Genomic DNA, 68,913 nt, shown 5'->3' on the forward strand with positions numbered 1-68,913 from the left:
ACCTGGGACCCTTGAGTCCACAGGCCGATGCTCTATCCACTGAGCCAAACAGGCCAGGGCGGCAAAGGGGTCTTTAACATAGCATGTCGTTGTCATTGCCTGCACATATGCGTATGGCGAGTGAGCCTTTAACCTTTGGCATACTCTAGTCAGGACCCCCACACCTGGGCATTAGCCTTCGATGGGAGATGAGAAAACTAATGAATAAAAAGCAAGTCTAGACCCAATTGGTTTGCCTCAGAGGATAGAGCATCCGCCTGTGGACTGAAGGGTCCCGGGTTCCATTCCAATTCAGAGCACATGCCTGGGTTGTGGGCTCAATCCCCAGTAGGGGGTGTGCAGGAAGGAGGCAGCCGATCAATGTTTCTCTCTCTCCCTCTCCCTTCCTCTCTGAACTCAATAATAAATTAATTTTTTTAAAGTAGCAGTTCGCATCCTGTGCCCTGTCTCCTGTCACGGACTTTCGGTCCTGTCCCTCTGTTTCCAAGGTGCTGGTCCTGCCTTATCTCGAGTTTTTTCCAAAGCAGCTTTCTTGCGGTATAAGTGACACATGGAATGTACATGTAGGAAGTGTGTAACTTGATGTTTTGACATACGTGCGTGCCCATGAACCCCCAGCACCTCCCCTCCCCCCTGCTTCCCTCTGCGCTCTCCCCTCCCCCAAGCAACCACGGATGGGCTCTCTCAGAAGCAGGGTGCAGGGCTGGTGGATGAAGCCGGATCATCCATCCACTTGTCTTCTCTTTGGTCCCTTGCAGGAATGAGAGGAGCCAGAGCTCTTGGCCGAGGGTGCCCTGCCGACTAGGACAGTCATGGGCTAGGGAAAGGGCTGGCCCTGCCCTGGCTCCAGAGCCCCTACCCACCACCCCCGGTTCCACGTGAGGCCGCTTTGCAGTCTCGTGGTGGCCTTGCAGTTTTGTGTGTGTGTGTGTGTGTGTGTGTGTGTGTGTGTGTGTGTGTGTGTTGTTGATGTGAAATTTACATAACGCCACAGTGACCAGTTTATAGTGAACAATGAAGTGGGAGAACCAAGATGGCGGCATAGGTTAACGCCTGCTTTGAACAGCTACTTCAAAAGTGAAACTAAGGGACGGAAGGGACATCACCCAGAACCACAGGAACGCTGGCTGAGTGGAAGTCCTACAACTGGGAGGAGGGAGAAACGCATGCGGACACTCAGAGGAGGCGCAGTGCTGAAGTCAAATTCTGAGGTGCGGAGGGCGCGGTTGGAGTTTTCAATCGGGAGGGAGTCGCAGACTCTGAGCTCCAGATACAGGGGAGTCTTTAGGGACCCAGACTCAAACGGGAGAAGCGGGACTGTCTGGCTTCGGTCAGAGCGAGTGCAGCTTTCTCTCTGAGCTTTGCAGCGGGTGCTGGGACTCAGAGAGGCAGAGCCCCTGGGGACAGGACTGAGAGCTGCCATAACTGCTCTCTCCGGCCCACCCTGTTGATCCTGTGCGACCCGCCCCGCCCAAGCCCTGCACAGAGGCATTTGCCGGATAGCCTCAGGCAAAGGCTAGATTAGCACCTCCCTAGAGGACAGAAGTTCTCTCACTGCTGACACAGCTGATTCTCATAGCCACCTGGCCTGGAGGTCAAACCCTCCCTGGTATTAGCTACAACAATCAAGGTTTAACTATAAGACTGCGAACAAAGACCACTAGGGGGTGCACCAAGGAAGCATAACAAAATGCGGAGACAAAGAAACAGGACAAAATTGTCAATGGAAGATATAGAGTTCAGAACCACACTTTTAAGGTCTCTCAAGAACTGTTTAGAAGCCGCCGATAAACTTAATGAGATCTACAAGAAAACTAATGAGACCCTCGATCTTATATTGGGGAACCAACTAGAAATTAAGCATACACGGACTGAAATAACGAATATTATACAGACTCCCGACAGCAGACCAGAGGAGCGCAAGAATCAAGTCAATGATTTGAAATGCGAGGAAGCAAAAAACACCCAACCGGAAAAGCAAAATGAAAAAGAATCCAAAAATGCGAGCATAGTGTAAGGAGCCTCTGGGACAGCTTCAAGCATACCAACATCAGAATTATAGGGGTGCCAGAAGATGAGAGAGAGCAAGATATTGAAAACCTATTTGAAGAAATAATGACAGAAAACTTCCCCCACCTGGTGAAAGAAATGGACTTACAGGTCCAAGAAGCGCGGAGAACCCCAAACAAAAGGAACCCAAAGAGGACCACACCAAGACACATCATAATTAAAATGCCAAGAGCAAAAGATAAAGAGAGAATCTTAAAAACAGCAAGAGAAAGAAACTCAGTTACCTACAAGGGAATACCCATACGACTGTCAGCTGATTTCTCAACAGAAACTTTGCAGGCCAGAAGGGAGTGGCAAGAAATATTCAAAGTGATGAATACCAAGAACCTACAACCAAGATTACTTTATCCAGCAAAGCTATCATTCAGAATTGAAGGTCAGATAAAGAGCTTCACAGATAAGGAAAAGCTAAAGGAGTTCATCACCACCAAACCAGGATTATATGAAATGCTGAAAGGTATCCTTTAAGAAGAGGAAGAGGAAGAAAAATGTAAAGATACAAATTATGAACAACAAACATGCATCTATCAACAAGTGAATCTAAGAATCAAGTGAATAAATAATCTGATGAACAGAATGAACTGGTGATTATAATAGAATCAGGGACATAGAAAGGGAATGGACTGACTATTCTTGGGGGGGAAAGGGGTGTGGGAGATGCGGGAAGAGACTGGACAGAAATCGTGCACCTATGGATGAGGACAGTGGGTGGGGAGTGAGGGCGGAGGGTGGGGCGGGAACTGGGAGGAGGGGAGTTATGGGGGGGAAAAAGAGGAACAAATGTAATAATCTGAACAATAAAGATTTAATTAAAAAAAAAAAGATTTACAAATGGCCAATAAACACAAGAAAAAAACAAAAAAAACAATGAAGTGGCATTTAGTATATTCACAACATTGTACAACCATTACCCCTCTCTGGTTCCAAAACATGTTCATCATTCCCAAAGTAAAACGTGGTACCCATTAACCAGAACCTCCATATGAAAGGACAGAATGGGACTGATAGCTGTGTCCCTAACCCCTCTTCCAAGAAACAAACCACAGAATGTGTCAGTTACCCAGCCTGCCCTTAAATCAGCCAATGGGAATGCAAGGGGAACTTACGCAAGGCCAAAAGTATGCTGACCACCCCTTGTCTTTGTGTAACCAGACCCTAGCCACAGCCTGCCTTTGCGACACTAGCCCCCAGCCCTCACCCAACCAATTAGAAGTATGCCCCCACCTCCCGACCCCAAGCCCTATAAAATCTTTGTTCTCTTGAGACTCGGGGCTCTTCGCATGCTGCCGCCGCATCGGTAGAGCAGAGGGACCTGGCTCGAGCTTGAATAAAGGCTCTTTTGCTTCTGCATCGGACTCGGCACTCCCTGGTGGTTCTTTGGGGATCTTGAAATCTGGGCATAACACATACCTTCCCTCTCTAGCCCCTGGAAAATTCCAATCTGATGCCTATCTCTACGGATTCTGGATATTTCATAGGAATAGAATCATGCAATATGTTGCCTTTCATGTCTGGCGTCTTACACTCAACAGTCCTTTCAAGGTTTATCCGTGTTGTGCAATGGATCAGTGCTCATTGCTTTTGGTGGCTGAATAACATTCCACTGTACAGACAGACCACAGTTTGTTTATCCGTTCATCAGTTGATGGAATTTGGGTTGTTTCCACCTCTTGGCGATTGGGAATAGTGCTGTATGGACAGGCATGTGGTTTGCAGTCCGTTTAAAGCAGTGGTTCTCAACCTTCCTAATGCCGCGACCCTTTAATACAGTTCCTCATGTTGTGGTGACCCCCAACCATAAAATTATTCTCGTTGCTACTTCTTAACTGTAATTTTGCTACTGTTATGAATCGTAATGTAAACATCTGATAGGCACGATGTATTTTCCAACGACCCCTGTGAAAGGGTCGCTCGACCCCCAAAGGGTTCGCGACCCACAGGTTGAGAACCACTGGTTTAAAGCGTAGGGAGTCTGGCTGGAGGGCAGTGAGCATCCTGGAGAAGAGCGGGGGCTCAAGCCTAGAGCCACGGTGACTGCTCGGTGTGCGGCGCCTCACGCTGGCTGGGTGAGCTGGGTGAACTGGGTGAGCTGGGTGAACTGGGTGAGCTGGGTGAGCTGGCGGAAGTGTGGGACTGTTATGACAATGGCATCACACACGCCTAGGAAACGTTCAAAACACCCAGGAAGGCCCTAACCGGTTTGGCTCAGTGGATAGAGCGTTGGCCTGCAGACTGAAGGGTCCCGGGTTCGATTCCAGTCAAGGGCATGTACCTTGGTTGCGGGCACATCCCCAGTGGGGGGTGTGCAGGAGGCAGCTCATCGATGTTTCTCTCTCTCATTGATGCTTCTAACTCTCTATCCCTCTCCCTTCCTCTCTGTAAAAATCAATAAACTATATTTATATATATATAAAAAGACACCCAGGAAGGAAAACAAACAAAACACCTAGCAAGGTACCCTTGTGCCCAGCACATAGTTGCAAAATGTGGCATTCTGTCATCCATCCGCATTGTCAGAGCAGAGAGACAATACATTGGTTGGCTATCAGCTGGCTCGCCGCAGGCCCAGGCCAAGAGTAGGGGCAGGAATCGTGGAGGTGTGTTGTTCAGAACCAGTGTGGTCGCCGAGAGACCTGAAATGTGTCCTGGTGCCTGGAAATGGAGTTTAGTTCTTGCTGGTCCTGCAGTACTGGCAGGGGCAGTTTGCAGGGCAGCCCTCCAGCACTCGGTCACTCAGGAACCCAGGCTGGTGCGGCCCCACCATCTTCAGCATGTGCATCTCAAGGTCGCGCTGGGGGTCATGCCCTCTCCAGGTGAAGAGTGAGGGAGCACAGCACAGGCTCTTATGGACCAGGCTGAGGGTGGCGCCCAGTTCACGTCAGCTCAATTCTCCTTGCCAGCACTCAATGCCCAGACCTCACCTAACTGCAAGGGGCACTGGGAAATGTAGTCCCTGTCTGGGCCGACACTTCAGAGCATGGAGTCTACGCTAGGGTGAGCCCGGGGCACTGATGGACTCCCTGAGGTCAGAGGGCTGTCAGCACTGCGGGGAGCACCCCCACATCTGCCCTGAACCTGCTACCCCCTCTCCTGCATGACTCCTAAGCCCTCCTTGTGACCTCGAAGCCTTGCTTGAGATTTCAGGTCCAGAGAGGGAGTAAGACAATCAGCCTGTCCCGCTGGCCTGAGAGCTGGTTGCCGGTGGGAGAGCAGCAGTCTGCTGGGTGGCTGTGGAGAAGAGGTGAGGTCCTGCCAGCAGCACTCATCTTGGCAGACGCTCTGGTTCCTCACCAGTCACCGCCCTCCCAGCTTCTCCGTCAGAGGGACCCCAGTTTCATCAGGCAGGGCCCGCAGCCAGCCAGGGGCGTGTGAGTCCCTGCATGGAGGGTGGCCGCATCTGACATGCAGGGAAATCTACTCGTGTATTCATGAAACCCCGTGGTTTCTGAAAGATCAGACAGAGGCCGAAAACCAGGACTACAGGCTTTATTAGAGGAGAAGGACCTGCCGGGCTGTCTACCAAGGGGAGGGCAGCAGCACGTGCAGGGTGGGCACGCCTTTTGAGGGGCGGATGGGAAGGGGTGGGGGGCTTAGTGTACTCGGCACACACTGATTGGCGGCTTACTGCATTGTCCATATAGGACAAGGGCTTAGGGTATTTGGCAGGTGTGGATGGGTGGTCCAATGTATAATCCATATGAGGTACATGGTTAGTCACTCAGGTATTTACGGGCTGCAGGTTACGTCATACTCTGCCCACCAGTTGGGGGAAGGGAGGATCTATCATTCCAGGCTTTTGGTAATAGCAAAAAAATTGAGAGTCCGGGCAAGGTCAGGGGGCAAGGGTCCGTCTTCTGTAACTACTTCCTGTTGAGAGGGGACGTCGTTGGGGGCATCTACCCGGGGTCTCAAAGATTCCGGTGACATAGGTGTCTCTAGGTTCTGAATTCAAGGCCAGATAGATTTCTTCCACCTTCTGGTTGGCGAACACCTGCATTCTGTTCTGCAAAAAACTAGTGAAACAGCGCATGAGACAGGGCCAAAGAGCAAACTCAAAAGAATAAACACCAGTGGGCCTAATAGTGGGAGGAGCCACGGAGTAAGTGAGCCAAAGATGGCATACCCCCTTCTAGCTGGTTACGTCCTTTGGTCAGTTCTGCCCCGGAGGGACTTAATGTGATCTCTGACAATTCCTGATTCATTTACAAAGTAGCAGCGTTCTTCCCCAAGGGAGACACAGGCGCCTCCTTTTTCTGCTGTCAAGAGATCTAAGCGCGCCAGTTCTGTAGGGCTACCGCTGCTAAGGAGTCTACCTGCCTTTGAAGGGACACAAGGGAATGGCTAATGATGGAGATATCCTCTGAAAATTCAGCAGACAATTTGTGGTAGAAATGAACAGAGGAGGAAACGCCTCCTACGCCTGTCCCTACTACAGTGAGAGGGGACCCGTACCCACTAACAGGAGAACAAGGGCCGCCCTTTTGTGGCGAAACCTAAGTAGACCAAGAGAGGATTCGAGTTCTCCCTCTGTTCTGATAGAAAGATTGGGGTTAGGAAGACATAAAGGCAGAGCGAGTGTGACAGGTCCCGGGGGACACGGGTGTAGGCTGTCGTCCCACAGAGGAGAAAAATGCCCGGTGGAGGGCAGGCTAAGGGAGGGGGTAAACTTATAGATTGTGCATAGTAGTAGGGTGTAGGAGTAGTTGAGGTAGTGGTTTGAGAGGTGTTTGTTAAACAGGTAGTCTTTTCTGTATTAAAGAGAGAGATGTTGTATGGGGTGCATTGAGGTCTGGTATAGGTAAGAGTTAAGTTAGTGGTCCAATAGGTTGGGATTGGAGTGGCTATGATGAGGGTTCGAGCCAGTGACAGACAACTCCAGCAGGATGTGGAGAAGGAGGGATTGATGTTAGAGAGTAGGTGGAAAGTTGTGATGAGGGTGGGCAAAGGAGTAGGTTTGGGATCTGCAGGGCGAGAGAGAATGTCCTTTAGTGGGGGAAGGATAGGTCGGGATTAATATAGTTTTTAATAAAGACAATTATAGTAGAATTGATGACACCCTCATCATCTCAAGTCTGTTTCACCTAAAAAGACCAAAAGGAATTCGAAACCTGAGCTTCTTCCAGAGTAAAAATTGGAGGGTCCCTTGCCAGGTAAGAGCCTGTGAGGAATGATGGACCATCAGGTCCTGGATGGTGTCACCGAGTCTTCTTCGGGGATGGTGGGAGGCACTCGGTGAGCCTGAGAGAGGTAGGTATTGCAGTGAAAGTGGGAGGGAATGTTAGAATGGGCTGTTATCCAAGGGAAAAGAGAATAGGAAGGAAAGGAGCAGTGGAAGCCGGGGACCTGGATGGTTGCATAAGAAGTAAGACACTGTGCTGGCTTAACTTCTTATTGTTACTGAACCTTAGTCCTTGCTGTTTTTCTGAATATTCTGGTTTAGCTTAAGAAGTGTCCAGCAACCTTCCTGCCAGGCTTGCAGACTGAAACCTCACTTTCTTGCTCAGAGTAAAATGGCCCTTTTATAATTCTTATAAATAGTTAATTTAGAACTCCCTTCCTTCCTTCCTTCCCTCCTTCCCTCCCTCCTTCCCTCCTTCCTTCCCTCCTTCCCTCCCTCCCTCCTTCCCTCCCTCCCTCCCTCCCTCCTTCCTTCCCTCCCTCCCTCCTTCCTTCCCTCCCTCCCTCCTTCCTTCCCTCCCTCCCTCCCTCCTTCCTTCCCTCCCTCCCTCCCTCCCTCCTTCCTTCCCTCCCTCCCTCCCTCCTTTCTTCCTTCCTTCCTTCCTTCCTTCCTTCCTTCCTTCCTTTCTTCCTCTTTTCCTTCTCATCACATACACAACCTTCACAAATTTCACACTTTCAAATTAGCCTTCAAACCTTCTTTCTATGTCCTTCAAAAATGCATAACCAGCCCTGACCAGTTTGGCTCAGTGGCTAGAGCGTCGGCCTGCAGACTGAAGAGTCCCGGGTTCGATTCCGGTCAAGGGCATGTAGGGGGTGTGCAGGAGGCAGCTGATGGATGTTTCTCTCTCGTGGATGTTTCTAACTCTCTATCCCTCTCCCTTCCTCTCTGTAAAAAAATCAATAAAATATATATTTTTAAAAAATGCATAACCATGCCTCAGACCTTCCATTAAGTTATTTCTCTTACTTTCAAGAAAGTATACATCATTGTTTCAGTATTGTTTAGCACAGGAATGCTCCAAAGTCTTTAAGTTAATAAAGACTTTGGAAAATTATGTATAGGTATATGAGGCTGGAGAAAATGCAGGGCGAGGAGGGAGCAGGCCCTGCAGTCTGTTCCAGGCCTCTAACCACTTGCATTTTAAACTGCCGCATTTTTCCTAGAGATAATGATCTCAGTTTCTGATAATAGCCAGACTATTGAGTAAGCCTGTGCAGTCAAGGAAGTGTCCTTGGGAAGGGTGAGTGGGGGAGGGGGATGGGGTGGCTCGGTTGGTTGGAGCATTGTCTTGTACACCAAAAGGTTGCAGGTTCAATTCCCCATCAGGGCCCATACCTAGGTTGTGGTTTGATCCCCTGGGTGTGTACGGGAAGCAAGTGATCAATTGATGTTTCTCTTTCTCTCTTCCTCTCTCTCTAAAAATCAATAAAAACATTAAATAAATAATAAAAGGATCCCTTATGTCCATTAGTAATCACTCTACATTCCTCCCTCCACTCAGCTCCACCCCTGCAACCACTAATCTATTTTCTGTCTCCATAGATTTTTCTATTCTGGACATCCTATCTACACTAATAAAAGAGAAAAATGGTAATTGGCGTACGGCGATACCGTTTTCATTGGCTAATCAGGGCTATATGCAAATTAACTGCCAACTAAGATTGGCAGTTAACTGCCAACAAGATGGCGGCTAATTTGCATATGTAGGCACAATGCAGGGAGGCGAAAGGGAAAGCAGGAAGGAGCCCCCTGCCACTGACAGTGATCGGAAACCCAGGGGGGAGCTAAGAGCTGGGGGGCAGGGCAAAGGCGGCCATGGGGCCCCCCAGCCATGATCGGAGAATCAGGCGCCTTTGCCGCCCTGGCCAGTGATAGCAGGAAGTAGGGGTGGAGCCAGCGATGGGAGCTGGGCTCGGTCGAAGCTGGCAGTCCCAGGAGCTAGGGGTCCCTTGCCTGGGCCTAAAGCGAAGCCCACGATCGTGGCGCCCCCCGCTGCCACTGCAGGTCCCCGCTGCCCGGGCCAGACGCCTAGGCCAGAGGTGTCAGGCCTGGGCAGGGGCGGAGCCTGCAACCGCGGGGGGCTGGGGGTCCCCTGCCCAGGCCTGACACCTCTGCCGGAGGCCTCAGGCCTGGTCAAGGGGCCGATCCGGTGATTGGTGATCGGAGGGTGATGAGGGTCAACTCCTCTGGCCGAGGCATCAGGCATGGGCGGGGGGCGGAGCCGGGGATTGGGGGGATATGATGGTCCCCTTGCCCAGGCCTGAAGCCTGGGTCAGAGGCGTCAGGCTTGGGCAGGGCGTGGAGCAAGCGATCAGAGGGAGATGGGGGTCCCCTGCCCAGGCATGATTCCTGGGCCAGAGGCCTCAGGCCTGGGCGGGGGCCAGAGCCAGTGATCGGGGGGAGACGGGGGTGCCCTGTCCAAGCCTAACACCTCTGGCGAAGGCCTGGGCAAGGGGCCGATCAGGCGATCAGAGGGTGATGGGGGTCAACGCCTGAGGGCTCCCAGTATGTGAGAGGGGGCAGGCTGGGCTGAGGGACACTCTCCCCCCCCCCACACACACACCCAGTGCACGAATTTCGTGCACCGGGCCCCTAGTATAATAATAATAAAAGAGAAACATGTAAATTGACCTCAATGCCCACCAGCCAATCAAGAGTGAGTATGCAAATATACCCAACAAAGATGGTGGGTTGATTTGCATACATAGGCGCCAGGCAGAGAGCAGAGTGGGAGAGCCGGCGGAGAGTGGAGCGGCTTGGGGAACTTGGCTCCCCAAGCCCCAGATGAAGAGCAGAGAGGGAGAGCTGGTGGCTTGGAGGCTTGGCAGAGTGGGAGGCCATGGGGAAGGAGACAGAGCAGGAAGGTGTTGGGGTCCAGCCCCAGCAGGTCCAGGGGTTCCCAAAGGTGTGGATGGAGTCAGTGAAGAAGGAATGACATGGAGACAGCATTCAGTTGATCAGCAGCCTAGCCAGGTTCTCTAGCAAGGTTCTAGCCAGGTTCTATCTTTATTCTCCTATTACATCTGTATTTACCAGTTGATTTTAATCCTATCCATTCTATTCCAAAGGTTAGGGCGTTTGTTATCTCCATTCCAAGGTCCCTACTCTATTGTTCTGTTAAGCTACAAGAAAGTATCTGAAGGAGATTATCCTAAGTAAAGATTATGTATCTTAAGCCTGATTGTTCATAATTAAAGTGATTAACTACCCGCCTGGCACTTAGTTAAGGGGTTTTACTGATTTATTCCCTTCCTTAGTCCTGTTAATCCCTAACTCCAGGGAAAAATCCCCACCTGGGGAAACAACCTTTCTCGGGGAGGTGGTCCTGGTTGGTTAAAACACATAGCGCTAAGAGGGGGAACAAACATATGCCATATACGCCAGGTCCCTTGAAACATAAGCTGTGCAGATGTTTCTTCCCTGCAGCAACTGTGTCAAGCTGCAAGGGTGGACCGGCTTCCGGCAGGAAGGGAAAACCAAGAGCCCAGGGAACACCAGGAATTCTGGGAATAGTAGTTCTGGTGGCAGCCCCAGGACCGGAAGTGGAAGCCCAGAGAGTGGGGAGCACCAGGAATGCTGGGAATCATAGCTCTAGTGACAGATGGATCTCCTAGACCAGTGGTCGGCAAACTGCGGCTCGCGAGCCACATGCGGCTCTTTGGCCCCTTGAGGGTGGCTCTTCCACAAAATACCACGTGTGGGTGTGCACATACAGTGTGATTGAAACTTCGTGGCCCATGCCCAGAAGTCGGTTTTCGGAAAGGAGATGGATGAAACAAGTATACAAGATGAGGGTGGATGGGAGAGTTGGAAGGGGTCGACCTCAGCGAACGTACCTCAATCAGATGGAGGACGTTTTTAGCAAAGCCAGCTTAGGAGTACCCTAATTAAGTTAATAACAATGTACCTACCTATATAATTTAAGTTTAAAAAATTTGGCTCCCAAAAGAAATTTCAATCGTTGTACTGTTGATATTTGGCTCTGTTGACTAATGAGTTTGCCGACCACTGTCCTAGACACTAGAGCAAAGTGATCCTGGAGCAAGTTACTGTTGTGGTGGGGGATGGAGGGAAAGCAAAGGTGAGAGACATAAGTAAAATCAGAGTGTCTAGGAAAAATTAAAGGGAAGATATCCTAAAACTTCCAGGAAATCTCCACCAATGAAGCAAAGAAAACAAATGCCTCTATTGTTCTGTGAGCAACAAACCAAACTGAGTTGGGGTCTCAGACAATTCGCTCATATGATTGCAAAGACAGACAGAAACTCCCGATTGGAGAGGGCTCCCCTGAGGGCTCCCAGATTGGAGAGGGTGCAGGTCGGGCTGAGGGACCCCCCACACCCTAAGTGCACGAATGTCGTGCACCGGGCCTCTAGTTTCATATAAAAGGAATCATATACGTGAAGCCTTTGGTGTCTGGCTTCTTTCACTTGGTATGATGTTTCAAGATGCATCCATGTTGTAGTATGTGTCAGTGCTTCATTCCCTTTTACGTACTAACTAGTGTCCTGGTGCACGGATTTGTGCACATTTTAAAAGGAATTAATTAGAAGAAATATTTTAATATTGCTATTTGCGTCTTGCTAATGAAAAGAAAATAGGATTCTACCAAGTCTCCTATCTACCTACTCCAGGACTTCTGTGAGGATCAAATGAGATGAGGCACGGGAAAACACTTCACAGACATTTGGTTAAACTGTAAAATGTTTGCACCTGGCTATAAAGCAAGTCGGGTTCCTGGGCTGAAGAAACTCCAAGGAGGCTAGTCGCTAGGTAGAAGAAGCCGGGCGTTGCTATGTGACAGCATTACTCATGTCATTACTCGGTGCCCACAGCCACCGTTTCCGGACTGGGCTGGGCTGTGGGCCGAATTTTGTGCCATGGGGTCTTGGCAGCGTTGGCTGTGATTTGGTGGGGTGTCGCTCGGGGTGGTGGCAGGGCCTGTGTCCCACTTGGGGGAAGCCAAGTGTTGGTTTGTTGGTGCCAGGTCCGTGGTGTCATTTATTTTACTAGTAAATGGCCAGTGCGCGTCATGGCAGCTCCTGCATTGAGCGTCTGCCCCCTGGTAGTCAGTGCACATCATAGCTACTGGTTGGATAGACAGACACTTAGCCTTTTATATATATAGACTAGAGGCCCGGTGCACAAAAATTTGTGCACTCGGGGGGAAGGGGGGGGTTCCTCAGCCCGGCCTGTGCCCTCTCGCAGTCTGGGACCCCTCAGGAGATAACGACCTGCTGGCTTAGGTCTGCTCCCGGGTGGCAGAGGGCAGGCCTAATCCCTAGGTGCAGCCCCTGGTCAGGCTCAGAGCAGGGCCGATTGGGGAGTTGGGGCGCCGCCCCTGTCATGCACAGAGCAGGGCAGATCGGGAGGTTGCGATGCCACCCTCAGTCACGCTCAGGGTAGGGCCGATTGGGGGGTTGGGGCACCGCCCCCTGTCACACTCAAGGCAGGGTTGATGAGAAGGTTGCGGCGCCACCCCCTGTCACGCACAGAGCAGGGCCAATCAGGGGGTTGGGGCGCTGCCCCCTGTCACGCACAGAGCAGGGCCAATCAGGGGGTTGGGGAGCTCCCCCCTGTCACTCACAGAGTAGGGCCGATAGGGGAGTTGGGACGCTGCCCTCTATCACCCACAGAGTAGGGCCGATCAGGGGGTTGGGGCGCCGCCACTCTCACACTCAGGGCAGGGCCGATGGGGAGGTTATGGCTCTACCCCATCACACACAGAGCAGGACCCGTGGGGTGGGGGGGTTGGGGCTCCACACCCTGTCACACACAGAGCCCCAGGGCGATCAGGGGGTTGGGGAAATCCCCCCTATCAGGCACAGAGCAGGGCCCATCAGGGGGTTGGGGCGCCTTCCCCTGTCAGGAACAGAGCAGGGCCGATAGGGAGGTTGTGGCCCCGCCCCCTGTCACACACAGAGCCACAGGGCAATCAGGGGGTTTGGGCGCTGCCCCCTGTCACACTGATCCCGGTGCCAGGAGGCCTCGCGGCTCTGCTGATCCTGGTGCTGGGAGGCATATTACCCTTTTACTATATAGGATAGAGGCCTGGTGCGTGGGTGGGGGCTGGCTGGTTTGCCCTGAAGGGTGTCCTGGATCAGGGTGGGGGTCCCCACTGGGGTGCCTGGCCAGCCTGGATGAGGGGATGATGGCTGTTTGCAGCTGGTCACACACCCTTCAGGGTGGGGGTCCCCACTGGGGTGCCTGGCCAGTCTGGGTGAGGGGCTGAGGGCTGTTTTCAGGCTGGGGGTGAGTGAAGCTCCCAGCTGCTCCTTTTTTTCTTTTCTTTTTTATTCTGGGCCAGCTTTAGCCTAGCTCCAGCTCTGAGGCTTCCGCTTCTGAAAGCAGGTATCTGGTTTGTTTCGGTTCTATAATCGAAACTCTGTATCAACTCCAGCTCTGAGATTCCCGCTGGCTGAAAGCTGGTTTCTGGGGTTTCTTTTAGCTTCTATATTTGTTACTATGTTTCTTAAACTGCAGGCTCAGAGGCTGGCAAGGCAGGCGGGGAACGTTGCAGTCCTCCGTCACTGAAGCAAGCAAGCCTCATGTTCAGTTTAAGCTGCCTGGCTGCCGGCCACCATCTTGGCTGGCAGTTAATTTGCATATCGCCCCTGATTAGCCAATGGGAAGGGTAGCGGTCATACGCCAATTACCATGTTTCTCTTTTATTAGATAGGATAATACTCCACTGTTGCCCTAGCCAGTTAATCAGTGGTTAGAACGTCAGCCTGTGGATCAGGAAGGGTTCGATTCCTGTCAAGGGCCTATGGGAGGCAACCAATTGAAGTTTCTCTCTCTGTATCTTCCCCCCCCCCTTCCACTTTCTCTAAAAATCAATGGGAAAAATATTTGGTGAGTATTAACAACAAAAAATATTCCACTTGTAAATATACCGGATTGTTTATCTGTTCACCAATTCATGGGCATTTGGGTGGTTCCCACTTTTTAGTTATTCTGAATAATGCTCCTGTGGTCATTTGTGCACAAGCATGTGGACATATGTTATTTCTCTTGGATATACACATACTTAGAAGTGGAACTGTTAGGACATATGGTAAGTTTATGTTTAACTTTTTTTTATGTTTAACTTTTAAGAAACTGCCAGGCTGCTTTACATTTCCACCAGTAGCATATGAGGGTTCCTTTTCCTCAGAAATCTGGAAAGCACTTGGGTTCTTTGTTGTTCTGATTATAGTTATCCTAGTGGGTGCGAAACGTTGTCTTGTCGTGGTTTTGAGTTGTGTTTCTCTGATGATGAAGGTGTTGAGCATCTCTTCAAGGGTGTGTCTGGTTTATTGGCCCCTCCTTTTGTTTTGAGCAAGAATCTGTTAACTGCCCTAGCTGGTTTGGCTCAGTGGATAGAGCGTCAGCCTGTGGACTCAAGGGTCCCAGGTTCGATTCTGGTCAAGGGCATGTACCTTGGTTGCGGGCACATCCCCAGTGGGGAGTGTGCAGGAGGCAGCTGATCGATGTTTCTCTCTCATCGACGTTTCTAACTTTCTATCCCTCTCCCTTCCTCTCTGTAAAAATTCAATAAAATATATTTTTTAAAAAAAGAAGCCCTAACCGGTTTAGCTCAGTGGATGGAGTGTCAGCCTGCGGACTCAGGGGTCCCAGGTTTGATTCCGGTCGGGGGCATGTGCCTTGGTTGCGGGCACATCCCCCCTGGGGAGTGTGCAGGAGGCAGCTGATCGATGTTTCTCTCTCATTGATGTTTCTAACTCTCTATCCCTCTCCCTTCCTCTCTGTAAAAAATCAATAAAATATACTTAAAAAAAAAAAGAATCTGTTAACCATTCTATTGTTTTTAATGTTAAATACCATGGAACAGTAGTGTAAGGATAAAAACCTCAGGCAACTACTGCCTCACAAGGGATAAGAAAAATTCTGAGGTATTAGCAAAGGCAAAAGAGAAAATGTATAGAGCAGAGGTTCTCAACCTTGGCTGCACATTAGAATCACCTGGGGATCTTTTTAAAATCCTGATTTCTGGGCCTCGTCCTCCAGAAATTCTGTTTCTTTGTTACTAATGATGAGACCCAGAAATCAGGATTTTAAAAAGATCCCCAATACACAGGATGAAAGTGAACGGATGAAAAAAATTTTCCATGCAAATGGAAAAGAAAAATAAAAAACCTGGAGTAGCAATACTCACATCTGACAAGCTAGACTTTAAAAGCATCATGCTATGGAGAACCAAGATGGCGGCATAGGTAAACACCTGTACTTGCTGCCTCCCACAACCACGTCAAAACTACAACTAAAATACACAATAACTATAATCCACAACAGCAGGAAAGCTGGCTGAGTGGAAGTACTACAACTGGAGAGGTAAAGAAAAAAGCAGGTGCGGAGGCGCGGAATGAGCTGGCACCCGGGTGTGCTGCTTTTTTAATTGGGAGGGAGATTCAAGCTCCTGCTTGCTCTGAGCTCCAGTGCCAGGCGAGACTTGGGGAGACCCAGACACATATGGGGAGAACTGGACTGTCTGGCACTGGGGCAAGAACACGGGAGCGGCTTTCTTCCAGATGGAGGTGCTCACAAGGGTGAGCTGTGCTGGGACCTCCCTGGTGCAGGGCTGACTGGCAGCCATTGCTGTTTGCTCTGCCCTGGAGATTCCCTGAGACCCTGACCTACCCAATTCACAGCCCCACCCAAACTGTGCGCAGCAGCTTTTGCATATGAACGGCCTGTCCTTTCTCAGCCTAAAACCTGTCCAACAAACTGCAGCTGGGTCAGGGAGCCCCAAAGCTATCAAAAGAAGCCTCAAGGCCACACCAGCACCAGCCTGCCTTGCTTCACAGCTGGGCCTCGTCTGGGCATTTCCAAACCCGATACAAAGAGGAGGAATTTGCAGATCTCTCTGTAGCTACTGCTGGGTGGCCCCAAGTAGTGGCTGACCCTGCACCTCCTTGGAGATCCAAGAGCCAGTGTACCCAGTGGTCAGTGCGAGACCATACCAGATTACAACTCTTCACATCAATAAGAGACACACTCAAGAGGCAGACTCAGTGAGCACCAAAGCCCCAATGAAGCAAATCCTGCACAGCAGCTCTTCCATTGTAGACATAGCTGGTCCTTACAGCCAATTGGCATGGAGGTCAATTCCTCCCAGTGATACCAACAGCAATTAAGGCTCAACTACAACAAGACTGTGCACACGATCGACAAAGGGGTGCACCAAGCGTGTCCACCTCAGGTGATTGGGGAGGCTGAGCCACTGGGCCCTATAGGACATCTACTACACAAGGCCATTCTATCAACTCAAGGAGACTTAGCAACTACCCAATACATAGAAACAAACACAGGGAAGCAGCCAAAATATGGAGACAAAGAGACATGTCACAAATGAAAGAAATGGAAGAAAACAAACTACTGGATATAGAGTTCAAAACCACAGTTATAAGGTTACTCAAGAATCTTCTAGAAACCTCTGAGGAACTTAGTGAGACCTTCAAGGATCTTAGTGAGAATGCAAAAAAAAAAAAAAAAAAAAAAAAAGGAAGCCCTAACCTGTTTGGCTCAGTGGATAGAGCGTCAGCCTGAGGACTGAAAGGTCCCAGGTTCGATTCCAGCAAGGGCATGTACCTTGGTTGCGGGCACATCCCCAGTGGGGAGTGGGAAGGAGGCAGCTGATCGATGTTTCTAACTCTCTATTCCTCTCCCTTCCTCTCTGTAAAAAATCAATAAAATATGTTTTTTAAAAAATGGAAAAGGGCCAGTCAGAAATTAAGCATACACTGACTGAAATAAAAAATAATATACAGAGATCCAACAGCAGACTAGAGGATCCCAAGAATCAAGTTAAAGATTTGAAATACGAAGAAGCAAAAAACACCCAACCAGAAAAGCAAAAAGCAAAAAGAATCCAAAAATATGAAGATAGTGTAAGGAGCCTCTGGGATACTTCAAGCGTACCAACATCTGAATTATGGGAGTGCCAGAAGAAGAAAGAGAGCAAGATATTCAAAACCTATTTGAAGAAATATTGACAGAAAACTTCCCCTACCTGGTGAAAGAAATAGACTTACAAGTCCAGGAAGCATAGAGAACCCAAACAAGAGGAATCCAAAGAGGACCACACCAAAACACATCATTATTAAAGTGCCAAGGGCAAAAGACAAAGAGAGAATATTAAAAGCAGCAAGAGAAAAACAGGTAGTTACCTACAAGGGAGTACCCATATGATTGTCAGCTGATTTCTCAACAGAAATCATGCAGGCCAGAGGGAGTGGCAAAAAATAGTCAAAGTGATGAATAGCAAGAACCTACAACCAAGATTACTTTACCCAGCAAAGCTATCATTTAAAATTGAAGGTCGCCAAAACCGGTTTGGCTCAGTAGATAGAGCGTCGGCCTGCAGACTGAAAGGTCCCGGGTTCGATTCCGGTCAAGGGCATGTACCTGGGTTGCACGCATATCCCCAGTAGGAGATGTGCAGGAGGCAGCTGATCGATGTTTCTCTCTCATCGATGTTTCTAACTCTCTATCTCTCTCCCTTCCTCTCTGTAAAAAATCAATAAAATATATTTAAAAAATAAATAAAATTGAAGGTCAGATAAAGAGCTTCACAGATAAGAAAAAGCTAAAGGACTTCATCACCACCAAACCAGTATTATATGAAATGCTGAAAGGTATCCTTTAAGAAGAGGAAGAAGAAGAAAAAGGTAAAGATACAAATTATGAACAACAAATACACATCTATCAACAAGTGAATCTAAAAATCAAGGGAATACATAATCTGATGAACAGAATTAACTGGTGATTATAATAGAATCAGGGACATAGAAAGGGAATGGACTGACTATTCTTGGGGGGGAAAGGGGTGAGGGGGATGCTGGAAGAGACTGGACAGAAATCGTGCACCTATGGATGAGGACAGTGGGTGGGGAGTGAGGGTGGAGGGTGGGGTGGGAACTGGGTGGAGGGGAGTTATGGGGGGAAAAAAGAGGAACAAATAATAATCTGAACAATAAAGATCTAATTTAAAAAAAAAAGAAGTAAAAAAAAAGAAAGAAAGAAAAAGCTAAAGGAGTTCATCACAACCAAACCAGTATTATATGAAATGCTGAAGGGTATTCTTTAAGAAGAGGAAGAAGAAGAAAAAGGTAAAGATAAAAAATTATGAACAACAAAGCGACAACAAATATATATCTATCAACAAGTGAATCTAAAAATCAAATGAATAAAAATTCTGAAGAACAGAATAAACTGGTGAATCTAATAGAATCAGGGGCATGGAAATGGAGCGGACTGAGAGTTCTCAGGGGGGAAGGGGGTATAGGGAGGGTGCGGGAAGAGACTGAGCAAAGATCATATATGGAGAACCTACGGATGCGGACAGTGGGGTGGTGAGAGCCTACTGTGGGATGTGTAGAGGGGAGGTATGGGGGAAAAAAGAGGAACATCTGTAATAATCTGAACAATAAAGATTAAAAATAAATAAAATAAGCCGAGACCGGTTTGGCTCAGTGGATAGAGCGTCGACCTGCGGACTGAAAGGTCCCAGGTTCGATTCCGGTCGAGGGCATGTACCTGGGTTGTGGGCACATCCCCAGTGGGGGGTGTGCAGGAGGCGGCTGATCGATGCTTCTCTCTCATCGATGTTTCTGACTCTCTATCCCTCTCCCTTCCTCTCTGTAAAAAATCAATAAAATATATTTTAATAAATAAATAAATAAATAAATAAATAAATAAATAAATAAATAAATAAAATAAAAATAAAAAGATCCCCAGGTGATTCTAATGTGCAGCCAAGGTTGAGAACCACTGGTATAGAGACACCATTTCCCCACAGAACATCTCCTGGCATTTCCTGAATGAGTGGGATTAGCAATCTAAATCATATTTCAGTGGAAGGGGCTGAGAGGGGAAACAGGGACATCTGTAATAGTGTCAGCAATGAAAATAAAGAAAAAATATATAAAATCTCCCTAAAATAAATAAATAAACCAATTAATCAATCATATTTCAGCCCGGCCAGTGTGACTCAGTGGTTAAGTGTCGACTAATGCACCAAGAGGTCACAGGTTAGATTCCTGGTCAGGGCACATGCCTGAGTCATGGGTTCCATCCCCAATTCCTGGTAGGAGTGTGCAGGAGGCAGACAATTGGTGTTTTTCTCTCTCATGGATGTCTCTATCTCTCTCTTTTTTTCCTTCCTTTCTCTAAAAAAATCAATAAAAATTTTGAAAAATAAATAAATCATATTTCAAGAGATAACACCAACAATTTAAAAGGATTATTAAAATGACATTTATGAGACTGTGAACAATTCTTTTTTAAAATATATTTTTATTAATTTTAGAGAGGAAGGGAGAGGGAGAAACATCGATTGGCTGCCTCCTGCACGCCCCTTACTGGAGAGAGATCCCACAGCTTGGGCATGTGCTCTGACCAGGAATTGAACTGGTCGCCTCCTGGTTCATGGGTTGATGCTCAACCACTGAGCCACACCAGCTGGGCTATTTTTTTTTTTTCCTTGCAAATCATGAGATTTATTAGCAGTGAAATATTTCAGAGTTGTTGGTCAGTTGGCAAAAGCATGACTGTGGTTATAAGACACTGCTAGGTTATAAGACACACAAATGTGAGTGATTTCACCGTTTTTGCTGTTTTGTTTTAATGACTGTGCTTGACAACTATGGCTTGATTTATAGATTTTTGACATAAAATCCTTCTCAATTTTAGGCTGTTTCCCTTTTGAGCCTTGATCTTTAATAACACATTGTATGCGGGAAATGTACTTATACGTTTTACTTATACGTTTTACGTTGACTGGTAGTAGAGCATGGGACACGTACTAATAAGTTTTTTATAGACTAGCGGTAGAATGTGGGTAATGTATAAATACGTAAACTAAAGTTATCGTAATTTTACTGAACGTTGCCATTTGCTCAAAAAATTAGCAAAAATGGCCCATCATCCCCTCACCCAGGCTGGCCAGGCACCCCAGTGGGGACCCCCACCCTGATCCAGGACACCCTTCAGGGCAAACCAGCTGGCCTCCACCCATGAACCAGGCCTCTATCCTATATAGTAAAAGGGTAATATGCCTCCCAGCACCAGGATCAGCGGAGCCGAGAGGCCTCCTGGCACCGGGATCAGTGTGACAGGGGGCAGCACCCAAACCCCCTGATTGCCCTGCGGCTCTGTGTGTGACAGGGGGCGGGGCCACAACCTCCCTATCTGCCCTGCTCTGTTTGTGACAGGGGAAGGCGCCCCAACCCCCTGATCAGCCCTGTTCTATGCCTGATAGGGGGGAGCTCCCCAAGCCCCTGATCGCCCTGTGGCTCTGTGTGTGATAGCGTGTGGCGCCCCAACCCCCTGATTGGCCCTGCTCTGTGCGTGACAGGGGGTGGTGCCGCAGCCTCCCCATCGACCCTGCCTTGAGTGTGAAAGCAGGCGGTGCCCCAACCCCCCAATCGGCCCTACCCTGAGCGTGACTGGGGGTGGCATCGCAACCTCCCAATCCGCCCTGCTCTGTGCATGACAGGGGGTGGCGCCCCAACTCCCCAATCGGCCCTGCTCTGAGCCCGATCAGGGGCTGCACCTAGGGATTGGGCCTGCCCTCTGACACCCGGAAGCAGGCCTAAGCCAGCAGGGTGTTATCTCCCAAGGGGTCCCAGACTGCGAGAGGGCACAGGCCGGGCTGAGGGACCCCCCATCCCCGAGTGCACAAATTTTTGTGCACCGGGCCTCTAGTATATATATAAGCCTAAACAACTGGTATGACTGAATAACCGGAACAACCGGATGACCAGTTGACCAGTCGCAATGACGGCACTGATGCGCGTAATAATAATTGCTGGGGTCCAACCCCAGCGGGTCCAGGGGTCTCCAAAGGTGTGGACGGAGTCAGCGAAGAAGGAATGACACAGAGGCAGCATTCAGTTGATCAGCAGCCTAGCCAGGATCTCTAGCCAGGATCTCCAGCCAAGTTCTGGTCTGGATCTCCAGCCAAGTTCTGTTCTAGTCAGGTTCTCTTGCCATGTTCTATCCAGGTTCTGTAGCCAGGTTCTGTCTCTAGGTTCTTCAGCCAGGTTCTCTCGCTAGGTTCTGTCTCTAGGTTTTGTGGCCAGTTTCTGTTCAGGATCTTTTGCCATGTTCTGTCTCTAGGTTCTGTCTCCAGTTTCTGTCCAGGATCTTTTGCCATGTTCTCTCCAGCGAAGTTCTTCTGTCTCTAGGTTCTGTGTAGGTTCTGTGTCTAGGTTCTGTGTCCTGTTGTCTTGTTACATCTGTATTTATACCAGTTGATTCCAATCCTATCAATCTCTATTCCAAAGGTTAGGGCATTTCTTATCTCCATTCCAGGGAGTAAAGATTATGTAGCTTAAGCATGATTGTTCGTAGTTAAAGTGATTAATTACCCCCCTGGCACTTAGTTAAGGGGTTTTATTCCCTCCCTAACTTCAGGGGAAAATCCCTACCTGGGGAAACAACCTTTCTCAGAGAGGTGACCTTGGTTAAAACACATAGTGCCAAGAAGGTGAGCAAACATATTAAGAACAGTATGCCATATATGCCAGGTCCCTTGAAACAGCAAGGATGGACTGGCTCCCGGCAAATAATAATAATAATAATAATAATAATAAATGTAACTCCATCTCTCTAAGAGTTGCTTGGTTCTTCTCCGGTTTTCTGTAACAAAATGGAGTATGCTGGTGGGCTACTGGCAGCTTTTCAGTCCATGTTCACTCACATCATGATGGTGTTTTGTTGTTTTTTTTAAATTTATTTTTATTGATTTCATAGATGAAGGGAGGGAGAGAGAGAGAGATAGAAACATCAACGATGAGAGAGAATAATGGACTGGCTGCCTCCTTCACACCCCCCACTGGGGATCGAGCCCACAACCCGGGCAAATGCCCTTGAGCGGAATCGAACCCGGGACCCTTCAGCCCACAGGCCGACGCTCTATCCATTAAATGTTGGCGGATTTTAATTGGTCACAGTGGGAGCGTATACGCCGAGGAGATCGGCAAAGACTGCAAGTCACAGCTTAATTTATTGTGTATTGAATATTTAGACAAGAAAGAGGGCTCCTTCCCTTTTCTGCCTGATCCCCAAATATCTTTTTTACCACCCTGGGGATTACCTGTCCTAAGAAAAAATAGGAAATGAAAAAGGAACACATGGGTAAAGAATAAAAATGGTGAGAAACAAGTATCTATCAATAATAACTTTAAATGTAAATAGATTAAATGCCCCAATCAAAAGTCATAGGGTAACTGAGCGGATAAGAAAACATGACCCATATATCTGCTGTCTATAGGAAACACACCTCAGAAAAAAAGACACACACAGGCTGATGGTGAAGGGATGGCAAAAGGTTCTTCAGGCGAATGGAAATGAAAAAAAAGCTGGGGTAGCAATACTTATATCTGATAAGTTAGATCTCAAAGTGAAGGACATAAAAAGAGATAAGGAAGGCCACTTCATAATACTAAAGGGAGCAATCCAACAAGAAGAAATAACTCTGGTAAACATATATGCACCCAATATAGGAGCACCCAAATACATAAGAAAACTTCTGGAGGGGATCAAGGGAGAGATTGACAGCAATACAATCATAGTAGGGGACTTTAACACCCCACTATCACCATTGGACAAATCCTCTAAACAAAAAATCAGCAAAGAAACTTCAATCCTAAACGATTCACTAGATCAGATGGAACTAATTGACATCTTCAGAACATTTCATCCCAAAGCAACCGGTCGTTATGGTCGTTATGGTCACTGGCTTTTTATATATATAGACTAGAGGCCCGGTGCACAAAAATTTGTGCACTTGGAGGGGATGGGAGGTACCTCAGCCCAGCCTGTGCCCTCTCGCAGTCTGGGACCCCTCAGGGGATGACCACCTGCTGGCTTAGGCCCGCTCCCCAGGGGATTGGGCCTAAGATGGCAATCAGACTTCCCTCTGGCAGCCCGGCAGCCCTCGGGGAATGTCCACTTGCCAGCGGGGAGCAGGCCTAAACTGTAGTCGGACATCCTTAGCGCTGCTGAGGAGGCAGGAGAGGCTCCCACCACCACCGCTGTACTGGCAGCCATCAGCCTGGCTTGTGGCTGAGCAGAGCTCCTCCCATGTGAGAGCGCCCTGACCACCAGAGGGCAGCTTCTGCATTGAGCGTCTGCCCCCTGGTGGTCAGTGTGTGTCATAGTGATCAGTCATTCCCAGTCCTTCTGCTGTTAGGGTCAGTTTCCATATTACCCGTTTACTATATAGGATAGAGGCCTGGTGCACGGGTGGGGGCCGGCTGGTTTGCCCTGAAGGGTGTCCCGGATCAGGGTGGGGGTCCTGCTTGGGTGGCTGGTCAGCCTAGGTGAGGGGATGATGGCTGTTTGCAGCTGGTCACACCCCCTTCAGGGTGGGGGTCCCGCTTGGGTGCCTGGCCAGCCTGGATGAGGGGATGATGGCTGTTTGCAGCTGGTCACACCCCCTTCAGGGTGGGGGTCTCCACTGGGGTCCCTGGCCAGTCTGGGTGAGGGGCTGAGGGCTGTTTTCAGGCTGGTGGGCAACTGAAGCTCCCAGCCTCTCCTTTTTTCTTTTTTTCTTTTTATTCTGGGATTAATTTACCTTCTATAGCTGTCACTGGAGCTGAGAGCAGGCTCCAGCTCTGAGGCCGTTACCAGCTGAAAGCAGGTACCTGGGTTTGTTTAGATTCTATAATTGAAACTCTGTTGCCATCACTGGCCACTCTAAGCTCTGAGGCCACGCTGGCTGAAAGCAGGTATCTGGGGTTTGTTTAGATTCTATAATTGCAACATTGTTTCATCCGGAGCTCAGAGCTGAGCTGCAGCAGGCAGGGAACGTTGACTTCCTCCATCACTGGAGTAAGCAAGCCTCATGTTCATGTTTGCTTCAGCTGCCTGGCTGCCGGCCGCCATCTTGGCTGGCAGTTAATTTGCATATCTTGCAGATTAGCCAATGGGCAGGGTAGCGAAGTTATGGTTAATTACCATGTTTCTCTATTATTAGATAGGATTGTTTCCCAATGAAATGTACCAGGGAAAAATATTGCTTTCAGAAATGTCCAAGATTTTCCTGTTTACGTTTTCTTCCAGAATTGTTATGGTTGTGAGTCTAATATTTAAGGTATTTAATCCATTTTGAGTTTATCTTTGTGTATGGTGTAAGAAGACCTAATAAATATTTTTTTTTCTTTCTTTCTTTTTTCTCATCATTGATATTTTTTTTGCTTTTTTTTATTGCTTAAAATATTACAAAGGGTAGTACATTTGTCTCCTTTTTTTCCCCCTTGACCTTCCCCTAGCCTCCCTACCACCTAGTGCCTTGTGTCCATTGGTTATGCTTATATGCATGCATGCAAGTCCTTTGGTTGATCTCTTACCCCCCCGCCAACCCTCCCCAGCCTTCCTGCTGTAGTTTGACAGTCTGTTTAAGGCTGCTTTGCCTCTGTATCAATTTTTGTTCATCAGTTTATAATGGTCTTTATTATCCATAAATGAGTGAGATCATGTGGTATTTGTCTTTCTCCGACTGGCTTATTTCACTTAACATAATGCTTTCCAGTTCCATCCATGCTGTTGCAAATGGTAAGAATTCCTTCTTTTTTACAGCAGCATAGTATTCCATTGTGTATATGTACCACAGTTTTCTAATCCATTCATCTTTTGATGGAACTTAGGCTGTTTCCAAATCTTAGCTATTGTAAATTGTGCTGCTATGAACATTGGGGTGCATATATCCTTTCTGATTGGTGTTCCTGGTTTCTTGGGATATATTCCTAACATTGGGATCAATGGGTCAAATGGGAGTTCCATTTTTAACTTTTTGAGGAAACTCCATACTGTTCTCTACAGTGGCTGCACCAGTCTGCATTCCCAGGAGCAGTGCACGAGTGTTCCTTTTTCTCCACATCCTCTCCAGCACTTGTCGTTTGTTGATTTGGTGATGATAGCCAGTCTGACAGGTGTGAGATGGTACCTCATTGTTGTTTTGATTTGCATCTCTCAGATGATTAGTGACTTTGAGCATGTTTTCATATGTCTCTTGGCTTTCTGAATGTCCTCTTTTGAAAAGTATCTATTTAGGTCCTTTGCCCATTTTTTGATTGGGTTGTTTATCTTCCTTTTGTTAAGTTGTATGAGTTCCCTATAAATGTTGGAGATTAAACCCTTATCGATGATAACATTGGCAAATATGTTCTCTCATGCAGTGGGCTTTCTTGTTGTTTTGTTGGTGGTTTCTTTTGCTGTGCAGAAGCTTTTTATTTTGATGTAGTCCCATTTTTTTATTTTCTCTTTAGTTTCCATTGCCCTAGGACAGGGGTGGGCAAACTTTTTGACTCGAGGGCCACAATGGGTTCTTAAACTGGACCGGAGGGCCGGAACAAAAGCATGGATGGAGTGTTTGTGTGAACTAATATAAATTCAAAGTAAACATCATTACATAAAAGGGTACGGTCTTTTTTTTTTTTTAGTTTTATTCATTTCAAACGGGCCGGATCCGGCCCGCAGGCCGTAGTTTGCCCACGGCTGCCCTAGGAGATGTATCGGTGAAGAAATTGCTTCAGCATATACCTAATAAATATTCTTGCACAAGCTTCCTGGTCCAAGGGAAATCTCTTTCAGAAGACCTCTGTCAGGCAGATTGTGAAATAATAGAAAAAAATGTCCTTCTATCTATCTATCTATCTATCTATCTATCTATCTATCCATCCATCCATCCATCCATCCATCCATCCATCCATCCATCCAATCTGGCACAGACCTCTGGAACCCTTTGTAATTTCCTAAGTGACAAAAACACTGGGAGCATCTTTTTTGTAACATTGGGTCTTTGGTCCTGGTTTCCTACACAGAGTTCCTAAACCCTCTGGAATTTCCTGGGTGATAGGAGTGTCCTTTGTTTTGAAAGCGAGGCGATGTGGAGCAGGGTCGTGGATGGCTTCAGGATGGGTGCTGGCCACCAGCCATGATTAGAAGTTTGACATGTTAACCCCACCCACATCTTCCTGGAAGGGAAGAGAGTCTGGAGGTTGAGTTAATAATCATTTATGCCTTCGTAATGATGGAGTTCAAAGAACCTGGTGCTCACATCAGGGCCCAGGAAGGTGGTGACGAGCTGCACCAGGATGGAGCTCCTGTGCTCCCACCCTCACAGGGCTCACCCTTTCTGCTTATCCATATTCTCCATCGTGTCCTTTAATATGTAACTAGGGGCCCAGTGCACGAACTCATGCACCTTGGAAGGAACTGTGGGCCGCGAGGCTGCAGTGGGCATAGAGGCGGGTCTCAGCCCATCCTCCGCACCCCAGCCTGGCCCCTCCCACTGCGGCCCCTGGTCCCCTGTCTGCCGGCAGCCCTGCTCCCACTGCTGCCTCTCCCACGCACTGATGGTGCCAGCCCCACTCGCACCCACTGATGGCACGGAGCGATTGGGGCCGGTACCAGCAGCAGGTACAAGCGGAGCCAGTGCCGTCAGCGGGTGCAAGCGGCAGCTGCTGCCCTGATCACCTCTCAGGAGCAGGGGGAGATGGAGAAGCCCTCAGGGATGATTGGCCAGCAGCCGCCGCTCACACCAGCTGAGCGATCAGGATCAGTGCTGGGCACCGGCAGCAGGTGCAAGTGGTGGCTCCAGTGCCAGCTGCAGGTGTGAGCGGGAACAGTGCTGGCAGTGGGTATGAGTAGGGCCATCGCCAACAGTGGGTGCAAGCGGGAACGACACCTGCAGCGGGTGCAAGCGCTCGGCAGGACCGCAGCGTGCAGGAGCAAAGAATTTTCAGTAACCACCAGAGGCTCGCCCTGATGACAGCGACCGGTGCCCTGCCTTGGTCTGATGCCCCCGCTCACCTGCTCCACCATCCTGCTGCAGCCAATGTCCACCATGTTCCACACTCTGCCACCTGCTGCCAACGCCCGACATGTTCTGCACGTGCCCCCTGGTGGTCAGCGTACGTCATAGTCACCGGTTGGTTGTTCGCTTGTTCCGCCTTTCGATCTATTTGCATATTAGGGTATTATATATATAGATAAACTGGTTATCTTCAGTGTTTTCCTGAGATCTGTGAGCTGTTCTAGCAAATGATCAAATCCAAGGAGAAAGTCATGGTGAAAAGGAAAATGGGGGTGGTGGGGGGAATGCTTGCAACCTAGTTCAGTATCTGGTTAAAACTGTAGTCTTACTTCCCACTCTGACTGACTTGGGCTGAGCTGTGGAGCATGCCCCCAAGGCCCCGCCAAAGCTGACTTGGGCGGAGCTGCGGGGACCCTCAGGGACCTGCCACAGGAGGAGATATAGGTCAGAGCCTCCCCAGGAGTTCAGTTCAGGCTCTGGATCCAGAATTCCCCTGGATTAGCAGAACTCGAAATAAAAGTTAAACTTTCCTCCCTCAGAGTGCTGGCTGATCGTCCTCCCGTGCATTCTGCCACAACAGTGGGAACCTCTAGTTCAGCGGTTCTCAACCTGTGGGTCGCGACCCCTTTGGCGGTCGAACGACCCTTTCACAGGGGTCGCCTCAGACCATCCTGCATATCAGATGTTTACATGATGATTCATAACAGTAGCAACATGACAGTGATGAAGTAACAACGAAAATCATTTTATGGTTGGGCCACAACATGAGGAACTGTATTTAAAGGGCCAGAAGGTTGAGAACCACTGCTCTAGTTTGTAGCCATGTTAGACAGGAGTTGTGGGGGACCTGGAGACCTACTGTTTGTATTTAGAGTCTGAAGTGGGGGGCCGTGCTGTGGAGCTGAGCCCTCAGCTGGAGGGCTTCTCATGAACTGCAGTTAGTGTCTGGATTCATTAAGTTGTAGGCCACCGGGCTGGTGTTTCCGAGTTGCCCGGTGTGGGAGAAAGAAGCCCACACATGTGGTGTGAGGAGACTCATGTGAGAATAAGGGAGAAACACAACACTGTGTTTTTTCCACACACGGGGACCAACTTTTTCAAAGTGGTCTTTACCCGCACAGAAGGGTAGGCACCAGCACAGAGAGCTGCCTTTGAAGCAACATTTAAGCTTTCTGGCCCTGGCCAGTGTGGCTCAGGCGGTGGGAACCTCGTCCCATGCACCAAAGGACTGTGGGTTCGATTCCCGGTGAGGGAACACAGCCAGGTTGCAGGTTCAATCCCCGAACAGAAGGCAACCAATCGATGTGTCTCGCTCTCTCTTTCCCTCTCTCTTCCTCTTTTTCTAAAATCAGGTTTTTTTTTTAAATTAAAAAATACACACAAGCATTTAAGCTTTTCAGGTGCCATGGCCTCCGTGAGGAGGGCACCCCACACCGCACCACCACTGGTTCCTTTAGCTCTCTAGTGAACCCCAGTCCAGATATGCCAGGAGCAGCCTCCTGTAAGACAGACCAATGCATGATTTTGCCTACAAAAGTTGGGAATGGCCCACACTGACTTTGGTGTTGCTGGGTCAAGTCACTCCCAACACCTTTTTATTCCGGAAACCTTTCCCCACTCCTGGTTTTTACCTTGTGTGTTTACCAGTTATCCTAGTCATGCCTCTGGGTCTGTCAGGGTAGGGACTCAAGTGGCAGCCAGTGGATCCAACTGTATATCCTAGAAGATTTCCGCACCCTAGACTAAATGAAGATAGCCAGACAGGCACATGCCTTGGAGAGCCTGTTATAATTGACTAGAGGCCTGGTCCGCGAATTCGTGCATGGGTGGGGTTCCTCGACCTGGGCCGATTGGGGCCAATTGGGGCCATTTTCCCCAGTCCCAGTTGGGGCCAATCAAGGCTGGCCGTCCAGGGGGAAGTACCATGGTAGGTTGGCTGGCTGCAGGAGGTTGGCTGTGGGAACACACTGACCACCAGGGGGCAGCTCCTGCATTGAGCATCTGCCCCCTGATGGTCAGTGCACATCACAGTGACCTGTCGACCAGTCGTTCGGTCAACCAGTCATAACAGTTGCTTAGGCTTTATATATATAGACTAGAGGCCCAGTGCACGAAATCGTGCACACATAACTCGCCGCCACTTGCCGCCACTCACCGCCCTGCCCACCGCCGCAAGCCATGAGTCGCCCTGCCCACCGCCATGAGCTGCCGCCGTGAGCCACCGCTCATGGGCTGGGGGTTTGGGGGGGACTGAGAGGTAGTCAATGCTCCTCATGGCGACTGGTCAAGTAGTCATTCTGGTCGTTCCGCTTATGTTCCCTGACCTTTTATTATATAGGATGTTGGATTCCTGTGGCAGCATCCACAGACACAGCATAAAGAAATGGCAACCAGCCCAACTGGAGTGTCATCATCCTGGGCACCAAAAGGTTGCAGTTCAGTCCCCAGTCGCGGCACGTACTGAAGGCAACCAATCAATGTTTCTCTCTCTATCCCCACTCCCTCCTTTCCACTCTCTCTAAAAAGCAATGAGAAAAATGTCCTCGGGTGAGGATAAACAAAAAAACCCTACATCTTGATAAGTAGACTAAGTGGACTAATTTAAAACTCTGAGGAAGAGAGAGAGAGAGAGAGAGAGAGAGAGAGAGAGAGAGAGAGAGAAACATTGATATGAGAGAGACACATGGATTGGTTGCCTCTCAAACCTGCAACCCAGGTAGGTGCCCTTGACTAAGAATCAAACCCAAGACTCTCTGGTGTGTGGGCCAACACTCTAACCACTGAGCCACCAGCCAGAGCTCAAGATGTAGATTTGATAAAGCTTCATGGAGAAGCTAAACTTGTCTCTAAGTTTGGATGTTTTATAATACAATTGTTTAAATAAAGAAAGACTATGAAAATCACAGGCATGGTTGCAAAAATCCCCCAAACTCAAAGATGTTCTGAAAGGAAAAGTTAATGAAAGCCCCAGAATGTAGAACAAAGAGGAGGGATGAGAAAACAGGACAGAGGCAGAGTGGGGGGGGGGGGGGGATGGCATAGGGGGATAAATGGTGATGGGGAAAATTAAATTAAAAAAGAAAAGCCCTGGCTGGTGTGCCTCAGGTGGTCGGAGCATCATCTGGTGGGTTCAGTTCCCAGTCGGGGCGCATGCGGAAGGCAGCCGACATATGTGTCTCTTTCACATCGATGTTTCTCCCCCTTCTTCCTCTCTCTAAAATCAATTTTAAAGAAAAACAGGAGAGAAAAGTCTAGAGGTGAAGGATCAGTGCAGGGCCGTGTTCCAGACGAGGAAGTGTTCCAGGAGTGACAGGGAAATGGAGGGGAGGCAATGCATCCCACCCACAGTGAGGGGTCGCCAGGCACACCCTCACTCTGACACCAACTGTGCCCGGCCAGCTCAGCCAAAGGTTTGGGGAGCCTTTGTAGAAAAGACAGACAAAGAGAATAAGCTGGGTCTAGGTGGATCTCCTGTGCCTGGCTGAGGCCACAGAGAGAGAGCCAGAGGGCAAGCTGAGCCTTTCTGTTATAGCCAGAAGCAAGCAAGGTAGTGGTCACCATAGTTACAGTGAGTTTCCCACAACCCATTAGCTATCCAGATAAGATCAATAAGGTCAAGCCTAATTATGCTAAGAGGGCTGTGCCCTCTAAGCTGGGAATTGTTTGTGGCTTTGCCAACAGGTCAATCTGAGGCTTAACCCTATAGCCCAGCGGTTCTCAACCTGTGGGTCGCGACCCCTTTGGGGGTGGAATGACCCTTTCACAGGGGTCGCCTAAGACCATCGGAAAACACAGATATAATTACATACTGTTTTTGTGAGTAATCACTATGCTTTAATTATGTTCAATTTGTAACAATGAAAATACATCCTGCCTATCAGATATTTACATTACGATTCATAACAGTAGCAAAATTACAGTTATGAAGTAGCAACGAAAATAATTTTTATGTTTGGGGATCACTACAATATGAGGAACTGTATTAAAGGGTCGCGGCATTAGGAAGGTTGAGAACCACTGCTATAGCCACTCCCTACAACCAACCGCAAGTTCAGGGAGCCCAAACAACCTCCAATTTCAATAATTTGGTGGAAAGACTCACTGATTATTACACCCCCCGTTACAGTTTATTAGAGAGAGGATGCATGTTAAAATCAGCCTCGGGAAGAGGTACGTGGGGCAGAATCCAGGAGAGCTCCCGTGGTCCCAGTGGGATCGGGGACAGCACTAACTTCTCCCAGCAACAATGAGTGACAACCAGGGAAGCTCGCCCAGGCCATGTTCTCCAGGGGCTTTAAGGGGGGTGGGTCTCAGAGACCAGGTTTCCGAACTGTGTGGCCCACCTTAGTGTCAGCTGCTTGGCTCCAGGGGGTGAGCTGATACCACGGGGCCCAAAGCCCTCCCAGTAAATGAAGAGCTGGAGTCCACTCTCAGGCACGGCCCAGGCCCCAAGTAAACAGACACTCCTATCAGGCAGGACATTCCAAGGACTTAAAGACTTCCTCTCCGGACGGGACAGAAGGGCGAAGGCCAGAGCTCCAGCTGCAGGGTAGGGTTAATCCTTTACTGCGCAGACAAGAAACATTCCCAGGACTAAAGAGAAAAACAAGCTTAGGATAGAAAAGTATAAAAGAATGGAACAGGAGAAACTCATCCATAAACCCATCCTGGTGCAGTCAGTGCTACAGGGTGACAGAAAGTCCCTCCGCCGGCACAAGTGATGGAACCAGGCCCCAAACGGCTGAGGAATTTTGCACGGGTAATTCTGGGCCTAGAAACTGTCATCTAGTCTAGTGTGAAAGTAGGCAAAGAACAGTAAACACTTATTATGACTCAGAAAGGTATCTATAATAAAAGTGTAATATGCTAATTAGACCAGATGTCATTCCGGACATCCTTCCTGCCATCCGGGTCCCGGGTGGCAACCTGGGGGAAGCCAGCCCAGGTCCCAGGTGCAGGAGGGAAGCCGGTGCTGGCAGCCGGGGAAAGGAAGGCCTACTCTTGCATGAATTTTGTGCACCAGGCCTCTAGTGTAAATATAATAGCACAGCAGACAGACCACAGGAGATGGAGGGCAGGGGAGAGTAGAGAGTGGAAGGAGCAGTTAATGTGCCTACAAGTGCGCCTCAGGAAGTTAAGGCAATAGGCATGTTATTTAGAACCACAAAGGCTACCAATTAATAGTAACAGACAGCCCTAACCGGTTTGGCTCAGTGGATAGAGCGTCTGCCTGGGGACTCAAGGGTCCCAGGTTCGATTCCGGTCAAGAGCATGTACCTTGGTTGCGGGCACATCCCCAGTAGGGAGTGTGCAGGAGGCAGCTGATTGATGTTTCTAACTCTCTATCCCTCTCCCTTCCTCTCTGTAAAAAAATCAATAAAATATATATTAAAAAAATAGTAACAGACAAAATAAAAATCGCTTGCAAAACTTGGGAGAGGAAAGGACACAGAATGTGCTAAATTCACACAAGTGGGGGTAGCAGTGGAAAGTCAAGTCATAATGTTTTTAAATATTTTATTGATTTTGAGAGAGAGAGGGAGAGAAACATTGATGTGAAAGTGACACATCAATAGGCTGCCTCCTGCACCCCCCCACCCCCCTCCACCGCGGATTGAGCCTGAAACCCGGTCATGTGCCCTGACAGGGAACCCAACTGGGGGGGGCCTCCTGGTGCATGGGACAACGCTCAACCAACTGAGCCACACCGGCCAGGGCTCAAGTCATAAAATTTTTAAAAATCCAATTGAGTAAATCAAGAGTTAGAGGTATAAGCTTGTGATTTGGCACCCTAGGGTTAAAGTGGAAGAAAAAATGCAGAAAAGATAAAAAGTGGTTCACCTTGGCGGGGTGGGACCACAGCGGGAGGCGGCCGATGGACTGCCCTGGCGACTCGCCCCTTTCTGTGCAGCCAGCCTCCGGGTGCATAGGAATGTGGCCCGATCAGATCAGCCCGGCTGCTGCGACGTTTCCAGGAATCCATCCCTTAATGAGTGCAAAGAGGCTTATCGTTTTTCCCAGCAGCCCCTGGATCAATGGATGGATATGAATATTCGTGGAGTGAGTCAGGTTTCAGCACCAACTCCTTGTTTATGTTACGTTTACGTTTATAAACGACGGCGAAGCGGATAGCCCTCACGCCCATGAGTAAGGATTAGGTAAAGGAGTCGTCGCTAGAGCAGCCTCGCCCAGCCCCGAGCTCCTTCCACAGCCCGAACCGCACAGCGAAAGGGCCAACTGTCAGCGCCTCCTGGGGAGGCCGAAAGGAGCTTGTCTGGCCCTTGGGGGGGAGGCGGGGGGCGGACCAGAGGGAGCGACGTTTACCCGGCTCTGGGCTGGGACCGCCCACTAAGAACCCCCCTCCAGGGCAGCACTTCTTTCTCGGCTACTCGCCATAACCTTCAGGACGTTTTCAAAAGATGCCCGCCCGCCAGCCCGCCCTCCCGCCGGCCGCCCCGTCCGAAGAACTAACTCAGATCCCGCGTGCTGGGCGGCGTGGTGCCCGCGGGTCTTCTTTACGGCGCTCACTCCCCAACCACAGACATTCCGGCTGCGCTTCCCCGTAGTAGCTCCGGACGGGACTTGGAGGCGAGGAGGGGCGGGGCTGGAGGGGGCGCCCCCCCCCCCCCCGAAGGTGCCTGACCCCCCTCTCGCCCGCAGTGTACCACTGGGCGGAGATGCGGGCCAAGATGCGCCTCATGGGCTTCGACGCGCAAGCAGTGAAGCCGCTGAACGAGGAGGCGGCCGCCGAGCTGGGCGCCGAGCTGCTGGGCGAGGCCACCGTCTTCGCCGTGGCGGGCGGCTGCCTGCTGCTGGAGTACTGGCGCCAGAAGTCGCAGCAGCTCCGCAAGGAGCTGCGGCAGGACGTCGCCTGGGGCGAGATGCAGGACGAGGTGGAGCAGCTGGCGCTGGCGCTGGAGGCGCTGCAGGCGCAGGTGCAGGCGGCGCCCAAGCAGAGCGCCCTGGATGAGCTGCGGGCGGAGATACAGGATCTGCGCGCCCACATGTGCACCGAGGACCCGGACGCGCCCAAGGCCGAGCCCGAGCCCGAGCCCGAGGAAGAGCCCCCGCCCGAGCCTGAGGACTAGGAGGCCGCCGGGCCCTAGTCTTGAGCGTGACTTTCCCCGATATGGCCTTCCGTCCGCCCCGTCCCTTCCTGACCCGGTCCAGCTAATACCACCGGTCCCTTTGGGGGCAGAATGGATCCTAGACCCGGGCTGATCCAACCAGGCTTTGGGTCACTTTCCCCACGAGAGGGGCCAGCAGGACACGCAGACCTGGCTAACCCTCTGTCACTCACACCGCCACTTACCCGGAGGGGGCCTCCCCATGACACCGAAACTTCGCTCCTTTGCGACCCTTGTAAGGGAAATGCAGAAATCTGTCTACCTCAGCTCTTTATGGGGGTGAGAAATAGGATGGATCTTGGAAAGCTCTGGCTCCAATAGGTCACTGCGGTGCCTGACTTTGGCCCCCACTGGCACCTCTACTGAGGGCGCCTCCTAAGTGATCATCCCAACAGCGGCACCAGCACCTTCGTCTGGGCACCGCCCGCAGGAAAGGCTGGCAGGGTCCTCCCAGCAGCTCCACCGGCTCCCCCTTCCCCTGCTCCCCGGACCTGTTCCAGCAGGACCTGCCCTTCAGGTTGGAAAAGTCGGTGCCGCCAGGGGGCTGAACAATTCTGTTTTAACCAAAGCCCCGTTCACCAGTAGTTCTGGACCCACTGCTGTCCTTACCCACCATCCTCCCGTCTGGCCTTTCACAGGGACCCACCTGTTCTCCTACTACCTGGGCAGCGGTCATGACCCCACCTTCCATCCACACCTGCTCTTCAGAACACTCAGGGGTCCCTCTCCCTTTCTGCCTTTGGACTGGCCCCCAGTCCCCCTCAACCTCCTTCATGCAAAGGCTTCCTCCGCGGGACCACTGGCCCCTCGGCCCTAAGCTCCCCGCCCCCATCCCAAGGGAATATTCCACCAGGCGGTGTAGCCTGCCTGCCAACCCAATGGACCACTGCAGGGGGTGTGCGTGAGCTCTGCGGCTTCCTATTTTTTTAGACTGTAAATGTTTTTATAATTAAAGGAGCTCCGAGGTAATGGGGGCATCTCAGTGTGTCCGAGAGCCATGGTGCATGCCGGTAAGGACACAAGGGTCATTCCAATGAGGAGAAGCTGGGAGGTTCTGACGGGAAGTGGGCAGATGGGGAACAAGGTCTACGGGCAGCAAAGGGACCTGCCCCAGGCCGGCAGTCTGTGAGGGACTGCCCCGGCTTTCTCTAGGCCCGGGAATTGGTTTGGCTAAGGGAGGGGGGGGAGGGAGAAGAAAGGAATGAGGAAGCTGCCTTGGTAAGGAGCAGGGGGAGGGAGGGAGGGAGGGAGGGAGGGAGGGAGGGAGGGAGGGAGGTCTGTGGAGAGGTCAGAGCCCGCAGAGCCCACCCTGGCTGAAGGAGCCCGAGGGAACTGGAACAGGTGCAGGGCGGTTAGAAGGATGAAGAGGAGCAGGTGGGTTGCTGGGGACGGGGGACAGCACCCCCCTCCCGTCCTCATCAGAGCAGCCCTTCCAATCACTCCAGAAATCTTAGCATTTATAAAAACTGGCAGATTTATTCCGCGGGGGCCCATTTTCAAGAAGCTGAAGGTGAAGGTGGGAGAGGGGAGGAAAGCTTTCCTCCCCTTTTCCTTTCTCCCTCATCTTATTTTCCCTAAGGGGGTAAAAATGGCCTGGACCCCAAAACCTACCCAAATAAAAAACCAAAAAACTGAGGTTCCAAAAAGTTACAGCATCTTAATTCCTCATAGAAAAGGGGAAGGAGCCGGAGGGAAAGGATGTTCCCTGGGGTGAGGGGAGATGCCCCCAGCCTGGTGGGACACCGCCCCCCTTAAATAGCTGCCCCGAATCCGACAAGCCCGGGGCTAAAGCATTTAAAAACTCCCCATTTTATCAAAACCAAAGAGAAAAAAATTTCCCTTCCCCCCAAAACCTAAATATATATATATATATTTATAATTTTTTTCCTTAAAAAAACAAAAATTTGAAGGCATTAAGCGATAAAGTGAAATCTAGAACAAGGGAATGTGCCGTTCCCTCCTTCCTCCCCCTGTGGGGTTCACTGGTACATCCCCCGCAGAGGACCTGCCCCAAGGGGATGGCCGAGGGGAAGGACCAAAGGGAGCAGAGGGTGGGGGCCTCCCCAGCCAATCAGCAGCCAGTATAGGAGTGGGCATGGCAGAAGCCACACCCCCTTGGAATTTTCCAAGTGGGATGAGGAGGGGGGAGGACGCGTTCCTGTGTAGTCTTCAGCCAATTCCAAGTCAAGTCGAGGCAGGGAAAGCAGGGTGACAGGCAAGGTGTGCGGAAAGGAGAAACGGGGTCTTCTGGGGCCCTGTGGTCAGGGGGAACCCCTCTTCCTCAGCTCCTGGACAAAGGCTGGAAGGAAACAAAGGTCAGAGGTCAGGGCAGAGTCTCTTCCCCCTTCCCTTCCAAAACAGGGCTCTTTCCCAGGGACAGGATCCCTCCAAAACCCCCTCACCTTCAATTATTTCTTCTTTCACTTTCTGCAATTCCTTCCTCACCTCTTCCAGAAATTCCTGAAAGCAATGGGGTGCAACCAATCAGGAAGAGTGCCTGGACTTGCAGACACTCATCTCTCCTTTCTTTCATTCATTTATTTATTTTTATTTTATTTTATTTTTTTAAATATTTTTTATTGATTTCAGAGAGGAAGGGAAAGGGAGATAGATAGAAACATCAATGATGAGAGAGAATCATTGATCGCTGCCTCCTGCACGCCCCCTGCTGGGGATCGAGCCTGCAATCTGGGCATGTGCCTTTGACTGGAATCGAACCTGAGATCCTTCAGTCCACAGGCCGACGCTCTATCCACTGAGCCAAACGAGGTAGGGCTATTTAATTTTATTTTTATTGACTTCAGAGAGGGAGAGAGAGAAACATCAATGATGAGAGAGAATCATTGATCTTGACCAGCTGCCTCCTCACGCCCCCTACTGGGGATCGAGCCTGCAACCAGGGCATATGCCCCTGACCACAATCAAACCCGGAACCCTTCAGTTCTCAGGCCAATGCTTTATCCACTGAGCCAAACCAGCTAGGGCTAATTTCTCCTTTCTTAATGACTGAAGCGCCACACACACAACATGACCTCACTGACAAAGCCGCAGAGGGACTGGAGAATTCTGGAGATTTCTGGATCCTCTGAGCCAGAAGAAAGGCACTGGAGAACATCCAGTACCAGGGATGGCAAATACATTCTATTCTCTGCCAACTCCAGTGGGTAATGGGCGTCTGGGGCCAGTGTGCTGAAAAGGACTCTGGGTACTCCTCGGGAAAGCGTGCGGTGATAGATTAGTGAGTGTCTCCGAGGCCCTTTCTAGAATCACATGGCAAGTCAGTGGCAGAATTTAGACCAGTGATGGCGAACCTTTTGAGCTCGGCGTGTCAGCATTTTGAAAAACCCTAACTTAACTCTGGTGCCGTGTCACATGTAGAAATTTTTTGATATTTGCAACCATAGTAAAACAAAGACATATTTTTGATATTCATTTTATATATTTAAATGCCATTTAACAAAGAAAAATCAACCAAAAAAATGAGTTCGCGTGTCACCTCTGACACGCGTGTCATAGGTTCGCCATCACTGATGTAGACCCAGATCTCTCTTCTTCCTGTGGCCCCTTTCATAGCCCCCGAACCTCGCCCCTAGTCCCCTGGCCAAGCTACCTGTTTCACCCTCTCCAGGTCTGACTCATCGCCGGAGCTGGGTGTAGCGGGGTGGGCCTCGGAAGTGGTCACTGAAGACGACGACTTCATCCTGGGAGAGATGGTGTGGATTGGGACAGACATGAGGTTAGAGAGAGCCTGCCGCCCATTCCACAAGCATGGCGTTCCTCCCTACAGATTCGGCAAATCCACCTACTTGGGGCAGGTGGGGCCCCAGTACTGACGACCCACCTTGGCAAGGTTGTGCTGTTCTTCTCCCAGGGTCTCCGCACAGGTTCTGGGGGACAGGCAACAAATCAGAAAGATAAAGGAAGAGGAATGCCCACCCCCCACCCCCCCCATCCTCCCACAGCCTCATCAGCCCCTGTGCAAAGAACCATCTCAGGAGACTACAGTCCCCAGTACTGTTTGCACAGACTCTTTCAAGAATGTGCTTTATGTTTGAGGACAAAGCATCCTGGGATTTGTAGTTCCTGTGGCTAGACTGGGCTATCACTCACCGCTTTGGGCTGGGACTCTGGCTTCTGGCTCCTCCTGCTGGTGGGAAATAAAACTGTCATGAGCCAGTCCCTGCCACACCTCTGTGCATTTTCCTCTTCCAGGTTCTGTCCAGCCCAGCCTTGTCACACCGCCTCCCCAATATCCCTACCCCAACGGGACAGCCTAAGGTGTATGTGGCAGGAAGAGCCCCTAACTCACATTGGCAGATTCATCCTTGGGGGGTTTCTCCCCAACTAGTGTGGCTTTCCTTCTGCAGGAGGGAAAGGCAAAAACAGATGGCTCCAGCCCTCCCTCAGCCACTCAACAAGCCCCCTTCCCAGAGCTCAGAAAGGCGGATTCTAGGGTACAGAGTTGTGGAACTTGTGAACGCTAAGAAAACTTTAATTTTAGAAGTTACAGAGAGCGCTGTTCTCGAGGTAGGGTGGGGATTTTGCGTTTTTCACATTTGGGAATCACAAAGTTCTAAGGGCCGAGGGCTCTGGAATTCTAGGAACCCAACTTTTCAGGTTCCGAGGCAGGAATGTCTAAGGGCCTAGAATTTGCAGCGGTTCTCAACCTGTGGGTTCGCGACCCCTTTGGCGGTCGAACGACCCTTTCACAGGGGTCGCCTAAGACCATCCTGCATATCAGATATTTACATTGAGATTCACAACAGTAGCAACATGACAGTGATGAAGTAGCAACGAAAATAATTTTATGGTTGGGTCACAACATGAGGAACTGTATTTAAAGGGCCAGAAGGTTGCCCTGACCGGTTTGGCTCAGTGGATAGAGCATCGGCCTGCGGACTGAAGGGTCCCAGGTTTGATTCCGGTCAGAGGCATGTGTCTTGGTTGAGGGCACATCCCCAGTGGGGAGTGTGCGGGAGGCAGCTGATCGATGTTTCTCTCTCATCGATGTTTCTGACTCTCTGTCCCTCTCCCTTCCTCTCTGTAAAAAATCAATAAAATATATATATTTTTTAAAAAGGGCCAGAAGGTTGAGAACCACTGAATCTGAGCCTACCAGGTGGTTGCAAACCCAGCCATCTCAGGAGAAGGCAATTGCAGCATTCTATCCCACACCTGGCTATCACAGAGGGAACTTTCAACCAAAGCAACAACAACACAAACACAACGGGAATCAGCCAGCCCCACACCTGGCCCTACCGGCCCCGGTGATAACCGCTGGTCTGAGGGTTTGTTCCCAGAGCCTCCCAGGCGCACGGAGGTCCGGGCTCGGGCTCACCTCCGGGCCAGCATGGCGTTCATCTCCTCCATGAGCCCGCCCCCTGTGCTTCGACTGCTCTCAGCTTTGGGGGCTGCGGGCCCCCCTGAGGCCTCCTCCTGCTGGAGAAATTACAGAGAGGGGGGCTTTATGCGCAGGCCTCCTGATGTCCCCAGGCAACTCAGGCCTCATTCCCCACTATTCCCTCAGGGCCCCGTCTCCCCACACCCTGCCATGTCTGGCCCCCTCACCTTGCTGACTTTCCTGAGTTTGGCTCCGGCAATGGCTGCAGCCAGGCCGGCGGCCCCAGTCCCTCCACCACTGGGGCCAGCTGCTGTGGGGAGAGGGGGTGGAGGGGGTGGGCCTCCCCCTGCTCCATGCCCTACAGCGGAGACCCCCGAGGGGGGCAGACCAGAGGGTGGGGGGGGACCCGGAGGCGGGGGAGGTCCTGGAGGTGGAGGCGGTCCCCCAGCTGGGGGAGCAGGGGGGGCTCCTGAAACAAACAGACAAAGGAGGGGTGCTGAGAGAGAGGCCTCCCTCCTTGTTATCCAGCTGGCCCCCCCTCCTCTGGGGAGCCCCCCTCCCCCCAGGGACCATGTGAACAATCACCTGCATTGGAGACCCGGCGCTCCAGGTGCTCTGGCTGCCTGAGGAGGGGAGGAGGGGAGGGGCTGCCGTCACTCAGGACCCTGAGACGGGCTCCTAACCCCCACCCGCTTCCTTCCCCAGGGGCCCAGGAAAGCGCGGGGGGGGGGGGGGGGGGCGACAGCAGGGACAGGGTGAGACCAAGATGCAAGCACTGTAGTCACCAGACTGTCAGCAGCTGAATTACAACATGCGCGAGATGCTTTAAAGAGCCAAGTTTGAGACTCTCGGAAGGGAGAGGGGTTTCTAAACCAGCAGGAGGCAGGAGCTCCTGAAAGCTAAGGTCTAGCTCTAGCCCCTGGGAGTTGCAGTTGGAGGTGAGAATTCTAGGCGTCAGGGGCGTGGCAGCGGTAGGATTCCCACCGGGACCCGACCCACCTTTTCTGAAGCTCCGCCTCCTCGGGGGCGGGGCCGTTCTGGACGGACCAGGAGGGCGGTGCCGCCTGTGGCTGCGCTGGCGGTGGCGGTGGCGGCGGTGCTGGAGGCCCACCTCCTGGAAAGCGAGAGTAGAACCCGGTGATGAGTCAGCCCGGAACCTGGTCCCACCTCGGGGCACTTTCTCTCCGCTGCCCAGAGGTGCTCGCTCACTTCCCGACACTCCGGCTGGTGTGGGCACCTGGGCAAGCTTCCCTTGCCTGAGCTGATTTGTGGTGGGGGCTGTGGTGATGCCCAAGTGACTGGTGGGGGACAACGACGGCCCAAAGAGGCAGTCACTTGCAGACTGGAATTTGCAGAAACAAGACAAATTCGGGATGATTCCCACATCTACTCTCTCTTTTTTTTTTAATCCTCACCCGAGGATATTTTTCCATTGATTTTCAGAGAGTGGAAGGGAGCGGGAAGAGGAGAGCGAGACAGATCGATTGGCTGCCTCCTGCACAGCTCCCAGTCCGGGGGCAGGGACTGAACCTGCAACCCAGGCACGTGCCCCTGACCAGAGTCGAACCTGTGCCCCTCGGGTGTGCAGGCTGACGTTCGAACCACTGAAACACCGGCCAGGGCTCCCACATCTACTCTTAACCAGGGGCTCAGCCACGGAGACCCCAGCCCCAGGACCCTGAAAAGGCTGAAAGCCTGCTCCTTACCACCCCCGGCCTCTGGCGTCCACGGACACAAAGTTCCACCCCCCACAGTTCTCTCTGTGCCCCGACAAGCAAGCCCTGTCACCGCAGCCGCTCCAGGAAGCAGACAGCCCTGCCCTTGGTGATCTGAAGCTCTCCAGCAGCGACCTGACCCGAGGCACAGCGGCTCCTAACGCCTCGCTGCCCAGGGGCTGCCATCGCCGGGCACTTGCTAGACACGCAGGGGCTCAGCCCCACCTCAGCCCAACTGAACTGGAATCTGCCTTTTACCCAGATGTCCAGGTTAAGAGCTACCACCTTGGTCCTGGCCGGTAGCTCAAAGCATCGTCCTGATGAACCAAGGTTCAGTCCTCAGTCAGGGCACATACAGGAATCAACCAATCGATATACAGTGGGACCTTGACTTACGAGTTTAATTCGTTCTGTGACGGAGCTTGTAACTCAAATTACTCGTATGTCAAGTCAAAAAGTGAACGAGTGAGACACGTGATGCTGGGCTGATGTGGCGTTCGCTGCGCCAACTAGCGGTGGGGTATCTGAAGCTGGCTCGTAACCCGAATTTTAGCTCGCAACTCAAAGCAAAAAATCGGCCGAGAGACGGCTCGTATCTCGAAAACTCGTTAGTCGGGACACTCGTAAGTCAAGGCCCCACTGTATATGAAAGCCTAAGCGACTGTTATGACCGAACAACAGGAACAACCGATCAACCAGCTGCTATGACATGCACTGACCACCAGGGGGCAGACGCTCAATGCAGGAGCTGCCCCCTCGCCAACCTCCTGTGGCCCCTCTCCCTCAGCTGGCTGCCCCCCCTCCCCCAATAGGCCTCGATCGCCAGCCAGGCCGAGGGACCCCATCAGTGCATGAATTCATGCACCAGGCCTCTAGTGAATACATAAATAAGTGGAACAACAAATCAGCATCTCTCTCCCCACCCCCAGCCTCTCTCACTCAAAAATGAATTAAAAAAAAAAGAACTACCACCCGGCCAGTGTGGCTCAGTGGTTGAGCATCAACCAATGAACCAGGAGGTCACGGTTCGATTCCTGGTCAGGGCACATGTCTGGTTGTAGGCTCAATCCCCAGTGGGGGGTATGCAGGAGGCAGCCCATCAATGAGTCTCTCTCATCATTGATGTTTCTATCCCTCTCTCTCCCTCTCCCTTCCTCTCTGAAGTCAATAAAAACATATTAAAATATATATAATTTATTTATGTTTTAAAGAACTACCACCTGGAGATCTTTTTAATATCGATGTCTGAAAACGAGTTGATGATGATATGAGCCAGTACAATACCCGGCAAAGGGCAGAGGGAGCCTTCCAAGAGCTGGAAAGAGCTACACCTTGATCTGGGAGGCGGTCGCCCAGGAGTGTTCATGTGAAAATTCATGGGGCAACTGCAGCCTTAGGAATCCAGAGGTACAAGGGGCACACAGGAGCCCACACAAAACCCTCAGAAAAACGGTCCACGGTAGCAATGAATCAGCCCCATTTTCAGATGAGTAAACTGAGGCCACGAGCAGTGAAGTGGCGGCCCCAGGCCACACGGCAGGGCTCAGGGGCCCCTCTGCCCACTGTTTCTGACCTTCCAACGCCTCCAGGGCACTGGCCATGCTCGCGGCGAACTGTGCGGCGTCCTCCTTGCTGCCAAAGTTGAGGCCCCAGACCTGGCGGGCGTCCCGCCACTGGTGGAAGTTGGGGGTGGCCTGGTTATACTTGAGGCCCCGGATGATGGCGCAGTTGATGACCACCTGGCAGGAGGGGAAAGGTGGGTGAGGGGGGTGCAGAGGCGGAGGGCGCAGCCCTGGGAAGGGGCGGCCGCGGGCTTCACCTGCTGGTCTGGCTGCATCTTCCGGCCGACCACCCGGAAGGAGTTGGCCGTGGGGTTGTGGTAGATCTGGACTCGGCTGAAGGTCTGGGGGCCCGTGCCCGCAGGCAGCCACCGCTTGTTGCCGTCGTCATAGAGCATCACAGTGGCCCGGCTGGAGCAGATGACCGTCTCGCTGCCGGGAAATGGGGAGAGAGGGAGTGAGGCCATTAGCTGGAAAGAGGCACCCCTCCAGGTCTGGTCACCTTCTCCATCTGGGTCCCCCTCCGATTCAGGGACAGTGTGAGAGGAAGAGAGAAAACGCGGAAAGGCAGGGGGAGACGGACCCCTGAAGACGCCCAGATGGACAGTGATTGGGAAGGAAAACAGACAGGCGGGGCTGAGCCAGACAGACAGACAGACAGACAGACTGGGGGAGACAAAGACACAAACTGGGGATGTGAGACAGACGGGGAGAAGGAGAGAGGGAGAGGAAGTCAGACAGACAGACCGAGTGGAAGGGACAAACAGGCTGACATGGAGAGAGAGCTGAGAGAGAGAGTCAGACTGACAATGGGGAGACAGACAAGGGAATGGTGAGGGGAACACATGGAAAGGGCAGAGAGGCAGAGAGAGAGAGAAGTCCGGAGTGAGAGCTGGAGGAGGGGACCCGGGAGGAGGAGGGCAGTGGGGATGGGGCAGGAACTCTGGGCGGCGGCACTGGGAATCAGCCTGGCACTCCTGGAGCCTCAGTTTCCCTATCTCTTCCAGGGTTCTCCCCGCCCCGCCCGCCCCCCCCCCCCCCCCCACACACACACACACACTCCCTGCTTCGGTAGGAGGAGGAAGCTGAGCCCAGGGAGGGGAAGGGTAGTCCTGCAGCAAGTTGGGGACCAATGCTACACCCTAACCTCTTCTTTTTCCTGCTGCCACCCCATCCATCTGCCCATCACCCCACAGTGCCCCGGGCCATCGGCAGACACTCCCTGCTCCCACAGGCCCATGTCTTGGGCAATGACCCAGACAGCCGCGGCCCCACCCTCCAGTGCAGGAGACAGTCCAGTCCCCAGACGGTGACAGCCCAGGGTGACCGGGAGCACCCTCCTGGCCTGGGCGTCACAGAGGAGTTCCGGAGCAAGTGACATCTGACTCAGCCTTGGGGGGCGGGGCGGGGTATCAAGAAACTAGTTCAGAGTTCAGGCTCTGATATCCAGAGACCTGGGTTCAAATCCCCACGGAGCCAACTGCTCCATGTGACTCAGCGAGTGACCCTCCCACTTGAGAACTGCAAACTGGGGAAATGACAGGCCCCTCACCCCCACCCCCCACGCCCAGGACAGTGGGAGGAGTAATGAGTCTGGACACGTAAAGCCACGTACTTGGCATGGACTGAGCACTTAGTAACTGTCAGCATCTCTCACATCACAGGCACCCGGAACATCTCAGGAGCACCCCCCCTACCCCGCCCCGCCCCCGCAGTCCTTCTGGGGAGGTTCAACCTCCCCTCCCCCAGCGAGGAAACTCAGGCTCCCAGACAGGAAGTGACTTGCTCAAGGTCACACACAGACCTGGGGGAAGTGCTAGTCCCTACCCCGCCCCACCCCCACCAAACTTTTTCCTGAAAAGAGGAAGTGGATGGTCAGAGGTTTCCGGGGAGAGAAATTATACCCCACAAGGGCCCTGTCTCAGCCAGACCTGGGGGCTGGGTGTGCGGCTCAGGCTGCTCAAGACGAGTCAGGGAAAACCCCTCAGCAGACCCAGCTCTGGGTTCCTAGGCCCGGGGCTGAGCGCCGGACACCCCCAAGTTTACATAAATCTGGCGTCTCCTTCCTCGGGTGTCTGCTCATCGGACATCCTAAGCCCTCTCCTCGGTCACTCACTTTATTCTCCTTCAAGATGGGCACTACTGCATCCTCAGTGCGCACGCGGGGAGCCAGTGGGGGCCCAGTGAGGCTGTGTGCTTGCTCCGGGTCACAGAGCTTGTCAGCAGCAGAATGAGGATTTGAACCCAGGCCACCTGGCAGCCAAGTCCACAGCCTCAACCGCCAGGAACTGTGTGGGCCCCAAACCAACCCAAACACCAGGTGCTGTTTCCAGACCGGTGCGGCCTCAGGGGCCATTTCTGGCTCCCACTGCCCCCTGACAGGGCAGGACGAAGGCCTCGCCCACACCTGCCACCCACCCACAGGGCCGGCTCTGGCCGGGAGCCCGGGTTGTGTTTGCTACCCCACCCTGGCTGCACTTTGCTCTCCCAAGCTGCCCTGCCCTGCCCAAGGGTTTGGCCTGGCCCGGGGGCGCCTGCTGAGCGACCCCAGGCTGGTCCTACCCCTCACCAGGCCGCAGTGTCCCCATTACAGCAGAAGGATATGTTAAAACACGTCAGATGGAGTCCCTTCCCTTCTCTGGGAGAAAAAAAGCCAAGATCTCTCTGTGGCTTCCGTGATCTGTGTGATCTCTGATCTCATCCCTTCCCTGCCCCCAGCTCGCAGTTTCAGCCCCTCTGGCCTCCAAGCTGTTCCTTCTACAGGCGCATTCCTGCCGCAGGCGAAGCACTTCTTCCTCCACCTGGATCCTCACCTCCCCCAGCCTCTTCCCCTGACTACCAGGAAAGTCTCTCCCTCTCACCGCGCGTCCCACGTCATAGCGTCCCTCCCTCCCTGACAGCCCCCATCTGTCCTACAAAAGGTCAGGACCATGAGGGCAGGGATGTGTGTCTCCAGAACCCAGAATGGTGTCCAGCACATAGGTGTTCATCAGTTGTTAAATCAGACATCGATAAAAAGGAAAACTTAGAGCAACGGCAGGTGGGCTACAGACACTGTTCTGGGTGCTGCTGAGCTGCAGTTTCCACAAAGAACCTCGCAAGGACCTCAGGAGAAGGACTCTGGTCCTTACTCTTACTACAGAGGAGGAACCATGGGCACAGAGAGGTGAAGACATTTGTCCCAGGTCACACAGCGAGTAAGCAGAGGGGCTGGCATTTGAAACCAAGTCCACCCAAGTTCTTCACCTCACTTAAAGGTGAGGAAACAGCTAAGCTAAAATTTGAAGAAGCCAAGGGCTAAAGTGGTGTGTGTCAGAGGTTTTTAAAAAAAGGTGGGGAGGAGACAAACACATCCGCACACAGGGGTGATTTTTGCAGAGGCTGCTTCTCGGGGACTAACAGTGCCTGCCTCCGAGGACGGGCACTGGGGACCTGAGGAAGGAGGAAACGGACACATCGCACTCTTCACTTTTTAAAACTGCTTGACTCTTTTTTTATTATTAGTATTAGTATTGATTTCAGATAGGAAGGGAGAGGGAGAGAAGAGAGAGAGAAACATCAGTGATGAGAGACAATCATCGATGGGCTGCCTCCTGCACGACCCCTACTGGGGATCAGGCCGCAACCTGGGCATGTGCCCTTGACCAGAATTGAACCCAGGACCCTTCAGACCGCAGGCTGACGCTCTATCCACTGAGCCAAACCGGCTAGGGCTTGATTCTTTCTTTCTCTCTTTTTTCACCACAGGCTGGTATTACCAAGAAAAAACTCATTCAGTACTTACGTTCAAAAATTAAAACTATAAGCCAGGCAAAACCTGCAGCAGAAAATCCCACAGCCAGGAAGCTGGGACTGAGGTTCGTCTCTTAGAGTCCCGCATCAGAGAGCCTTAATTCCCAGCCAACGCAGGACCCTCCCTTCCCCACAGGTCCCCACCTTCTGGAAAACTCTAGCAAGTGGTGGTGGATGGGAGAGGGCTCAAGTCAACCCGGTGCTGTGTGGCTTCACCTCTCTGAGCCTCTGTCTCCAGCCCTGGGAACCATCACTCAGTGGTTTGCTGTAACGCTTCAAAGAGATAAGAAAAACCCTAAAGCTCATGCACAGGCTCCATATAAGGAAGTGGAGGGTCAAAACAGGGGAGAGAGCCTCTCATCACTGGAGGCAATCAAGCATAGTCACTCTGGTTTACTCAAACCTTCCAGGTCAGAGGCTTGCCCCTTTTTCTACCCTAAGACGTACCCTATAGCTGCCTGACACCACACAACTTGTGATCCACACTGCCGGCACCCACACACAACCTTTCCAAACTACTACTCTTTTGAAACAACCCTGTAATAGGGAACCAGATCTCTTGTCTGTGGGGCTTGTGTAGGCTCACACCAGTCCCTCTTCCCTGACCAGTCTGTTTCCTATAAGCGAACAAGAAAGTAAAGGTTCCCACAGGGGTTTCGTTTTTCGTATCTCCATGAACTGTTCATACAGTGAAAGCATGTTACCTATGTTTGTTTTTTTTTAATTCTTTATACCTATATATTTTTAAAAGACCATTAAGCCGCCCTAACCGGTCTGGCTCAGTGGATAGAGCGTCGGCCTGCGGACTGAAGGGTCCCAGGTTCGATTCCGGTCAAGGGCATGTACCTTGGTTGTGGGCACATCCCCAGTAGGGAGTGTGCAGGAGACAGCTGATCGATGTTTCTCTCTCATTGATGTTTCTAACTCTCTATCCCTCTCCTTACCTCTCTGTAAAAAATCAATAAAATATATTAAAAAAAAAAAAAAAAAGACCATTAAGCCTCGCCAGTGTGACTCAGTGGTTGAGCATCGATCGACCTATGAACCAGGAGGTCATGGTTTGATTCCCGGTCAGGGCACATGCACGAATTTCAGGCTCGATCCCCAGTGTGGGGTGTGCAGGAAGCAGCGATCAATGATTCTCTCTCCCTCTCCCTTCCTCTCCGAAATCAATAAAAATATATATGCGGGGAAAAAAAACATTAAAGGTTTTCTTTTCCTTTTTCTTTAATAGCATAATACTCTGGAGACAGTCCTGAGTTCAAATTCAGACTTGCCTACTTCCAAACTGTTGGGCAATCTGCTTCATTTGTCCATGCCTCAGTTTCCCCATCTGTAAACTCGGAGGTGGGGCAGTCAGGACATATCTATCTCTTAGAACTGCTGTTGAAGATTACACAGAATTAGGTACCTAGTACAGCGTCTGCACAAAGTAGATCATTGATCCAATGGTCTCACAATTTTTTAAAATAAAAATAGCAAGGAACGCTATCGGAGGAGAAAGAAACGAACCCAAATTCTCCTTTAGCGTCCCTCTGCCCTGAGAGGCTCAGACTTGCGCCCGGCTTCCCCACTTTCCCAGAATCCCAGCTCAGAGTCTAAGACACATTAGACACTCAACAAATATTTGTCAAACTGGGGGAAAAAGAGCGTTTATCTTGTAATTTTCCATCTTAACATCCTCTCTTCCAACTGCCCCCCAAGACTGCCACCATCCAAACCAGCCAGAAATCAAAGGATCCTAGTCTGCTCTCTCCCTCAAGGTTGCCTCTGGCTGCATCTTGCTCGGCCCGGCTCTCCCAGAGCCTCAGTTTCCCCAGCTGGATCCAGGGGGCGTGGGTCTATTTGAATCCTAGCTGTCTTTGGAGAAGAGGCACAGCCCAGAGAGTGGGGTGTGGCCACTGACTGGGAAGACCCCCCAGGAAGTGGAAGTAATCCCCGGGTGGGACACCCCCAGCTCAGCTTCTGCCCACCCCCCAGAAGGTGGGAGGCTGGGCCTCCACCAGCAGCGGGGGCTGTGGCAGGGCCAGGGCCTCGGACTGGGCTTGGGGGTGAGGGTGGGGGTGGGAGGCCGGCCCAGACACTGCTCCTGCCCTTTTACGGTCTCAGCGAGTGAGGCAGCACTAACTCGGACATCCGCCATCCGCCTTCCACGGTGCTGGGACCGGAAACGCGGTGGGGGGGGGCGCACGGGGCGGGGCGGGGGCCAGTGGGAGAGAGGACTCCCCGGGAAGAGGGTGAGGGACGAGAGCCCCGCTCCCCGGAACTGCCCTCTGTCCAGGGCAGACCTGGAGGGATGTTGCTGTCCTGGGAGGAAGGGCAGGCAGGAAGCCTTGAGGGTATCTGGGGGTGCCGCCTGGTCCCCAATTTTCCAACCATCCCTTTCACATCAGAAGGGACAAATGCGGGAGGTGGGTTCCCCAATGGTCATAAGAAGGAACGCCACCCCGATGTCAGGGGGCGCGTGTGGAGAGTGGGGGGCGGGAGGATGTGGGCGACACGGGGTTAACACCCAGCTGTCCCCAGGGGCCTCCCCCTAACGCCGGGGTCTCTGGGGCAGGAAGTCCCTGGGAGAGTGGAGGAAGGGAGATAGTATTGTCTGACTCAGGCCACTGGGGAGACATGATGGGGCTCCAGGGGAAGCAAGAATGGGGGGGTCCGGCCCGGGCCCCCGCCCCCACGGCCCCGCCCTCAGGTGAGCCCAGGAGTTTTGAGGGAGGCCAGGGTAGGACAAAACCCCCGGGTCCCTGGCCCCCTCCGCCCCGCACACCCCCCCCAGGATTAAATTCGGGGGGAGACGGCTGGGACGATCTGGGAAGCTGGGTCCCCGGGGAGCGTGCTGTGACCTTGACGCTCCCAGGGCGCCCCCTCCTCCAACCCCGCAGTCCGGCGGCCGGAGGGGGAGGTGGGGGGAGGGGAGGCGCCGCCGGGGGGGGGGGGGGGGGGAGCGCCGGCCCCCTCCCCCACGCGCACCAGCTGTCTCGACAGGTGAGTCAGGCAGACAAAGGCCCCCTCCCCCAGCCGCCGCGCCCCCTCCGGCCCGAGCCGCGCAGGTGGGGAGCGGGCCGCCCGCCTGGCCCCGGGCCGGGGCGCCGCCCTCGGCACGCAGCTCGGTGCGCGGTCCCGCGGCGCAGGGCTCGGCGGGTTCGAGGCGGAGGCGCCGGGCGCCGGGGGATGGGCGTCCCGACCTCCTGCACCCGGCGAGCCCCTCCACCTGCGGGGCGGCTTCCGGGCCCTCGAAGTTCAGGAGCGAGTCCCGCTCGGGAAGACTTTCCCGCGGCACGTAAAGGGCAACCCCGCAAATCAGGGTGGGCGCTCCCATCTGTGCTCCAGGTGCCGGGGACCCCCACACCGGCCCGCACAAACCCTCTCGGGGCCCGAGTTGAGATTTGGGGGATCCTGAGAACTGCCTGAAGCCTGGCCCCCCGGCGGGGAGGACCTGCCAACTTGGACGGCCGCCGGAAAAAGTCTTAAAAATTCGGGAGTCCTCGGAACGCCCCCGAATCTGAGGTTCTCCCCGGAGAACCTCCCCGGCACCACCGCGGACCTTGGGAGGCGGGGGGAAGAGGTCGACATCTGGAGCTCATCCAAGGGGGCTCGGCCGCCAATCCGAGGCTCCCAGCGCCCGGTCCCCAAATTCCAGCCCGGAGCGAGTTGGGGGGAGGGGACAAAGGCGGGGCGGGGGGCCGCGCCGGCGGGGCAGGGTCTGGAGGCTTTGGAGGCTCACCTCATGGCTGCTCCGCAGGCGGGCGGCGCACCCACAGAACGGGGCGCCCCTGGCTCGAGGTTCAGGGGTTCGGGGTTGGCTCCGGGTTCTGCTCAGTCTCCCCCAGGGTCCCGCCCCATAGAGTCCGGCTTCCTGGGGAAAACGTGGACGGGGCCGGGGCGGGTCCTCGGGCGACCTCCACCCTCTGGGGGGTCTGACCGGGGTCCCCGCGACAGAAGGGGGTGCGACGTCCCCTCCGCGGCGCTCCCCGCGGCCGCCGGCGGCTACAGTGCTACTCTTACTACTGTACTTCCCTCCCGGCCGCTCTTCCCACATCCACTCCCCGTACCCACAGTTCCCTGCGCCTTAAAGGGGCCGCGAGCCAACCGAGGCGGGGTGGGTGGGGCGGAGGTCGCTTAAAAGGGCAACGCGGAACCTTACACCCCAACGGTGCTGCGCGGGGCCGCTTGCCGGGGTCACTCTCACGTGGGGGGGCCGCTCGGTGGATGGGGGGGACCCGAGTTCTCCCCACGATGGGAATCCAGGGGGATCTCAGGGGGGCACCGTGCATTCTCGCCCTTCCCATCCACTTCTCCGTTTCTTTGCACTCTGCTCACTTTGGGGAGGGGACGAGGAGGACCCTCACATTTTCCCCCTTAACTCCTCCCCTCTGGCCCCCCAACGTCTCTCTTCTCTGCCAATTTGGGGGGTGACTGAAGGCGCACCCTCTCCCCGGCACTGGCGGGGGGAAGGTGGGAAGGACTCCGCCCCTCACCGCCCCCCGCCCGGCCGGGAAGGTGAGGAGGAAGTGGGCCGAGGGGGCGCGGCCGCCGCTGACTCACAGCCGCGGGGGGTGGGGTGCGGCGGGACCGGGTGGGGGTGAGGCGCCGGTTCCAGGGGGACGAGGCCCCCAGCTCCCTCCCCACGCACGCCCCGCCGTCTCTCAGTCCCGCCCGCGGAGAAGGCGGGGGGGCACGAAGGCGGGGCGACCCTCCCCGGTCCCCGCTCCCGCGAGCCCCTTCCCCCCGCCACGCGCGGGCTGCGGGCTGAACCCCAACAACCGCCGAAGCTTCCGCAGCGGGTCCCGCCGGCCCCGCCCGCGTGACGTCACTCCTGAGGTCCCACCTCTCCTGCACGGCGCCACCTGGCCGGGTAGATGCCCCAGTCGGGGGCAGAAGCCTGGGGAATCATCAGTCTGCCGTTTACAAATGGGGAAACTGAGGCCTGGAGGCAGGGGATATATCTGGGCTATAAGCCTCTTGCCTGAACCCCCAGAGCTGGTGGTGCTTGGTGCAAAGTGTAAAACAATACTCAAGGGTCCAGATGACCAGGTGAGCCCATCAACCTTCCCAGGCTTTGTCCAAGCCACATCCCCTGCCTCGGTGCCGCCCTGACCTCACCTCATGCTTCTCGGACATGTGCTGACATCAATTCTTCTCTGCAGAATCGAGTAACTGCGCCGGCTCATCGTGGCAGCCCTTGAACCCGGGCCCACCTGGGTTAGAATTGTTTCTCTGTGTGTCTCCTCAGGCTGTAAGTTCTTTGGGAACAAGTGTAGACTTCCTCGTATTTCTGTGACTCACTAACTCAGCCAGGCCCAGAACAGCATTTCAACACTCAGGTATTCAACTGAATAAGAACTCCAGTTCTGTGTGACCTTGGGCAAGTCCTTTCTCCTCTCTGGGTCTCAGCTTTTCCATCTGTGAAATGGGAGGGGTGGTGCTTCTGTGTGCCACCCGCACTGCAGTCAGCAAACTTTTTCTAGTAGATGTTTTAGGCGTATTAGGCATAGAGTCCCTTTCACGTGTCTTTTACAGCCCTTTATTTTTTTATTTTATTTTTTTATTTTTTTTTAGCCCTTTAAAATGTAAAAGCCATTCTTAACTCGTGTTGTGTAAAACAGGTAGCAAGACTCCTGCACTGGAGAAACCCTTGCAAATGTACACAAAGAGCCTGACCAAGATCTTGATGGCAGCAGTGATGTGAGGGCAAGAAATTGGAAATAGTCTACAGGTCCACCAAGAGGAGGCTGGAGCCCTAACCGGTTTGGCTCAGTGGCTAGAGCATCGGCCTGCGGACTGAAAGGTCCCAGGTTCGATTCCGGTCAAGGGCATGTACCTTAGTTGCAGGCACATCCCCAGTGAGAGGTGTGCAGGAGGCAGCTGATCGATGTTTCTAACTCTCTATCCTTCTCCCTTCCTCTTTGTAAAAAATAAATAAAATTTTTCTTTTTTTTAAAGAGGAGGATGGATAGGGAAACCATTGCACATCCCTTATCTGAAGAACTGGGCAGCAGCTAAAAGCATGAGGAGTGCAGGGAGGAACGGGGGGATAATGTGTGGATAAGGATACATATGTAATAACTTAATAAATTAAAAAATAATAAAGATACATTAAAAAAAAGAATGAGGCGTGCAAATGGCATGAAACTACCCCCAACATATCACTGAGTGGAAAAACAAACAAACTGCCAAATGCTACAGAGGATATGAAAACGATCAAGGAAACACCATATACATGGGTGTATGTGCAGAATCAAAAGTCTGGAAAAAGCCACTCCCAACTCATGGCAGTGGTTACCAACAGGATAGGGAATGAGACTGTGGAGTATTCGATGGTCATAGAATTCTCAAGCCTCATCCTGAAAATGCCAAGTTCGAGCCCTAGCCAGGCTCAGTTGGTTCGAGGGTTATCCCAATACACCAAGGTTTCGGGTTTGACCCCCCATCAGAGCCCATACAAGCATCAACCAATAAATGCATTAATAAGTGGAACAAAAAAAAAAAAATCAATGTTTCTCTCAAATCAATACTTTTTTTTTTTTAATAAAATACCAAGTTTGATCCTGTCTCTAGGCTTTCGCACTGGTCTGCCTTGGGACACTTCCCTGGGGTGTTGATATGGCCGGCTGCTTCTCTGCCAGATCTCCGCTCATTGTCCCCTCCTCAGACTGATCCGCCATCTAAAGCATCCAATCCGAGGGGCTGAGGGGTGGGGATGGAGAAAGACTTCTCATTTTATTTATTTATTTATTTATTTATTTATTTATTTATTTATTTAAAATATATTTTTATTGGTTTCAGAGAGGAAGGGAGAGGGAGAGAGAAAGATAGAAACATGATGGAAGAGGGAATCATTGATTGGCTGCCTCCTGCACTCCCCCCACTGGGGATCAAGCCCGCAACCCGGGCATGTGCCCTTTGCAGGAATTGAACCTGGGACCCTTTAGTCTGCGGGCTAACGCTCTATCTGCTGAGCCAAACCAGCTAGGGCAAGATTTCTCATACCTTTTTGTACCCTTTGAATTTGAACCAAGGGATCTATTACCATTAAAAAAAATAAACGAATGATAATTTTAAAAAACCAAAGTAGCCTTTCTTACCACATCCCCCTATTCTATTTTCCTTGAGACACTTGTCAGTGTCTGAGGTGACCTTGTTTATCGGTTCCCTTGTTTGCCCACACACACACACACACAAACACACACACACTAGGACAATGGTTCTCAACCTGTGGGTCGCGACCCCTTTGGCGGTCCAACGACCCTTTCACAGGGGTCGCCTAAGACCATCCTGCATATCAGATATTTACATTATGATTCATAACAGGAGCAACATTACAGTGATGAAGTAGCAACAAAAATCATTTTATGGTTGGGTCACAACATGAGGAACTGTATTTAAAGGGCCAGAAGGTTGAGAACCACTGCTCTAGGAGGTGGGCCCCTAGAATAGACAGGAATCTCAGTGAGGCCCCCTGGCTGATGGCTGTGAGCAGGTGCCCAATATATTTGCCAGATGACTGGGCAAACGGTGTTTGGGGGTGGGGGGAGGGTGTGTTTTCTATAAGAAAAATGTATCTTGAATTATGTAATTCTAATTTCATAATAACATCTCCCCTAGCTCCTCCATAACAGATGAGAAATGGAAAGGGGAGAGACGGTTATTGAACTGGGTGATCCTTCAGGATCCGTTCAGCTCTAAACATTTGGTTTTGGGGTGTGTTTTTTCCATCTAGATGGTGAGTGGAATTCCCCCTCTCATAAGACTTTTTTGTGAGAGGGAAGTAGGAGAAGGGGAAATAAACCTTTTGAGGTTCCTCCATCAGCCCTTCTTCCTTCCGCTGTTCTTTGTAGCTGAGGAAGGAGAGGTTTCTAAGTTCCCTTAGGGCCCCAAAGAACAACAGGGGGACCCCTAAGGACGACAGCTGTCAGGCCTGAAGTCCAAGGCCCAGCTTGAATGGGTGCCAGTGGCCTTCCCAGCCCCGTTCTGCACCTTCTGTAGCATAAAACATAAGAGATGGTGCATAGACACCCCTTCTAGTCTCTCAGTATCTACTCCCCTATATTCTAGAAACTACCACTCCTATTTCCCTTTGAGGGGACCAGCATCCCCCATCTCTCAATCCATCGGGTTTGGATGCACTGGACCCCCAACCCTAAGCTCTAGGGGTGGGCTTGTGACCACAGTCTGGCCAGTCAGAGACACAGTGACTGGCAGGCATGTGACCCAGGGCGGCCGATGAAAACCAGCTCTGGAGCCATTGCTGCAACTCCTGGGAAACCGGTGCCTTCTTTCCACGGAGGATGCTAAGCTCCTGGGGTGTGAGGCTGGAGCTGCAAGTCTCTGCTCCCTCGAGCTCAGACCCTGCCTGGGCACGAAGCCAACTCAGAGGAAATAAAACTAAGAGGCAGTTCCTGATGACATCATCTGACAACTGGACGCAGTCATGCCTTAAGTCCCCGAACTCTTCAATTACATGGCCCAGTAAATTCCCTGTTTTGCTTTCCCAGAATGAATTCGGTTTGTCACTCACAACTCAAAACAATTCTGACAAATACCTCCTCCTGCTGCTCAGAAACTAGCACCAGCCGCCCTCCTCTAAGTGGGAATAACCAAACTCTCTTTTCTGCTATGCGAAAGCCTCTGGCCGCGGCTTCCTCCTTCCCATTTCCACTCGGAGCCCCACCTCACCCACCCACCGCCTCTTTGGACATCTCCAGTTCTCTTAGGCTGCCTGGGCCCAATTCACAGCCTCTCTCCAAGACCCAGACCATCCTCAGGGATCTCTTGGCCCGGAGTGCACCCGGGCCTGGTCCACAACATTCCTTGAATGTTTCTGCCTTATTCCTGGATGGAGGGGGTGGTGCTTGGAATGATGGGGCTTTACAGAGCATTGCAGGGGCACATTTCTTGGCGGGGGAGCAGTCTCTTCTGCTCTGCTTCCCCGCCGTAATACCTAGCACAATGCTTCAAGCCAGGAGTGAGAATGTACTAATATACCAGGCAAGTCCCTTGTCCCCTCTGACCTCAATTTCCCTATCCCTAAAGGAGGCGTGTGGGGCGGGGGGAGGGGGCTGGGTTACATGCTTCCAAGAGAACCATTCAAGAACAGAGGGTCCTTACCACCCAGCGCTGCCCTGGGGCCTGGAAGAGCTGAGAATAAGCTTCAGCGATGACAGCGGCCCTGGAGAGCAGAGTGGGGGGGGGGGCCCTCAGGATGAGACCCTCCTCTGGCCACCCCCCCCATTCTACCCCCTCCCACCCGACTCACATGCAGTACAGCCCTCCCCCAGGAGGTAAATCCGGGATGTCCTCAGAGGCCAGGGTCCTGAACACCTTGTTCAGGCTGGGGGGCTCCTGGGCAGAGGAACACAGCGCTGAGAAGAAGGCAAGGATTATGGGAGTGCCCCTGCCACCACCCTTCCCGCTGGGCTTCTAGAGCTTGCCCACCTGCGACCCTGCGGCCCAGGGCTGCATCCAGCTCTAGCTCCTTCCTCCTCGCAAGGCCTGGGGGCCCCCCGGGGAAGCAGACCAGGATGCAGGTCCTGTTGTCCGGGCTGCCCTGAAGAAGGTGGAGAAGAGAGAGTATACAGCAGTGGGACATGATTGAATGCCCCAGCGCAGGGCCCCACGCTCTCGGAAGCAGAGCTCCCTAACAATCCCTGAGTTCTGGTGTGGGTCTCCCCATTTCTCTCAAGCCCCGCCCATCTGCCAGTCTAAACCAAGCCCTCTCACAGGGACAGATCCCTTAGGCCACACCCCTTGCTGGTCTAGCCCTGCCGGCGCTAAGAGAACCACGCCCCTTCCCCAAAGCTCCTCCCACTCTTGCTCCGCCTCCTGGTCCTAATCAGACCTCAAGACCTACTCCGCCCGGCCTGTGTGGCTCAGTGGTTGAACACTGATCTATGAACCAGGAGGTCATGGTTCAATTCCCCGTCAGGGCACATGCCCTGTTTTCGGGCTCGATCCCCAGTAGGGGGTGTGCAGGAGGCAGCCCATCAATGATTCTCTCTCATCATTGATGTTTCTCTCTCTCTCTCCCTCTCTTAAAAAAAAAAAAAAAAAAAGACCCGCCCAGAGCGGGTCCCAGAGCCCAGGGCCCAGAGCCCTGACTGGGTAGCTCATTTGGTTAGAGCATTGTGCTGATACACCAAGGTTGCGGGTTCGATTCCCAGTTAGGGCACATACAAGAGTCAACCAATGAATGTGTAAGTGGAATAATAAATTAATGTCTTTCTCTTTCCTTCTCTTTCTACAATCAATAAATAAAAATTAAATTAAAAAACAAGACCCACTCCTATAACCCAGGGCCCTCCCACCCAAAAGACCACGCCCTTTCTCTTAAAGCCCTCCCACCTATTTATTTAGCACTTCAAGTACCACTTTTCCATCTTGCTTCAAGGCAGCCCTCCGGCTCTGCCCTCTCCATATTTTGGCCCTGCCCCGTTCCAGCAGAAGCCTTTTAGTGGAACTCCACCCCCTGTTTAGTTTTACTCATGCCTCTCCATTAAAGCCCTTCCGCCCTAAAACCATTAGGCTCCTCGCCCCAAGCCCCACCCCAGGACCTTGCACAGGCACGTATCCAACAGCTGCGCGCAGAGAAGCGCACGGATACGCTCGCGTTCCCGGAGCCAGAGGGGTCGATGGCCCTCGGTGCTGAAGGCAACAGCTCCAGCGCGGCTCAGCACCGCGCGAGAGTCACCGCAGTGTGCCAGGTACAGAAAGCGCCGGGAGACGAGTAACACCACCGCGGTAGAGCCGCGTGGTTCGCCGCGGGGCCAGAGCGAGCTCAGGCGTGCGTCTGCGCTCCAGAAAGCCAGGCGAAGCGCCCCGCACACGCCCTCTGGCTCGCCAGGCGCAGGGTCCCACGCCAAGAGCATGTGCCGGGGCAGGTAGCGCGCGCCGAAGGGGGCTGCTCGCGCTCCGCCTGGGCCGTCGAGGACCGCAAAGAAAGCCCAGCCCTGGGGCAGCCCGGGGAACGCGAGCCAAGCGCAATGCGCGTCCTCCATGTGCGCGCGCCAACCTGCGCTGCGCTCGCTCCGAAGCGCAGGCCCCAAGAGGCTGCCTCACCCCCGTGCGGCCGCTGAGCGCATCGCGGGGCGTCCAGGAGGAACCGAGGCGAGGCCCGTTGGGAGCCCTGCGCCCCTCCTCCTCCTCTGCCCCCTCCTCCTTTTGCGCTGGCCAGAGCAGACGCTCCGCAGGCGGGCAAGGGCCACCACCCTTCAGTCTTGGGATCAGGAAGGCTTCACCCTCTGCACCTACCCCCCCCCCTCACTGCATTAATCCCCTCCACTGTGAGATTTTAAACCACCGAAATCTCCTTGATCTGCACTCAAGTCGAGCCACTCAAGAGATTGACTAATGAGTCTTCCTTTGTCTCGCACCTTCAAAGGGAGGTTTGGGATCAGGGTCAGGGAAAAATAATAGCAAAGTAGCATTCACATTCGCCATGTATTACACACTATTTTACATCATCATTTCCGGTTTACAGAAGAGGAAACTGAGTCGCAGAACCAGCTGGGACACGAACTATAGAATCCATGTTCTCAACACTACATTCTTGGCTTCAGTCCCCACCAGCCCTGCTCCGTCCAAGCTCAGTGGTCTCGCCCCCGTTTTTAAATCTTTAAATCCTTTATTTTTTTAGTTCGACCTCTCCACTTCTGGGTGTCGACCCCGGACTTCGGATGCTTCTTTTCCTGCTCCCGGCACTCATGCAATCCCACAGCCTCAAACTCTTAATAGTCTCCGTCCTGGTCCCACCCTTAGCCCCGCCTCTTCACTGCAGGCCAGCCCCGACGTTGCGCCAAAGCACGCCTCCTCTCTGCGGGTTACGCCCACCTCCTAGGCCACGCCCCCTGCCTGGCCTATTTCCTTTATATCACGCCTCTAGCTCCTCTGTCTCTGACTGACCCCGCCCAACTATCGGAATACGTAATTATAAATCGGCTTAAGCCCCACCCTTGTCTGAGCTCTTCTCCAGGTCTCAAAACTTTCTGGGTATTTTCTATCCCCCCCCTTTCCCACTCCCTCTGAAAATCCAGACTCAAATCCTGCTTCTCTTCAATGCCACCCCTAACTCCGCTCCTCGGAGATCCATGGCCCCACCGTTCTTTCCCGAGCCCCGCCCCCCACCCTAGGCTCCGCACCTCTTCCCCTACAGGCCGTGCCCCCTTCCATCCAGACTCCGCCCTTTTCTTTTACCGACTTGTCGGCCCCATACCCTATCCTCCTAGCTCTAGCCCCACTCCTCTAGTACAAAAGCCACGCCCTCCTCCCGGTGTTGCCCCGCCCCCAGCCCTCAGGCCCCGCCCCCAGCTCCGCGCTGCAGTGCCTTCCCCGCTGCGGCCCCGCCCGCCCCGCGGAGCCGAGCAAAGGGCGGCGGCGGTGGCGGCGGCTGCTGGAGCTGCCCGGGAGGAGGAGGCGGCAAGGATGGCGCCGGCGTCGTGGGCTCGGTGGAGATGAGTGCCCGCGGCCCCAGGCCCAGGGCGGCGTGGCCGGAGTGGGCGGGGGTCCCGATGCAGGCCCGAGGGGGGCCATGGGGCAGGTCCTGCCGGTCTTCGCCCACTGCAGTGAGTAGGGGCAGGCTCCGGCCTGGTGCGGGGCGCAGAGGCCCGGTGGGCTCCTCCCTGGTATCCTGTCCGCACCGGGCCGCGGGCGAGCAGGGATGGGGGAGGGGGCGAAGGAGACAAAGGATGCTCTCCCCTCCCCCCGCGATCTAGCGGCAACGGGGGCGACCTGACCCGGAGGACTTGAGTGACACAGGGCGGAGTTGGGGGGCACTGAGATAACTGGCGTGGGGGCGCGCTGGGCGCTGGGGTGTGTGGCCAGGCCTCACCCCGGGGATGAGGATGTTTGCCGGGAGCTGTCCCCATGCCTGGTGCTGGCCGCTGCGAGCGGGGAGGGTGGTTGAATGGAGGGGTAGAATCAGGATGGAAAAGAGAAGTCTGACACCACCACCCCCCCCCCCCCATCACGAACCTTCGCATCCCACCTCTGTTTTCTGCCCTGACTCCAGGCAGCCCCGACCTCGCCCAAACTGTCCAACCTCCTGTCCCTGGGAAGCAGCCATTCCTGGGTTGGGGCGAGGACTCCTGGGTCCTTCGCAGGCGTTACCACTGGTTAGTGGTAACCCTGGAAGAGACTCACTCTGCTCCGGCCCTCTGGTTCCTGGCATCCCATTCCCCAGCTAAGGATACAAGATGGGAGCGGAAGGAGTCTGAGTCCAATTTCCAAAGGGTTTTGAGCATCTCCTGTAGGCAAAGCCCCAAGCTCGGTAGCTGTGAGGGGCAGGGTTCTACAACTGAAAAAGCCTTGTCTGGCCCTCGCGATCTCTGCGCCCAGGGCTCTTGTAGTCCCTGTCTCGAATTCTGTCCCACACTCCCGTGGTTCTGACAGCTGGGGATTTCCACACCCTCAGATCTAGCCAATTGCATGTCTGAGAAGTCCAGATGCCAAAATTCTAAGAATTTGTTATTTCAACATTTTAGCGTATCATCCCCAAAATTCTAAGGTCTTTATTGGGCTTATAAAGGTGGCCCTACATGATCTCCCACCTTATTTATCATCCCTCATCTCCCCCCTTCTTCCCCTCAGTTATTTTGCTCCAATTGCACATTTGCACCTCTCTTTTCCTCAAATATGCCAAACAGTGCCTGCCTCAGGGCCTTTGCACTGAGCTTTGATAAGTGCAAAGCTTTGATAAGTGCTTTTCCATCTGCCTGGGAGATTCTTCCCTAAATACCTGCTTGGATGCTTCATTCAGACCTCTGCTCAAATGTCATCTTATCAGAGAAGTCTTCTCACCACCCTGTCTGAAGTTGCACCCTCTCACCGTCTCTTCCCTTATCAAGCTCTTTTCTCCACACACATAAAGTACCAACGTCATTTATTTACTTGTTTATTGTCTGTCTCCTCTACAAGCTTTTGAGGGCAGGGGTTTTGTCTGCATTGTTTGCAGTTGTATCCTTGGGGTTAAAACAGTGCCCAGCCCATAGTGGGCTTTCACCAAATGGTTGTTGAAAGAATGAGTGAATTGGTACCTCCTAAGACTCCTAATTTGAAGAGTCTGAAATTAGGGTTCCTGGACTTGAACTTCTAAGACTGAGCTTCTGATAGACATGAGTTAGACTTGCCCAGCCAGTGTGGCTCAGTGGTTGAGTGTCAACCTATGAACCTGGAGGTCACGGTTCCATTGCTGGTCAGGGCACGTGCCTGGACTGCGGGCTTGATCCTCAGTGTGGGGTGTGTAGGAGGCAGCCAATTAATGATTCTCTCTTACCATTAATGTTTCTATCTCTCTCTCCCTCTTCCTTCCTTTCTGAAATCAATAAAAATGTATTTTTTTTAAAAAAAAGAAATGAGTTGCCCTGACCGGTTTGGCTCAGTGGATAGAGCGTCAGCCTGTGGACTAAAGGGTCCCAGGTTCGATTCCGGTCAAGGGCATGTACCTTGGTTGCAGGCACATCCCCAGTAGGGGGCGTGCAAGAGGCAGCTGATCGATGTTGTTTCTCTCTCATTGATGTTTCTAACTCTCTATCTCTCGCCCTTCCTCTCTGTAAAAAAATCAATAAAATATATTTAAAAAATAAAAAAGAAATGAGTTAGGCTTTACAGTCTGTGTGCAAATGTTGTAAAGGCCCTGGGACTCAAATGTTCTAAGATTCCTTAGCTCGGACCATCCAGGTTCCCGGGACTGGCGCCCTTCAGTGGTCAGTCTAAACTTCTAAGAATCTTTGCTTCCCCCCCTCTCCCAGAAGAAGCTCCCTCTACGGCCTCCTCTACCCCTGACTCCACGGAAGGTAAGTGGAGGGGGAGGACGTGAAAATGTGACTTGAAAGAGGCTCACAGCTGGGGAGGAGGGGAGGAGGGTGGTCACGCCTGCTTTGCTCACTGCAGGAGGGAACGACGACTCGGATTTCCGGGAGCTGCACACAGCCCGGGAGTTCTCGGAGGACGACGAGGAAGAGACCACGTCGCAGGACTGGGGCACCCCCCGGGAGCTGACCTTCTCCTACATTGCCTTCGACGGCGGGGTGGGCTCCGGAGCGCGCCGGGATTCGGCTGCCCGCCGGCCCCGGCCCCAGGGCCGCTCAGTCTCGGAAACGAGAGACCCACCCCCGCAGCCCGGCCTGGGCGACAGCCTGGAGAGCATCCCCAGCCTGAGCCAATCCCCGGAGCCTGTGCGCCGGGGAGACCCTGACACTGCCCCGCAGGCCGAGCGCACCCCGGAGGACCTGGGGCTCCCGCTGGACCAGCTGGACTGGGTGGGCCGGGGAGCGGGGTCCGGGGAGGACTCTGCCACCAGTAGCTCCACGCCCCTGGAAGACGAGGAGCCCGACGGGTCGGAGGCCAGAGAGGCTGGGAAAGGTGAGATGTCCCCACGTGCTGGGACCAGTCACCGGGCGGCGGGGAGTTAGTCTCTTCCCAGGGCACCTCCAAGGTGAGAGCTCATGGCCTTCTCTCTCTAACGCGCCAGAACTGGACCTACAACTCGAATTCGCTCAGTCCTCGCCGCCCGGAGCCTTGACTCCACCATCCAGCCCTGGCTCTGGCACCCCCCAGGCCCGGACCCCGTCCCCGCCCGGATCCCGGGATTCGAACTCATGGCCTGCTGAGCCCTCGCTGGACGAGAAAGAGGAAGAGCCTAGGAGGCAGCTGGACCGGGAACCAATCACGGGGCAGTGCCTTGTTAGCACGGACCAATCAGAATCCACACTGGAACCACACCTTCTAGGTAAACTGCTCGAGTGAAGGTGCTCCTGCGGATCACAGCGCGGGTGGGCGGGTTGCAATTTGAAGGGACCAACTTCGCGAAGGAATGGAGAGTGAAGGGAGGAGGCTGGACATATGAATTCCGCCCTTTAAGTGCCCGTTATCTAAGATTGCCATCGGCTCTTTTTTTCTTTTTTTTCTTTCTTTCTTTTTTTTTTTTTTTTTTTTTTTTTTTTGCCATCGGCTCTTTTTATATAGATTTCCACTGGGAAGTTAGCCGTTTTTTTCGAGCATTAGGATTGGCTGATTGCTAAAATGTAAGAAATGAACAAATCCCTCTTTTGGAGTGCTCCCCCTAGAGGCTGATTGTGGACAGGCCAAACCCCAGAAAAAAATAAAGCTCTCCTCTGGATGTGGCTGTGGGACAGTTATAAGTAAACTCTGTGCCTTTCAAAAACTCCTCTCCCCTGACCACAGCCGCGAGCCAGTGGCCAGCAGACGCTGCGTTACTTTAGAATATGCTCAGCCTCCACGAACCGCCAAGGGCTGGCTGCTTGCAGACACCACGGCTGGGGGCTGTTTACAAAGAGAACCACCCCTTTTGGGAACTGTCCCCACCTCCGTGGAGAGCCATTGGCTGGGCGCGAAGGGGCCCCGCCCCCCCTGCTCCCTCCCTCTGGGTTCCCCTGAAGTGGGCAAAAGCCCCGAGAAGCGGTGGAGCCCGCAGCCTTTCCCGCGGAGCAGAGATGGGGAGTAAAGGTGGGCCTGCGGGGCGGGCTGGGATCGGGGCTGGGGGGCGGCGGAAAGGGATCCAGATTCGCTACCGCCCTCACGTCTGGGAGGATGCTTCCTATTGGTCCCAGATTCCCCAGAGCTGCAGGCTGAGGCTGGGGGTGGTTTGGGGGTGTCGAGGGAGAGCGTGGAGGGAGCGTGGGGTACCCTCTCCCCCAAGACAGGGCTTTGGAGTCTAAGAGCAGGAAGGCACCCTCCCCCAGCCTCAGGCCCAGGCGGCGCTGTCACTCAGGAGCTGGATGGGCCAGCACAGCTGCAGGCCGGGCCCCCTCCCCCCCGCGAGCCTAAACTTAGCCCCCGCCTCGGGCGACCCGGCCCCTCCCCCACCCGCTGGCGCGGGCCTCGGGGAGCCTGCAGGGGAGGCCCCTGCGCCTGGGGGTGGTGGGTGGCCTGCCCCAGTTAAAGGTAGATGGGAGGGTGTGTACAGGGAGGATACGAAGGGGAGTCAGACTCCGAGAAGAACCATCGGGATGGATCAGGGTTTGATTGGAGTGAGGGTGAGCGGGTGAAGAAAGAAGTGGAAGGGTCTGGGCTCCTGGTTAGCGGATTATGGGGAGGCTGATACAGTGTATATGGGTGAGATGAAACACAGGGTCTGGAGGTTATTGTTTTTTTATTTTATTGGTTTTTTACATAGAGGAAGGGAGAGGGATAGAGAGTTAGAAACATTGATGAGAGAGAAATATCGATCAGCTGCCACCTGCACACCTCCCACTGGGGATGTGCCCGCAACCAAGGTACATGCCCTTGACTGGAATCGAACCCGAGACCCTTGAGTCCGCAGGCCGACGCTCTATCCACTGAGCAAAACCGGCTAGGGCTGGAGGTTATTTTTTTTTAATTTTTTAAAAAATATATTTTATTGATTTTAGAAAGGAAGGGAAAGGGAGAGAGAGAGAGATAGAAACATCAATGATGAGAGGGAATCATTGATTGGCTGCCTCCTGCACATCCCCTACTGGGGATCGAGCCCACAACCCAGGCATGTGCCCTTGGCCGGAATCAAACCTGGGACCCTTCAGTCCACAGGCCAGCGCTCTATCCATTGAGCCAAACCAGCTAGGGCATGTTTTTTTTAATTTTTAAAAATATATTTCTTTATTGATTTCAGAGAGGAAGGGAGAGGGAGAGAGAGAAACATTAATGATGAGAGAATCATTGATCGACTGCCTCCTGCATGCCCCCCACTGGGAATCGAACCCTGGACCTTTCAGTCCGCAGGCCAACGCTCTATCCACGGAACCAAACCGACTAGGGCTGGTCTGGAGATTATTGATAGGACTTGGGAGGTGGGCCTCAGAAAGAGGTCAGAAATGTGGCTGAGATGCTTAGGAAGGGGGTGGGTTATTAATACATTTAGGACTTAGGAAAATGTGCTGGTAGGGATATCAAGGAGCTATCACTTTACACTACCAGGCTGCCCCAAAATATAAAGAACAGTAACACCCACTGCTGGGCAGGATGCTGGGAAAAGATCACCATCGCTTTGCTCATGGCTATGAGAATTGTTACAGTCTTGCTAGTCAGGCATCTGGGAGTATTTATGACATCCACCCAGCCATTCCACCGCGGGATTCTCTCTCAGAGAGAAGAGCCCTGACTGGTTTGGCTCAGTGGATAGAGCGTCAACCTGCGGACTGAAGGGTCCCAGGTTCGATTCCGGTCAAGAGCATGTACCTTGGTTGCGGGCACATCATCAGTAGAGGGTGTGCAGGAGGCAGCTGATCGATGTTGTTTCTCTCTGATCGATGTTTCTAACTCTCTATCCCTCTCCCTTCCTCTCTGTAAAAAAAGAAAAGAAAAAAAGAGAAAAATATCTGTAGAAGGCTGGTGCTTGCAGTACTGTGATGGAAAGGAGGGGAGGGAACAGTGAATGGTCCAGCAATAGATACGTGATCGAATAAAATGAATGGCAGTGAAGCTACACTTCAGAGTATTGTGGCGCTCTTAGTTAAAAAGAATGAATTAAGAGCTATTCCAGTTGAGGAGCAGGGGATTCTAGGAGGGAAGATAGATCGAGATACGTGTGATGCAGAAATGTGTGTATATACGATTCCATTTTTCATACATAATGACCAAAAGTTGGGTCTACACATCATCTATGCTTGAAGTAAGATTAAAGAGACTTGCTAGATAGTTAACTTGGGTTTTCCAAGAAGGGGAGAGGGGAGGCGATATGGAATAAAAGCAGACACTAAAACGTTGGAAATTGGGGTTCAGGCTGACACGGCTGTGTCAAGGGGTCATGGTTCAGCCCTGAGACAGGAGGTGGGAGGTCAAGAGGTCAGCCAGGCCAGGCCCAAACCCCAGCCTGATTGCTCCCCTCCTCCACAGTGGCGGACTTGCTGTACTGGAAGGACACGAAGACATCAGGAGTGGTCTTCACAGGCCTCATGGTCTCCCTGTTGTGCCTCCTGCACTTTAGCATCGTGTCCGTGGCCGCCCATGTGGCCCTGTTGCTGCTCTGTGGCACCATCTCTCTCAGGGTTTACCGAAAAGTGCTGCAGGCCGTGCACCGGGGGGACGGTGCCAACCCCTTCCAGTGAGGACCCCCGGCCCTGACCCTGATTCTCCAGACCCCAGTGCTGACCCTAAGTCATGACCGATGACCTCAGTTCAGGCACCAACTTCTCACCCTGGTCCTGACCCATCCTATTCCTCTTTCTGACTCCAACCTGGCCCTGCCCCTGACTAAACCATGCTCTGATCTGTCAATTGCAGCCCTAAACTGTACTCCTTGATCCCATCTCCTGACCCTGACCCTGACCCTGACCTTGACCTTAGCCCTCTACACCCAGCTTTCCGCCAAACCCCATTTCTTGCCCTTGTCCCAGCCACACCTCTCAGCCTGAGCCCCAACCACCCATTGAGTCACCTCACACCCCTTTGTCCTCTCAGGGCCTATCTGGACGTGGACCTGACCCTGACTCGGGAGCAGATAGAACGTTTGTCCCAGCAGATTGCCTCCAAAGTGGTGTCTGCGGCCACCCAGCTGCGGCATTTCTTCCTGGTAGAAGACCTCGTGGACTCCCTCAAGGTGCCCCAAAGCCCCCCTTCTCTCCTGGGTTCCCGACCATTCGCCTTCCTTCCCCTGGGGGGTAAGAGGACCATTTCTGGGTAAGTTCAGACCCTGGGGAGTGTCTTACAAGCTCTGCTGACCCTGACCCTCACCCCCAGCTCGCCCTTCTCTTCTACATCTTGACCTTCGTGGGTGCCGTCTTCAATGGTTTGACTCTTCTCATTCTGGGTGAGCTGGGAAGGCTGTGGGGGGCTGGGTGAGGAGGTGGGTCATTGAGGGGAACAGGGACCTAGATGGAATTGTTAATCTCTTGTGAGAACCCTGATCCCCCCGTCTCTGTGCCCACAGGAGTGATTGGCGTATTCACCGTCCCCCTGCTGTACCGACAGCATCAGGTGAGTGTGACGGGCCCTCTTTCAGGCCCTTGGTTGGCGGTATCCCAGCCAAATATGGGTGGCCTGGCTGCCCCCCCTCCTCTACAGTCCGGGTTCCATTGACAGATGTCCCAACCAGAGACAAGAGGAACAACTGGTGTTTCTGCCCCTGAAAGGATCAGGGTCTGACTGACATAGGTCCCAGCCAGGCACAGGCGCTCTGGCTGCTGCCCTCAACAGAGCTAGAGTCTAACCCAGTGATGGCGAACCTTCTGAGCTTGGCGTGTCAGCGTTTTGAAAAACCCTAACTTAACTCTGGTGCCCTGTCACATATAGAAAATTTTTGATATTTGCAACCATAGTAAAACAAAGATTTATATATATATATATATTTTTTAAGATTTATATTTTTGATATTTATTTTATATATTTAAATGCCATTTAACAAAGAGTAATCAACCAAAAAAATGAGTTCGTGTGTCACCTCTGACTTGCGTGTCATAGGTTCGCCATCACTGGTCTAACCAATATATTTAAGCAGCCAGAGACAGGGTTTTGATTGGTGTCCCCTGACAGAGCCAGGATTTGACTGACATGCCCCAGCCCAAGGCAGGGGGACTAACTGATGCTCCTCGCTGACGATGCGCCCGAGGTCTGACTGTCAAGTCCTCGCTGCAGAGAGTCAGTCTAACTGATGTCTTCTTTCCCTGCCACAGCCTCACACGGAACAACACTCATCCTAGCCAGAAACAGGCAGACGGATGAATGCCTTCTCCCCCTGACACCACCAGAGACTGACAAACACATAGTCCAGCTGCAGACAGACAGACAAACCGATGCCATCTATCCTTACACATACTCTGGGTCTGATGGTCTCCATCCCAGGCAACACAGGTGAACTGACTGATGCTCTCACTCCCTAAAGTGGCCAGGGACTCACGTCTCCGGCAGAATGAGTGGATGACTTTTGCCCAGAATGCTGACAGAACCAAGGCCAACTGACATGCATCCTATCCAGAGACAGACAGAGGGACTGACATTCCCTCCTCCAGCACAGCTGAGAGTTAACGCATGTCCCTGCCAGAGATAGGCCTAACTTCTTCACATGCTGGAATCATCCAGACCTCAAAGTCAACCGACACCACGGATTAAATGAGTATTTAAATCAATGACAGCTAACACCAATGCCTCTACTTTCACTCTATCCCTAAACACACACACACACACACACACACACACACACACACACACACACCCTCACTCAAAGATTAACAGTTGTCTCAGGAAACAGACTCACTGTCCAATTCTCAAGTCTACCTGACATCACGCCCCACACAGAGTGTGGCCCAATCGACTGACACTTCAACTTGAACTTCTATCTTTCAGGGCATCAGGTTTAAAGTTTATTTTATTTTTTAAATATATTTTGATTTTTTACAGAGAGGAAGGGAGAGGGATAGAGAGTTAGAGACATCAGTGTGAGAGAAACATTGATCAGCTGCCTCCTGCACACTCTCTACTGGGGATGTGCCCACAACCCAGGTACATGCCCTTGACCGGAATCGAACCTGGGACCCTTCAGTCTGCAGGCCGACGCTCTATCCACTGAGCCAAACCGGTTAGGGCACAAGTTTAAAGTTGAAAGTGGAGTCATCCCCCCAAATCCTGACTTGGATGTGGGGGAGAAAGCAGCCTCCTGCATAAATTAGGGAGAGGAACCCCCCTCTAATCTCTCCTTTGATCCTTTCTTGGTCTCCCCAGGCCCAGATCGACCAGTATGTGGGATTGGTGACCAATCAGTTGAGCCACATCAAAGCTAAGTAAGGGCATGGGATGGAGAGGGGTGAGATGGGGAAGGGGGGAATGTGAACTCCTCATTCCCTGCCCCTAAATCTCCTGGGGCTGAATGCCCCCTTCTCAAAGTAGGGTGCCGGAGGACTCCAACCCAAGCCATTAGCTGGAGGGCAGGGCTTGCTTTGGGGACTCAGCTAGTCCCCAACCCAGCTTTCCCCTTAGTTCTCAGAATTGATCCTTCTTCATTCTCCGCGTCTTACGCCTCTTGACTCTACCTGTTTCTCCCTCAGGATCCGAGCTAAGATCCCAGGGACCGGAGCCCTTGCCTCGGCAGCAGCCTCAGTCTCCGGATCCAAAGCCAAAGCCGAATGAAAAGGGCGTCTCTGTCCGCGGGACGCCTGCCCCCACCACCTGCAGCCCCCTGTCCCCCTCGGTCTCCCATTCATCCCCACCCTCTTCCCTTCTCAGCCCCAGCCATATCCGGGTGGGTGTCTGGATCACTCACACCAGGCGCCAATTGCCTGAGCGGCCAGGACTACATTTCCCAAGAGGCTCTGCTCTAGGAGTCCAGGAAAAGCGAGGCACCTTGGCCGAGGTCCTGCTGGTACTTGTAGTTGTCTA

The 68,913-nt window shown here is 52.6% G+C and overlaps 4 protein-coding genes across 11 annotated transcripts in view; 2 read left to right on the top strand and 2 right to left on the bottom strand.

Moving 5' to 3' along the window:
- Positions 1-21,031: 21,031 nt before the first annotated feature.
- LOC118674693 (optic atrophy 3 protein homolog) lies at positions 21,032-35,173 on the top strand. Its single transcript, XM_036346754.1, has 2 exons — positions 21,032-21,049; positions 33,647-35,173. The coding sequence occupies exons 1-2, from the start codon at positions 21,032-21,034 to the stop codon at positions 34,163-34,165; spliced, it is 537 nt and encodes a 178-aa protein (XP_036202647.1). The 3' UTR covers positions 34,166-35,173.
- A 481-nt stretch (positions 35,174-35,654) lies between these two features.
- Positions 35,655-51,834, bottom strand: LOC118674299 (vasodilator stimulated phosphoprotein). Of its 6 annotated transcripts, none has more exons than XM_036345889.1 (13): positions 51,718-51,834; positions 43,080-43,251; positions 42,834-42,999; positions 40,545-40,659; positions 40,131-40,168; positions 39,773-40,014; positions 39,543-39,640; positions 38,514-38,565; positions 38,315-38,348; positions 38,046-38,091; positions 37,815-37,905; positions 36,607-36,664; positions 35,655-36,503 (listed from the first exon to the last, which is right to left on the bottom strand). In XM_036345889.1, exons 1-13 carry the CDS (start codon positions 51,783-51,785, stop codon positions 36,466-36,468), a joined length of 1,218 nt encoding a protein of 405 aa, XP_036201782.1. In that variant the 5' UTR covers positions 51,786-51,834; the 3' UTR covers positions 35,655-36,465. The 6 variants fall into 6 exon arrangements, with proteins under 6 accessions (XP_036201782.1, XP_036201779.1, XP_036201780.1 ...); XM_036345886.1 differs by having other exon boundaries at positions 38,315-38,351; positions 51,718-51,833; XM_036345887.1 differs by having other exon boundaries at positions 39,543-39,643; positions 51,718-51,831.
- Positions 51,835-54,510: 2,676 nt separating this feature from the next.
- Positions 54,511-56,336, bottom strand: PPM1N (protein phosphatase, Mg2+/Mn2+ dependent 1N (putative)). The gene is made up of 4 exons (XM_036346755.1): positions 56,050-56,336; positions 55,871-55,976; positions 55,723-55,783; positions 54,511-54,594 (listed from the first exon to the last, which is right to left on the bottom strand). Exons 1-4 carry the CDS (start codon positions 56,201-56,203, stop codon positions 54,511-54,513), a joined length of 405 nt encoding a protein of 134 aa, XP_036202648.1. The 5' UTR covers positions 56,204-56,336.
- Positions 56,337-58,934: 2,598 nt separating this feature from the next.
- RTN2 (reticulon 2) overlaps positions 58,935-68,913 on the top strand; it is a 10,137-nt gene continuing 158 nt past the window's right edge. The window contains exons 1-11 of one of the 3 annotated variants that reach the window (XM_036345884.1): positions 58,935-59,171; positions 61,356-61,400; positions 61,498-61,968; positions 62,078-62,348; positions 62,858-63,072; positions 65,440-65,647; positions 66,004-66,142; positions 66,283-66,352; positions 66,473-66,519; positions 68,260-68,318; positions 68,583-68,913. The exon at positions 68,583-68,913 is cut by the window's right edge and continues 158 nt beyond it. In XM_036345884.1, coding sequence (XP_036201777.1) covers positions 59,138-59,171; positions 61,356-61,400; positions 61,498-61,968; positions 62,078-62,348; positions 62,858-63,072; positions 65,440-65,647; positions 66,004-66,142; positions 66,283-66,352; positions 66,473-66,519; positions 68,260-68,318; positions 68,583-68,664 — 1,641 coding nt within the window. In that variant the 5' untranslated portion in view covers positions 58,935-59,137 and the 3' untranslated portion in view covers positions 68,665-68,913. The remainder of the gene's footprint in view (positions 59,172-61,355; positions 61,401-61,497; positions 61,969-62,077; positions 62,349-62,857; positions 63,073-65,439; positions 65,648-66,003; positions 66,143-66,282; positions 66,353-66,472; positions 66,520-68,259; positions 68,319-68,582) is intronic. The other 2 variants (XM_036345882.1, XM_036345883.1) reach the window with 2 other exon arrangements.

This window comes from Myotis myotis, unplaced genomic scaffold (genome assembly GCF_014108235.1).
Source record: "Myotis myotis isolate mMyoMyo1 unplaced genomic scaffold, mMyoMyo1.p scaffold_m19_p_19, whole genome shotgun sequence".
Lineage (NCBI taxonomy): Eukaryota > Metazoa > Chordata > Mammalia > Chiroptera > Vespertilionidae > Myotis > Myotis myotis.

Bases quoted from the DNA above. Each gene is read 5' to 3' on its own strand.
- LOC118674299 (XM_036345885.1), bottom strand. From the start codon at position 51,785: ATGAGCCGGCGCAGTTACTCGATTCTGCAGAGAAGAATTGATGTCAGC. The intron at 39,644-39,772 runs GTGAGGGGGCCA...TAATTTCTCCAG, and splicing joins AACTCAGGAAAGTCAGCAAG to CAGGAGGAGGCCTCAGGGGG. The intron at 38,566-39,542 runs GTGAGCCCGAGC...TCCCTCCTGCAG, and splicing joins AACGCCATGCTGGCCCGGAG to AAGGAAAGCCACACTAGTTG.
- PPM1N (XM_036346755.1), bottom strand. From the start codon at position 56,203: ATGTCCCACTGCTGTATACTCTCTCTTCTCCACCTTCTTCAGGGCAGC. The intron at 55,977-56,049 runs GTGGGCAAGCTC...CCTTCTTCTCAG, and splicing joins CCTGGGCCGCAGGGTCGCAG to CGCTGTGTTCCTCTGCCCAG. The intron at 55,784-55,870 runs GTGAGTCGGGTG...TCTGCTCTCCAG, and splicing joins GGGGGAGGGCTGTACTGCAT to GGCCGCTGTCATCGCTGAAG.